We start from the raw sequence: 72,089 nt of genomic DNA, 5'->3' as shown, positions 1-72,089 counted from the left end.
CAGTGTGAACCTTGTCCTTTGCCTTACCTGTAAATCCTCCCAGAAAACTCTGAAAGTACATTCTAAATTGCTAGGATTAGTAAGAGCAGATTACCAAAGCAGTCTGAAATTAAAACTGGCACAGATTATAGTGATTTATAGTGTACCTGCCACTTGCACCTGTCAGGAACAAAAATGTGAGACTCCCATCACCAGTCTCTCCTAGGACATGCAAAGGGAATTCAGTGTTACCTGCAAAGGATGAGGGTGCAGTGCAGGAGAAGAAAACACTTTGGTGTTCTTCTTGTGACCACCCACTCACAGGTACATTTGTTGTGATAAATAAGCATTGAGCTCAAGCAACCAGATCTTTACAAGGGATCTTTACCTTTTTTAGTTTGGTTTGGTTTTTTGGTTTTTATTTTTTTAAATTATATTCTAATGACCAGTTAAAACTGTAAAAGCTTCTAGGGATCTTAGAGCCAATTACAAATTCATTGTCCTAAAATTTTGAAGCAGAACAGGTGAATAAGCTTAAAAAGATTGTGAATTATTCACTTGTTTGCTCAAAGAACTCTAACATACACCCTTTATTAAGTAGGCATAACACAATTTCCTTCTTCTGGGCCATACTACCTTTTTTTCCTAGGTGCATGTTTGATGATGGAAGGTTCTCTGACTTTCCAGTTTTCAGGTATGCAAACACTTTTTTTTTGTATTGTGGAGTGGAAGCACCAATATACAAATAATCAAATAAGAAAATAATCAAATTACTGAAACCCTGGTGTTGCCTGTGGAGTCATTCCAGGGTTTAATGGAAAGCAGATCAAGACACCAGCTGCAGATGTTATCAGACCCCTTGGAAAATTAAGGCTATGGTGGGGTTTTTTGGTTTTATTTTTTGTTTGGTTTGCTTTTCAATTGTTTTCTCCTAGCTAATGAAAGCCCTGGAAGAAGAGTAGAGTTGGTTTTGCTTCCCACTTAATTGTGTGCTCTCATTAAATCCAGGAGAGACACTGGGAAGCACTTGGGGAATGGGATTTGCTCTCTCCAGATCCAAGTACATAACTGCTTTCCCATTGCAAGGGATAACATCTGATGCCTCAAAATAAGTCACCTTGATAACACAGGAAAATGCTAGGGGAAATATTTCCAGAGAGACAGAGCCTTTTCTTGTGCTATTTGCCTCAATACCCAGTGGTGCCAGTTTGTACCAGTGGAGGACAGCCCCAGTTTGTGGTGAATATCAGACAGTTACATTTTTGTACAACCAGTAGTTCACCATTTTGCTACAGTTTGTGCAGATATTCATGCTGGGAAAGTGCAAAATATTTTCTCAAACCTCATTTTTCTCTTTTTATCTAAATCATCAATTTGGATTCCTGATAACTAGTAAGTTATGACAAATAAGTTAGAGCATCACGATCTTCATGTACAATATGACTGAAAAAGGTACTCACAGTCTCTTGGGTTGTAGATTTTAGAATATCAATTTAAATGCAGATTTTTAAGTCTCCAGTTAAGCATCCATGAGGGATGTCTCTCATTTGATTAAAATACCAGTACTGAAAATATTTTGGATTTAACATATTCTTCCACACTGTGAACACGATTAATAGGAAGCCCCAGAGAGGATAAAGTTTCAGGGATGAATTTTTTTGAGGGAATTTTCAGGTAATGCAGTAATTCTCCTAGCAGACTTACTTCAACATAGCATAATCACAATATACTTTCAAAGGAGTTAACACATTACAGCAAATGCCTAAGTAATTTTTCCTTTTGTCATCAAAATTAATATTTACCTGTAGAAGAACTCTTGACCAAGGAGTTCCTGGTGGTGAAAAGCCAAAAATTGTAATTTACCACGTTGCATCTTGACTGTGTTTCAGGCAGCCCTGAAACTAAAGTCTGCACTGATTAAGTGGAGATGTATTATTTGGCTGTATAGGTACAAAGCTCTAAAGCTCTGCTCCAGAACTGATTGGAAATGGTATCCTCTTTCACAGCTCAAATCAACTTTATGAAGTTTAGGCAGACCAGCCAGGCCAACTCAACTGGATAAGATGGATCTCTCTGAAACTTAGGATAGCATCTTCCAGTCATGTCTTTGCTGTATTGAATGCATGCCTGAAACCCAAATTATATCAAACAACTCCAATAAGGCAAATAAATGCTTAAGTATTTCCAGTTTTAAATTATAAAAGACCCCCATCCTCCCAAAAAAAAAAAAAAAAAGTTTAAATGAAATTGGAGCTAAATATGGCTTCATTTCAGGAAGCTGTATAGCAATTATGAGATACCAAGAAAAAGCCCTTCAGAAAAACTGAAAATTTATCACTGCTGATTCTTGCTTTAGAAATTGCATTACTCTCTAAAACAACCTTGAAACCAAATGTCTTTTATAGAGAGGGTTGTCTGACATGATCTACAAAGCACAGAAAGAAGTCAAGCTAATGTGAGTTGCATTTATTTTAATTTTAAGCCTAGTGAAGGAAAATAACAAAAGTCTGTCATAAGTGGGCCGATAAGAAGCAGAAGAGTGTTGCATGATAACTTGGGCATGTCAGAAACTATACACATGTTTCAGAACAGAAAGGCTTCCTTCCCTTTACATCTAGCTGTGACAGTCTCAGCCTTGTCACTGAAGGACTGCTGCCCTTGCAGTGATGGATTCAGATCCCCATGCAGAGCTAATTATTCAGTCTGCTCCTGGCCCCAGAGAAATGAATTTAAGGCAAGATAGGAGACAGATATCTCCTGACAGATAACAATGTATGAGGAACTATCACTCAGCATGATGATCAAAAGGGAAGGCATGCCAGCAGCCGAACATTCCTCTAGTCTTCCTGAGGCCAGGGGCAATTCAGTGAGGATGGTGAGGGACATAATGAGACACACTGAGATGCTTACAGAGCTCCTCTTGGTGTCTGGCTCCCCAAGTCCTTTCAAAAATATTGTGTTTGCTCAGTGCAGTTCTTTATTTCTCCTCCTTCTGCAGATGTTATCATAAAGCTGCTGGTCTGGAAATAACACAAACCCTCCAGCATCACTAACATTACATCAAACAAAGTTCCAGGGACCTCTGGAGCACAGCAGGGACCATAACAGGGAGTCTCGTCTTAGTCCTTCTGGGAATGAGTCATATATCCAGCTTGGACTCTGTCTTGAGTGACTCAGCAACAAGAGAAGCCCTCCCTGACTTTCATCATGGAACACCCAGCTTGTCCTTCCTCTATCTCTCACTCTCCCTTGCTCTGCCCATCTGAGGCAGCTCCCTAATGCATTTAACCTCCTGCAGCTGTGGTAGAGAATATTTTATTGCTCTATTTCTTTAAGTTCACTAAGTGACATCAGACACTGAGGCTGATGATGACCAGAAATGTCATAAGTATCACAAGAGTCAGAGCCACACAGCCACCTTAGTTCACATTTTTCTACTTCTGAAATAATTCTATTTTCCAATCTCATCTGAATCATCTAATGATTTTAACTGAAATCACCAGGTACAGCAGATTTAGATGATTAGAAAGCCTTCAAGATACAGTTACTCTTCTTTCAAAATAGCAATGGGCAAACTTCTATGCAAGTTGGAAATGTTAAAACCAAAAGAAGTAGTAGTTATTTAATTGCACCACAGAGAATTATTTCACAATGCAGCATGTTGTGTTTAAAGTTAAATAATACAAACCTGTAAAAGATCCCCCCCCCCCCCCCCCCGCATCAATTCTATCAGATTTTCCTTGCCAGTGATTGTGGGTGAGCGTGGTGGTTATTATTCTGGAACAAACAAGAGCCTGCACCTTATTCCTAGCCCAGAAATTCCTCAGTAACCAGTTGACATCAATGCTGTGTCTCCATAGGCACAGAAAATCAAAGAATAAATCTGACCAGCTCATACTCCAAACTCTGTTTGAAAGTCTTTTTTGTATTGCCTGCAGGATGGAAGACTGGAGAGCAGAATGAGTTGTCCAGCTGTTGAGGAAAAAAATAAAATCATCAACACTGCTTACAAGTCTTTCATCTGAATGCCACTCATCTTGCTAAAGTCTGCAGTGGTAACAAAGACCAGGTAAGCAACAAGCATTAGCTACAGAAAAGGAGCAAAAATAACTTGCAACACCTCAACTCCTTTTTCCAAATAGTTCCTGAATCACAGCAGATTTTTGAGCAATTTTTAAACAGTTTCTTCTCAGTTCTTACAAAATTCAGGAATTATTTTATTGAGACTGCTTTTACATGCAGCATCCTTCTTTCAACTACAAGCATCCAAGCTCTTCTATCTAAGGACTCTCCTTTCCTGCTGACTGAAATGAGCTCTACAAGACTCAAAGGATGAACTGAAAAGGAGCCTTTTTCTCCTTTTTCTTATTGAGACTTTAATATTTTCTATTTTTGCAGTATTCAAGTTCTTCAGACAAACTAGGATGTGTGTATGTATCTTCTGTGTGGTTTCTGGAATTTCACGGTTACTTTGTCACAGGAGCTTGCTGCCAAGGGCAAAGATGAAATGTGTGGCAAACACCATGTTCCCAGCAGCTTTCTGCATTTTCCAGACAATGTGCCAAGCACAGCAGCTCATGTAAACTGATGAGTTCTTACTAGATTCAAACTGCAGAAGTCTTCAAGTTCCACAACTCCTCAGAAAGTGGGATTATAACACTTCTCTGAAATGCCTCTTTCCAATACTTTTTAAAAGAAAGGCCATCATAAAATCACAAAAGTTGTCTTCATTTTCAGTGCCATTAACCCATCATTTGTCATTTCCTCCGAAAGTGCTGAAAGTGCAACTCCCAATGGTGCCAAAAAGGGGACCACAAATGAATCCAAGAAATATTTACATTTTTAGGAAAACTCCAAGGGTATAGCTACCTTGGCTACTTTAGTCTTTTGCAATTTCTGTTCATCCTGGCTGTAAACACAAGACTCCACTTCCTGTGACATCAGTCACAATGATAAGGTGACCCAGCTGGAATTCAGAAGATCTAGTGGTATTTTTTCCCCTGACAGATCCACAGGCTCTGAGCAACTCCTTTAGTTTCACATGCAGTAAGATATAAGCATCCGCATTTGGCATAACTGCTTCTGTTAATGCTTCTTTCCAACATAATTTTTAAAAGCACCTTCAATAGCCACCTAACTCAGGAATTACCTGAACTTTTATGCTTTTTACCTAAGGTGTTCTCAGCAGCTTTTTAAACCCTACATATTATTGCTCTTCCCTTGCACTTCAATTGTTTTTGAAGCATTCCAGTGTCCAGGACCCCTGTAGTGGTTTAGCCTTCAACACATGCAAACAGCCTCCCTTCCATCTTCCTTGGAATGTGAGGGATTCCTCTGCTGCTCCTTAGAGATGTGACTAGTCCACATGTTCCTCGCTCTCAAAGATGAGGTGACCTGAGATTGGTCCTTATCACATTTCCAAATGTTCCAGACATAATACTTGAGATTTGATGGCGTTTGAAAGTAAGGAAGCGACCCTGTAGCCTGTTAGGAGATTCTCAAGTGGAACAAGAAAGCAGTGCAAAGCAATCCTCTGAAAGCATTGAGGCATTACCCACCTTAATGTTCTAATGGTCAAAAAGGCAGGCATCAAAAATTCAAATTGACTTGGATTTAATTTAGGATAAAAACCAAAAATCTTTGGAACTGCTTGGATAGCTGGGGAATTTAGAAGAAACTCAGACTCTGGCTTCAGTCAATTTTCCACTGTGTTCCTGATTAAACAAAATATTGCTACATTACAAACTAAGACCACTTCAGGAATCCCAGACCATTTTGACTCTCTTCCACACACTTGTCTCATTTTGTTTTCTACAATCTGAAGAAGATAAAGGGTTTCTATGGACACCAAAAGTTTTCCTGAACTGCAACACATGCTATAACTTTGAGTGTCCAAAGAGTGGCTACTGCACACAGAACAGTTGAGATAGAATGATATCATCCAGTCAAATTCTGCTGCTCTAGCAGGAGTCACCTACAGCATGCAGCCTGGAGTCATGTCCAGCCATATTTTTAATAGACCCACTCATGAGATTGAATCTTCTCTGGGAAGTTGGCTCCAGTGTTTGACCATCCTCATGGTAAAAACGCATTTTCTTGTGCTCTGAGTTCTCTGAATTTTAATTTCTGCTCATTGCCTGTTGTCCTTTCAATGGGTGTTCCAGAGAAGAGTCTGGCTGCCTCCTCATCCCCTGCCATCAGATATTTATATCTGAAAAGATCCTCCTGTGAACCTTCTTATCTCCAGGTTACTGACAGGTTAATGCTTGTTCTGCTGACATAACAGGGAAAAATCTGTTTCTGGTTGTGCTTCATTTTCTGAAGAGTTGGAAAACTTTTCTGAATCCCAGGAAAGCTTTTTAAATGTTTGATAAGATGGCTTAAAGAAAGCAACTGGCCTCAGTGGTATTTGTTAGTCTAGGAAACTCTCCAAGACCTTTGCTGGCACTTTGAATCTTGTTCTTGGTCAGGTTTTCTTTGAGACAAACCTGAAACTGAGATGGCATATGGACTCTAATAAACCTCTCTGTGTGTGTGCTCTTATTTATATCCTCACAGTAAAAGGCTCATAAATTCCTTGGGGGAAAAAAAAAATACGTTTTCCAAGTATTCCGTTAAATAAATGAAAAATAAAAGATGTTGCCTATAAATATTTTATGTGTCTTTCAACATGGTTGACATACCAGAATTAGTAAGAAATGCTGGAAGAAGGGTATTCTGCTTAATTTTATCAATACCACCATCAATAGATGGTGGAGTGCTACACAACAGAATGCAGATAACCAGAAACAGAGAAGAAAATACATTGTAGAGTTTTTTGAATTTGTGGTAAAATCAGTCACAGTAAGCACAGAATTTAATCCCACACTTAAAATGTTGCCCCAACATACAGTGTCATGGATCACTAGATCCAGAAAAAATAACAGCCTCTCACTGACTTCATTTAGGATGGGGAGTGATTAATTTTGTTGAGAAGTCCAGAACTGAAATAATAACAAAAAAATAATCTACAACTGTTGAAAGAGAGAACAGGAAAACTTCTTCCAAAAGTCAAAAGTGATCTCATTATCTTTGCCCATGCTGGGTAAGTTTGCTACTCTGAAGCTGGAAAACACTTTTCTCAACTACAGTAAATTGCCTTCCACTCAGTCATAGGACATAATTTCAAAGTAATTGGACTGGAGCCCTGCTTTTGTTACCCACATGCCTGACTCTCACCAATTCTGTTTGCAGAAGGACTGCAATTGTCCTGCCTGTAGGGATGTGGTGTGCTCTCTGCTGTTGCCCAATGAGTCTGTAAAACATAGCTCAACAATACTGAACACTTAGTTAAAGCCAAGGCTGCTCCTAATATCCCTATAAATGAACACTCAGTGAAAGGCAGGGCTAAATCTATTCCTCAGCAAAACTGCAAATGAGTTCCATGACAATTATAACCTCAGCATCAGTGTAGGTGGAACTCATGGGAGACCTTCATTGTGTTGGAGGGCACAGCCCCTGGGAGCTGACATGGGGAAGGTTAAGTGACTAAAAACTGAGTGAATGGCAGGGCAGGTAGCAGACAGAAAAGGTTTAATTGAGTGGCACTGTATTTTATTTTTTAACTAGCAGGGAGAACTACAAATGAAGCAGCTGTGCTGTGAAGTAAACACAAGCTGGTGAGCAGCAGAGTACTAAAATAATGGGAATGGATCAAAATATTTTGTTTTCATAAAGGAGAAGGTTTTTTTTGTTTTTATCTTAGTGTCAAGCCTTTTATATAGAATATCTACACATTAATTTCCAAACTTTTTTTTGATTGAAAAGCCCCAAGTATTCCAACACCATCAAAAAAAAAATTGAAATGCTACAATATATAATTTGATGGAAAAATTTCCAACTGAAATGTCAGCAAAGCTGACAGCTTTTAAGAATGTTTGAACAACAAAGAGAAAAGAAAATCAGTTCCAGTATATCCACTAGCTACAGAAGATAAACACAAAAAAAAAATCATGCCAATCAACAGTTTAGTCATTTTCATCTAATTCATTTTCATTATCATTTAAAAGATAATTATGAACACCAAGGAGTTTAGAACAAGAGCAAAGAAACTCAAAACACCTGAAGTTTTTCTACACTTTGATAAAAAGAGAAAAAACAGTATATAGAAGTACCCTTGAGTTTTTTTTATTTAAATTCTTACAACATCTCACTCCCCTGCTCTTCTTTTTCCTTTCTATTCCATTTCTCTGCATCCTGTGCCCATCCCCAGGTACTACACAGTAACTGCTCTGTCGCTATCTCTGACCACACTTGTCTTTTCTGCAGGATGTCCAAGAAACTGCTTCCACTCACTACTGCAGGAGTGACACAGTCACTGCTCTGTCACAGACATCTTTTATGAAAAATCCTTTCCTTAGGATTTTTCCTCCTGAGAAGCTAAGAGGCCTCAGGAACAAAATGTAAACAATGATTATCTGCTGCTGTGGAATGCAACAGGTGCATCAGTGATTGGTCTCATGTGGTTGTTTCTAATTAATGGCCAATCACAGTCCAGCTGGCTCAGACTCTGTCCAAGCCACAAACCTTTGTTATCATTCTTTTTCTATTATTAGCTAGCCTTCTGATGAAATACTCTCTTCTATTCTTTTAGTATAGTTTTAATATAATATATATCATAAAATAATAAATCAAGACTTCTGAAACATGGAGTCAGATCCTCGTCTCTTCCCTCATCCTCAGACCCCTAAGCAGTCACACTGCTCCTCTTCACAAGAGCTGTCAGTGTGAAAATATGTTTATACAAGGCAAATAGGGAGAGCAATGATGCTTCTCCTAGTCATCAAGAAAATAACTCGTCTATTGTCTATAATTATGGAAAAACATGGATTATTTCAGCCCCTGTTCTCAGCAAGATCCAGATTTGTGGAAAGGGATGGTGTTCTGAGAAAACCCAGCCCATTCTGGTCCATTAGGAAAGGACCAGAAACATCCAGAGTTGTGACTTTAATTAAAGCAAAGCTCAGTCTGAGCATGTGTTTAGGGTTTTTGTAGAATTTGGGGCTGAAAGATGACAGTAGATCCATTAAATATGTGCTTTGGTAGAAACTCTGCATAGAGATAAGATCATCTTTTAATTAAGTGTAGCTAATTAAAGCAAACAGCAGAGTTTATCTCATTTGCTGCACTGAGACAAAAACAACCAGAGCACTGTCACACAAGGGCTGTACAACAATATACAGATCTCAGGTCAGCTGCTCCAACATTTTTCCAGACATATTCAGGATTTGGTCTCTGTGTGTAACTCATGGGGGGCAGATTTGCAGGGAAGGGGGAGTATAACAGGCAAAATCTCTCAGTTTGCAAGGGGAAGGCAGTCAGCATAAAACTAAGAGGAGGAAATCAGTTGTGTTACAAAATCACTTGTGACACATCCTTTTCCTGTGGGAAAAGAAAAAGTAATAGATGCTATAGTACTGGTCAACACTTTCACCTACTAAACCACACAAATTATTTCCTCAGAGAATCAGACATTTAATCTATTAGACTATTAATCTGATGTTACCACAAAAAAATTTTGGAAACATGTACAAAGAAACAAGAAATGTACTGGCAGAAAGCAAGCACAAGGCTCCAAAACTAAATACTGAGGGGCTCAATCCCTCTGCCTCCACTGCAGTTGTGTCAGATGTGCACGATAAACTCTTCAAGTCACTGAGATGCTGCACACCTACATCCATGAAGGAATGTAAAGTCCCAAGTTAATAGAATGGCTGTGTAATGAAAACACCCTTGGGGTGTTCCTTGGGAAATGAATAATTCTGTTTACATCAGAGAAAGGGAGGGAAGGACTCAAAGTATCCCACCAGATAACCAACTAAAAAAAAAAGAAAACTAAATCAGTATTGGGTCCAGTCATTGAATAAGCAATTTTTTTCTTCTTTACGATTTCCCATGGAAACAAATCTTACTGCAAGGACAAAAATTGATAAAGTCTTGTTTCTACTGGATTTATGCCTCTTTGTTGATTGACTTTTTAACTGAATTATAGCAACATTTCCTTTTATCTCCATATATAACTAGATTATGAGGCTGAGGTAACTTGTTTTCCCTGTTCCAACTGTCCTCCAGCAAAGAAGGAAAAAAAAACCCTCAATTTCTCTGTCTACTTAAACATCTCAAGTATTAAGCTAAAGTAATCTATTTCCCCTACAGTATCTCCCACTACCTGCATACACATGAGCAGTCACAGCCAGACGAACAGAAATTTATCCAGGACAATCTTACAAGTATTTATGAGTAAATGTTTCTTATCCTCTACAGCCCATTCTTCAGCAAATCTAGCAGAACAAAATTGCTTTTGAAACCACTGTTTCTGGAAAACTTTTATGAGGTGATATAACATTCTGGTCAAGTGATTCCCTAAGCATTGTTTCCACCAAAATTAGCATAAAAATGTGATGCAATAACGCAAGTGCACAAAGAAAAGGAAAAACCTGAAACAAGTTTTCTTTGGCTTTTGAATCTTAGAAGCTTTTGTAGCCTTAACATTTCATTAATTATGAATATTTAGAATACATATAATAATATATTTTTTACAAAATATAACCATATTTTTAAGTGTATATACTTATATATGTATACAAGGCAGTGCAGTCTATATATATACACACCTTAAGTTATACACCACTGGATGATAATATTCGGTTTTATTATTATTTATGCATCTGAAATAATTGCTATTCAAGCCTAGTAATTTCCAGCTATGATCTATAACATTTCTCCAGGAAAAGCTGCAGTGCAAAAAAAAAAAATCAATTTAATCTTTGCTATTGTCACCTGCTCTAACAGAGGTACTCTTAATTGCAAACTGGGGATTCCACTATTAAGATTTGAATAATTGTCATTTCACTCTGGAAGTAAGTAATAGATCTTCTTTGTAGAAGTCTCTTAAGTGACAACTGTTCATCTTTACATAGAGCAAAGATCTCTGCTTGACATGAAGTAGAGTTGTGCTGCAGTCAAAAAGATCTCTGCAGACAGCTTTTTTCTTTGGCCTTGAGACAAAAACAAGTAGGTGACTCTAAGGATGAGTATTCATTATTGAAGTGGTTTAGGTGCAAGCAGCACTGCTCAGACATTTACAAAGATAAACCCATCTTTGCTCTGGAGAATATGCAATTATCAGTCTTAAATGAAATTGATGAAAATACTCTGATGGATAATGGACCAGGATGTATGAGCAGGAAAGGGCAGATCTAGGTTTGAAGTTTCATGCATCTATCAGAACACACAGCAGCTATGTATTATTATGGAAGAAAAACTGCAAAAACCAGGATTTTTCACTGCCTACTAACCTGGACTATCTCCTTCTCTGCTTAGCTGGCTGGTGATTTTTTCCTCCCACGTTGAAATGGTCAGATGAAATAAGGTTTCCAAACATCTGAAACAAAAGCCAAGCAAGCCAAAGGATAAAATCACTAAACTGCCTGGGGAGCTTACATGAAGACATTTAAATTTAGACAGTTTTTACTGCTTTGCCTAACAGAACAGGTAGAATCCCATGCACCACTGGAGTCCTGTTCAAGATCATTTTTCAGGGCTTCATTGTTAATAACATACACTGGTTTCACTTTCCTCCAGGCAAATTTTCTCAACAGTGCAGTGAGTGAATGTCTTTAGCTCAGAAATTCAGTTCTACCTCTGTGGTGTGTTTTTATTCCTTTCAGGAGTCAGAGGTAGGAAAGCAGAGAAAGACCAATAAAATCAATAAATTCCTGCAGGCTACCTATGGAATCCAATTCAGAATTCGTCCTGATTACTTCTAATGACTTCTAGTATTACCATAAAAAGGTAAATTCCAAATCTTTCACTTTATTTTTATCTTAGTACAGCATAAAGAAAATACCTCAAATCAGAAGTGGTTATTGTCATAAATGACAACTTTTATTATCTTATAGTGGATCAGTGAGTATTAATTTTCTTCCTTAATTTGAAGCCAATATCTTGTTCTATTTTTGATGAGGTGCATCAAATGAACATAAAATAAGGTTATGTAGTTGAAGTGATAAGACTAATAAATTATAAGAGCTTTTTCCTTCAGCACAATGTAGTTTTGACTGCGCTGTGGGTTCTGGGGAAAAAACCCAAATCCATAAAGCAGACCAGCTCTGAATAGGATGAATATGGCAGTGTCTCAAAATGTCTTCCATCCATTTTATACTTCTAAGTGAGAAATACTGACAAATGTTATCAGTAGAATTTCTTACAGCCTTAATCCAGGAGAAACATCTTTAGTTTCAGGCTCTAGTTAAAAACCACCATTTCAATTAATCACATATGCAATGAGATTTAAAGGAAACCATATGCTTGTTTTGTCCAAATGTATTGTTTAAGAAAGACTATAATTCCCTAGAAAAACGGAAAGACTATTTTTTCAATAGATCTTAGATTAAGAGTCTGGAGACCAGAGAGGGATTTAGGCACCAAAACACCAAAAGGAAATAGAATAGAATAGGTTGAGCACCTGTAAAATTCCACTGGTCTAGGCCTCTAAAGTTTAAGTAATACTTGCCCCAAAATTAAGTTCCTCAAATCATTGCTAAATCAATCTTGGGGATATTTGTTATGCATTTTAAGATAACATGCAGGTAAACCAAAGCTGATAAGACAGTGTTTAACTCATTAATTTTCAATTTTTTTACTCTTTGCTTCTAAGTGTACCTAACAAGGCAGATGCCTTGCTAGATATATAGACATATCCATCATTAATTACTATGTCTAAAGCTTTTCCCTGAATGATAAAGAGTTAAAATGAGTTTCTGGTTGCCCTTTTTTGTTACAAATTGCTGCTGTGTTCACAGTTATTTATACACATCTGTCTTTCCTGCAAAAGAAATACTACTCAAGAACATCTTTTCCCTGAGAAAGAAGAAAAATGAAACAAAAACTCTGCAGATTAATATACAGCAGCAGTTCTGACGCTGAAGCCAAAGGGATGCTGTTCAGTTGATTAGGCCACAAAATTGATTTACCTTTAAAGATGCTTCATATTATAGCTCTTTACTGCCAGACTCCCAAACGTGGTTCTATTGAAAATCAGTCTTCATTGACAAATGTTTTTGACAAAGCAATAACAAATGAGGCAGGGAATGGCTCCAAGAGGTGTGCTTCTTGCTGCCTTCTCCGAACACCCAAAGGCACTCTTAAGACCTGCTTCATTGTCTTTGCTGACAGTAAATGTCAGCAGCCCAACTCCCTGCTGCAGCCTGGAAAGCATCTTCCAGAGCACTCAGGACCCATATTTAAAGCCATGACTGCTGGTTTAGTGCACCTTGTGGAAACATAAAATCCTGCCAAGCATTTCTGCTCAGGTCAATAACAAGGTACCCATTTGCATGGGAAGTTCCACAAGGTTCCTGGGACCTCTTTTTAAATAGACAGCAAACAATTTATGAGGACCAATAAGAGCAGAAAAAAAAATTCAAGGGCATGAATGACAACTATATATCTCATTCCCATTTACTTTCTGCACAAATTAGGCATTTAAATGACATCTGAGGCTGTGAAAAGCTCCACCTGCTAATTTTAAAGTGCAGGATGGTAGAATGTTGTAAAAAATTAGAAAGCGTGTCATTCTGAACAAAAGACATCTTTGGACTATGAATCTGCGGCAGGCTCATCAAAGACAAATGTCACTGGAAATGCATTCATTAAGTTGGTGCATATATTTAATTCCTTTGTGGTGGAAAAGCTGTGGTTTCTGCTGATTGTTAAAAAATTAAGAAATTTATCCCCTAAAGCCATAGAGAAGGAACATTAAACACTAACTTCATGTACATTAAGGCATAAAGGGGCATAATTTCAGCTGCTAGCTAAGACATCTGGATCTTCTAAAAGAGTTTCTACAATAGACTTGCATTTTAGGACACAAAGATTTTCTCCATGATCACAGGCTTGTTTACCTCATCTTTTTCCCCCCATAAAGCAGGGCTGACTTAGGCTAACCATTGCAGAGCCATCTGTGAGGGTTAGCATGCTACACCCAAATGTGCTCTCTTTGCATCATCTGATGTGCTCTGCTAAAATCACAGGACAGCATGATGAATTTTATCCTGATTTGACGAATGATGAATTTTAACCACCTGTTGTAAGAACTGGAATATTTGTACTCATGGAAACCTTGGTGGAAGCTAAAATGGTAGTTGGGATCCTTTTCACCTGGAGAATTAAAAACCTGCACTTTGCTTGCTTTAAAAATTAAAGCAATTATAAAAGTTGAAATTTTATATATAGTAATATTGAAGGCAAAGATTAAGCTCCAGAGAATAACAGAGCTGAGAGCAAGGACTGGAACATGACTTTTAACTCAAAGGTGCTGTGCTCATTTTTCAAGATACAATATGTTAGAAGAATTAATGTGACATTACACAGACACAAGCTGATTTTCTTTGGCTCCATGGAAAGTAGTGAGGGTAAGTGTAGTTGCTCTGGTGCTGAATTTTCTAGCAGCTGTGCCAAGTCAAACTGCTAAGGCCATGAGTTTTAAGCCCCGCACAAAAGCACGGTCCTGAACAGGTATGGCAGGAGTGGCTGCCCATCTGGTCTGGCATAAAGGTTTTGTACACAAGCTGGGGACGTGATTCTTTCTGGTGGAAAGCGGTCTCCTGATCTGAGAGATTTGCAAGTGATCAAATGGACAATAGTGCAGAACTCAAACTTCAAAAATTAAAGTGGTAGAAAAATGTTTTGCAGGAGCACAAGCATGTTTCACTACAAATGAAGACAATGAATATAGGCAAAGAATAACCTGAACCATGGCTGCAGGATATCAAAATCTGAACCGACACAGAGTGCACCAAAAAGATCCCAGAAACAGTTGAGACCAATTCATTATGTCAGCAAATCAATAAAAGAAAAAAAAGTTTGATATCACTTGGAAAAGCACTGAGAGCAAGATAAAGGACATTATTTTGTTACTGTTAGAACCATTGTTTGCCCATATGCTGAGTCCTGTGATAGGTTCTGATCCCTCAACTCAAGAAGGATGTAGCAGAGTTAGAGAAGGTATGGAGGAGAATAACTAACAGGATCATGGTGGTGGTGAAGCTGCTTGATGAGAAGATGCTAAAAAGGACCAAACTCTTCAACAGGAAGATGGAAAGTGAGATAAAGATTTACAAAATAATTAAAGCAGTAGATAAAGTGAACTGTTATTCACTGTACACAATACAGGAGCTAGAGATTACCCATCAAAACTATCCAGAAATCAATTTAAAAGGTTGGTGACTCTAACACTTGCCTGCACGGCCTTGATAATCTGCAGTGAAGGAACTGGAAACTGCTATGACTCCTTTATGCAGTCACAGCAGCAATATTGCAGGTTCTCATGTATTTCTCGACAAAATATTGTCCACATGTTAGTTACTGCAGACTTAGAGTGAAGTATCACTGTGCCTTGCAGGAACTGACTGATTAAAAACTGATTCAGGGTTTTTGGAATGCGTGCAGAAAAGCTGCACAACCTATCAAGAGGAGACAGGAGACACTCACTGTGCTGAGAATGTGGCAGACAAGCTGCTTGTTTCAAGCATCCCAGCTCCAGCAGATAGCAATCAACTTCCTGACTAAATCAGCAGGCTGTAGATCAAAAGAACTGTAAGTGTTTTAAAGCACTTCAAAGAAGGAATGGAAGGTCAATTACCAGAAGTGATGCCAAGCTGACAGGCAGCCTGTGGAGGGAACTAAGGATAATCAGCCTTCTTAGAACCTGGAAACACTAAGGCTGGGAAAAAGGGCACACACATTTTGGGTTCACTGATTTTGTGATACACTTTTCTTGAAGACATTTTATTCTAAGAAAATATTAGATGGCTTTTAGAAGAGAGCTTGATCACTGTATGAGTTACTGTTATTTTCCCACAATGAGTGGCAGGATCTTTCCTTGCTGAGAAACTCTCAGGATGTCCTGGAGAGTAAAGGATAGATCACATTTGAGGGTAGGAGATGAAATAGGTCCCATGCAGAAACAGATGATGGTGAGAAGCCAAAAGCAGTAGAATGAGGAAGGCTGCACTCTTGCTGAATTGAAGGTGGCTAAGGGCACTTCCCAGCAGGCAGACAGGCTTTGAATATAAGGTGTGTTGCTAAATAATTAACTTTACCCACAACTCTGACAGTTAAAGTGACCAGTTCGTGTCAGAAATAGTTCCTACCCATGAGGACTGCAGAGAATGCAGTATGACAGCTGGTAAGAAAATGGGATAGACACCATCTTGCACATGAAGAATGCAAAGATGGGACGATCAAAGACTTGTCTGAAATAGCAAAGGTGCCCCAGACATAACTGAAGAGTGATCTCTAGATTTCTGAATCCTTATCTGAACCCTCAAGCCCCAGATCTCTTTCCCACTTGCACCAATACTGTCATAATTAGGCAGGCACAACCCCAGCTGGAAAAGTTAATACCCTGCATTAGAATAACTCCATATAATCAATGAACTGCAAGGGAGCATCTGGCAAAATAATCCTCTTGCTTTCCCTTCCTTCTGCTCCTCTCCTTGTTTCACTAGCTTGTGATTTCTTCCTTTGGATGGAATATCCTTTTGCAGAAGATTTCAATATCTTTCCATACCTCCCTCAGCCATAACATGAACACAGCTCTTTTCTAGTACCACAAGAACTAAAAACCAAAGAGTGGAAGAAAAATATCTACCAATGTTCATTGATAGTTTTAATGAAATTCACTTCAGTAATGTTTGTGCCTGTTCTTGTTTTTGTGTTACAGGAGGATTTTAGACTGACATGGAGGGAAGGATGTGTGTATATGTGGAAAGCAGGGGGAAAAGAGACTGAAAGAAAAGATACCTCCAAAGCAGGAAAATTAAATATAATCTATCAGGTAAGTGGATAGGATGCCCAGAAACTCAAATCAGCTCTTTCAACAATTCTGCCAGTTATCTCTCTCTATGGGAAGATTTCCCATAGTTTCCCTACAGGTTTTATCACGTTTTCATTCATATTTAGTCTATTTAGAGTAAAAAGGCAAGCAATGGAGGAGAATTTTCTTTGGGAAAATCCCAAAGTTCTAGCCCCACTGAGTGTCCCCATCACATTTAGAATGAGACAATGGAGGCAAAAGATCATCTGAAGAGTTATAGAACACAAATTGCCAACTTTAAATTATCAATTACAACACAGTCTGTATTTAAAGCACTTCTGTTTATCACAAACCTGAAAAATAAAATTTTTTAAAATGCACTCACTGAAAAATGAATACTGGGGAGCTACAATTCACTCATAAATATTTAAGAAAATTCGCTCATGATTTAAGAAAAACTCATGAGATAAATTGTTTGTTGTGAATTATTCACTTGGGTCTCAAATTGCTACATATTCAAGCAAATACAATGAAAAGCTATGACTCCTTGTCATTGGATTTGCTCTTTGGGAGCTGCATCACACTCATTGTTTTGAGCAAAACAGGCTTTGTGTGACAGTAGCATAACAGTACCAAAAGGATTTTCTTGCCTTTTCCTCTGGATTTTAAATTCACTTCCTCCATATTCATATTATAACTCTACCTTTCACATACAGACCCCAATCCAGCAGAAGATTTCAACTTCCTTGCCTGCACTTACGCAAGGCTGAAAAAATATCTTAAAACCAGGAGAAAGAATGAATGGTAAAGGGCACACTTCTCTTCCCTGCTGAATTGGCACATTAACATGTTCCACAGCTGATCTGAACTTTACATTCCAAAGGCAAATATTTTTGTCAGTTAACCCAAGCACAGCTGAGGTCTGACAAAGGCCCTGTTGTTGCTGCCCTTTAAGCTGCAGCAGCTTAAGAGCCCACCAGAGCACAGTCCTTTCTCCTCACAGAAAAACCACTGGGCGCTGCAGAAAGAAATGGTTGAGTAAGGAGCTCGCAAAAAAATATCATAAGCAAGCAAAACAGAAGACTATAGAAAATAACCTTGCTACTGCAAGTAATTGCAGAGAATCAGTTACCAAAAAGAAAAAGAAATTACTACAATACATTCACTCAAAAAACTTATGTCTACAATTTGAATCTTTCCCACTCTTTCAACTTGAGCCATCCAGAAACAAATAGCTCAATTTAAGAAGCCTGGCTTCCCCTTCTGCCTGTTATATATGAATACACCCATACAAGGCAGTATTTTTCCCCTCCCAGCTCTCTCTATCATGAACAATAATGAACTTATATTTCATTGCCATATCCTTGCCAATCTCCTTCAGCATTTTTTGAAAAGGGATTATTTCAGTTGCAGAGTACTTATAATAGTACTTATGTTTTTGTTTTGTCCTGCTTCAGTCAGTTGTCTTGAGATGGATGACTCAAAAATAAAGGAGGTACCATAAAAGTACAGCTGATGCACTATAAATCTGCACACCTAGCTGTGATTAATAGAGACAGGTGTTTTAGCCAGTGACGTTGGTGAAGAAAAGAGGTCCAAGAAATCATATGAAGAATAAATTGCCTTGACAAAAGTGGCAATATATATATATATAAATGTTAACTATCTGCATAAGATAAATGGTGGGTCAACAGCAGAGAATGTTATTTGCCATAGTGAAAAACTGTCCTTTCCTACCAGGGAGCAAGACAGCAGTGCCTTTGGCTGAAACAAAGTACAGAAGATACCTGAAAGCATTACTTTTTGGACTGTTTCCCCAGATAAGTACCTTATTTACTTTTCCTCAATCCTCTGCCTCCTTACAGGGAGGCTGAAGGAATAAAAGCACTTAGGGAATTGCTCTCCTAAACTGTCAGGTGCAAGTCTCTGGATGTACCACAAAGTGCAAAGGGTCATATTCTGCATATGGCTTCTTCTCAGGCTCTTTCATGCCAAGGTACAGGAAAGACTCCCATTGGTACATGAACTTTTGGGTTGGGTCATAGAGACATTTTCAGAAGCCCTCAGGTATATACCTGAAGTATATACCATGTAATAAGCAAAGCAGCAAGCATGTAAGTTTATCTTCTGTCTGAGAAATTCAGCTGCAGATAAAACTAAATGTCATGAGTCATGTTAAGGTTAAGGAAGAAGTGACTTCGGGTGGTTTCTAAAAGTCTGAATAAGAGATTGAATGAGTGACCTTCACATGCCAATGAAAAGAGTGGTGGACTATTTTAATGATTGTCTGCAGAGAGGAAAGTGAAACAGTGCCTGCCTCTCACATGTATATCCATACAATGAAAAAACTAAAGTTTTAGCTACCCCAGAGCACACAGACATCCCTTCAGAAAGTTGCAAATAGCACTTCAGCAAAGCATGCAATGGTAACTTAGAGAAGCTACCATGAAACTAGATAACCTTTCAAATCCATATATCAAAGTAGTTATATTTCTCATTTCAAGGCAAGTGACAGATAATAAATACAGACCAAAGGAAGCCTGTCCATACATAAAAAGTTGTATTAAATGAAAAATTGATTAACAAAATAGCATTGTATATTTTATAGGTTCTTCAAAGCTCCTATTTAAAAACTGAGCTTTGTTTTCTACATTGAAACTTAGCACCTATCATACCACATAGCTATAAACCTTGGGGGGGGGGGGGGGGGAAAGTCACAGATTAAAGATCTGTAGGGACTAGAGATGGGTCCAATCACAGTCCAGAAGCAGGATGGGAATCCTTTCAGATTCGAGGGACATCTAAAATGAGATTTCAGTTGGGAAACACAAACAAATGCTTCAGTTAACAAAATTCATGGTAGAAACCAGATTCAGTAAACACCTTCAGCCATCCTGCTAAGCACACACTGACATTTTAGAATTCTTTTTCTGAGGCACAAGACAGCAATGCATCTTCCCATCAGACAAGTGGCATTCCTGGTGCTTCAGATCATGTAGGTGGGAAAACCCCCAGCCCTGGGCTTTGCATGCAGATTGTGCCACTTGGCAGGACAGCGTTTTACTCAGAGTTTACTGATGGGTAACCAGCCCCTTGGCAGCAACACAGGGTCCCTGATTCTGCTCCATTTTGTGATCTCAGCCCATGACTCCACAGGTGATGGCCCCTCAGCAGGTTTACCAGGAGAAAATGTCAGAGACAAGCCCTGTCAAAGACAGACAAAAGCCCTTTATGCACGGAGCAGTGAAGGAGAAGTCAGAAGGATGAAGCTCACACAGAGTGGCCAAGACTTGACAGATGCATGGATGCAGTCACCACTGCTGCTTTTGGGACAAAATAAACAGTGGTGCTGATGACCTTCACACACAGCCTGCTTCTCATCCCTTTGCAATCCACCACAAGTGACAGTGACAACACAGGGTGTCATTTTCACCTTCTCCAGCTGGTTGTAGCCAACCTGGCTCCCTCAAGCACGATAGCTTTCTTTTTGAACCTGACAGCAAATAGGGATTTTCTAGAGAGCTGAAGTCTAAAATTTGGCCATCATCACAGATTTTATAATGTAGCTTGTCATTTCTGGCTACTTGATCCCTTCCATTCCTATAGTAAGAACTGAAAAGTTACCTTGAAATTGCAGAAACTGAAAGAGGGATTTTGCATCCCCTAATATCTTAGGGATGTTTGACCATAAAATTTGTACACAGTCTTAAAGCTACCATTATTTTAATAGACTTTTTAAAATTATAAGTGCCAATTTTTCACTTAATTTTCATTATAATTCACTCCTTGGACATATTAGGGAGAAAATTTTAAATGTTCCATGCATTCTGAAGTTTATGCCTGAAGTTTTGTTAGAGTTTGCAATGCATGGAGTGAAATCCTAGCTTCTGATCTGGAAAAAAAATATTTAAACTCTATAGAACACTGCATGAAAATTCTATAGCCTGTCAGAAGTGCTTTATACAAAAACAGCATTTCTACAGATTTTCCTGCATCTGAAAGGCTTAGTCAGAAAAACATGGTTTAAACACAGAAAATACCAATAAAGCAAAGCCCCAGGAAACAGGAGAAAACATGCATGTATTGGTGAGAAAAATCACAATTTACTTCCTGTAATGCCATGAGAAAACCAGGGAAAGAAATGACAGTCCTTTGGGGTTAGTTATTCAGTCCCTGTGCTGGCAACACAGTGCACAAAACAATGTTAATTTGTCTGTGGTCTCTGCTGAGGTTTGCAGGTTTGAAGAGAAGCTATAGCAATGAGAGTTTAAACATATCTTTTCCTCTCCTTTAATATCTAATCTACACCTGCCTTCTTTCAGTTTAAAGCCAGTACATCCCTTGTAAAAAGGGCCTCTCCAGCTCTCTTTGGCTCCCTTCAGGCACTGGAAGGTGCACCAGGGTCTCCCCAGAGCCTTCTCTTCTACAGAAGAAACAACCCCAGCTCTCTCAGTCTGTCTTCAGAGCAGAGCTGCTCCAGCTCTGGAGCATCTCCATGCCCTCCTTTCACTGGAACCTGTAGGCAGATCCCATGTGGTGTCTGCCCTGGTATCCTCTGCCTTCCACACCTTGCCTTTAACTAAAAGTGCAGCAAGAAGTTCTCATGAGAGCATCCTGTAGGAACAGAAGGGGGTTTTTTTGTTATATACTAGCTTGAATGACAAAAATGGAGAATTTTTCTCTGCTCGGTACAATGCTGTGGGAAAATCTACCCAGGCTCCATCAGATGCTACACAAACAGTGTGACAAATGTGAAGGGAAATGAGATTTACTGGCCTTCTATATTCTTATTATTATTTTTTCCTATTAAAGCAGTTCTCTTAAGACACTTGTTTTTCCTGTTGAGGTTCAGGGAGGATCCTGCACCATCCCTCTCTCCTCTCACCTCTCCACCCCCATGCAGAACAGCTTCCAGATGAACACGGTCTGGTATCATCTCATTTAAAAGGGCACAAAATCATCATGGCACTCCCCAAAAATATCTCCAAGCATTTCTCACAGTGCTAACTCCTCCAAAATTAACACTAACATTGCATTAAGGATGGGAGCTCGAGCTAACTGCCACCTCCATCCACTCTGACAGGAAGGTAATGCAGAATCTGTCTTTTTGCAGAAGGCACAGGCAGTTTACTGACAGGATAACAGAACAAAGCTTCCATCTGCATCCCATTACAGGTGCTGCACTGACATCTATAAATTAACCCTTTCTGCTTCCTCCAATTGGAATTGCTCCTTTAAGGACAGCAGTAAAATATATATGACTCCCAAATAAAGGGCATTGTATCATTTTAGACACATAATGAATCATGGACAGGGAATACTATGGTTTATATGATGTTCGCTAGTAAAACAAAATCGTTTCAAAACATCAGTGCAGATTAAATCCAGTTCTTAGCTTCTTAGGAAATGAACCAAACCAAACTGCTAGCTAGTAAGGCTAAAGCTGGGTTTACTCTTTTCCTGTATATATATTTTTTTCTTACAGCAGCTGCAAATGGTGATTTTAATTAAGGCTGACTCCTCATTATCCCACTTCTTAATTTTGCTAAATTTTAGGCACTGGTTAATAATAATAAAGAGGACAATAATAAGTGCCATACACCCTAATTTAGAAGTGCTTGACCTTGCATTTTTAATCTACTCTCAATAATGATCTCAAGCAGGTAAAGCCAATTTATGATGGCCAAAACTCTGCACAGCTACTTCAATTACACAACTGCCAGATTCAGAAAGTCGTGACAGAAAATGTTTAATATTACTAGCCCAAGGCTATAAAAGTCACTAATATGAGAACTGCCAATAGATTAGAGAAGTTTTATGCCTCCAACATCATTATTTAATAAAAAAAAATTAGTGGATGAATAGAGTTTTAATTCAGATTCTATTCTTACGATGCTGACTTCAACCATTAGTTACCCTTTTGATGTCAGATGGTTATGGAGTAAAACTCCCCTAACTGCAGGCAAATGGAACAGCTACCCATTGATGGTAGTGTGGAATATTACAGCGAGCATTCAGCTCAGCTCCAAATCTGCAGTTTACTAAGGTAATGCTTCAAATACTGTGCTGGTTCATCAACCATGCAAGGTTCAATAACAGAAATTTAAATTTAAAATTTAATATATTAAAGAACTAGTTAGGTACAACAGGGACAGGCTCCAGAGAAAAAGAAAAAAAATCTGTTTACTGTTTCTCAGAGTACATTCTCACATTTTCTCCTATTTTCTCTCCCTACTTGCATAGGAAAACTTATTCCCTTTCAGATGTTCAGACCATGATGCACTGGGATTTTACACCATTACCCAGTCTGGTGGATCTATCAACCAGAAACCTCTTCCAAATGCAGGAAGGCTTATCCTACCAATTTTAGTATTGCAATACAGACAGCAAACATTAATACCAGGCTGAAAGAAATCAGTAATGCTAACATTTCTAAGCTGAACTGCTTATATTAAAATCATTACCAAAAGAAATTGGTGCAGGCACCAACATTAACCATTTTAAAGCCACATTCATTCTTCTGGGAGAAAAACCTATACATAGAGATCATTTTCAGGATTAGGTACATACTGAAAAGCAAAACTTTTATATTAGCAAGGCAAATGTAGCCAGCAGGATTCTGGATAGAAAAGTGCAGCAGCCTCTGAGAATTCGCAGAGCTGAGCTGCTGAGATACAAGTGACTGGAAGAGCAGTGTGAATACCTGCCCATTCTTTTCTTAGGTGACTTGGTTATGAACATGTCTGTTCTGGTGAATATGAATTATTTATGCTTCATCCATAGGTCATTATAGCACTTTTTAAGTAAGCAGACAGTTATGAAAGGTTCAAATTCCCAGAAAAGGAACATGACTAATCCTCAAAGGAAAACCAGGTTTGAGGACGTCAGGCTGATTGTGCACCCACTGAAATAGAATTAAAGCAAGCAGAAATCTGCATGAAGATTCAACCTGCAGAAATATGTTCCAACACTTCTCTGCATAACTTACACATACATGCACATAAACAGACCTGCAAAGAGATAAGACCTATAATTACAATGATGGCTTCATTTGATTTTACAAGCAATAGAGACAACCTTTGAGTACCCAGGCAGTGGTGTGTGATAAATATGGACATAACACACAGAGTACACACACCCTAACATAGCTCCAGAAGGTCATTCCTGCTTTATAACCTTAGGTCAGGATAACTTCTATTTGTGTCCAACTTCTTTATCTCTGCTACATCAAGTCAATCTAAACCAATGAAAAATTTATCCATAGATCTTAAAGTACTTTATAAAGATGGAGAGGTATTATTTCAGCTCAACAGATGTAGAAGACTAAACTCATGCTAGGGGTTTCAAGTCTTTAATCACACACAACTACGCAAGAACCCTGAGAAAGAATCATAAAATAATTTTGGTTGAAAAATACCACTAAAATCATCTAATCCAACTACTAACTTAATGATGTAAAGTCCTACAACTTAACCATGTTCTTAAGTGCCATATTTACATGTCTTTTACATACCTCCAGGGATGGTGATTCCACCATTTCCCTTGACAATCTGTTCCAATGCTCATCAACCCTTTCAGTAAGGAAATTTTTCCTAATATCCAACCTAAACCCTGCTGGACAACTTAAGCCCATTTGCTCTTCTCCTATTGCTTGTTTCCTTGGGAGAAGAGACCAAACCTCACCTGGCCACAACCTCCTTTCAGAAAGTTGTAAGAGCAGTAAGGTCTCCTTTTCTCCATCCCCAGCTCCCTTTCATAGGATTTGTGCTCTACCTCCTTCCCCAGCTCCACTGCCCCTCCTCTGGACACACTCCAGCAGGTGTGTCCATGTCTTTCTTGTAGTGAAAGGTCCAAAACTGGACACAGCACTCGAGATGTGGCCTCCACCTCCCAGCACATGGGGACAATCAGTTCCCTGGTCCTGCTGGCCACATCCCGGCTGATACATGCTGGGATGCCACTGGCACGCTCCTGAAATACCATTTAGCTTCTCTTCGTATTGCACTCTCTGCACGCAGGAGATTCACTTCGGGAAAAATCCACTAGAGGTCAGGCGGGGTATAATCATGGACACAATGAGAAGGGAGATTGCTCAGTGTCATTAGCAAGAGAAATGACGGACCAGAGTGACACATTAAAAAAAAAAAAAAAAAACTGGCTACTTTACATGTCAGGAAGCAAAACTGATTATATATACTTCAACGGATACATTCAAGACAGATCACATGCACTGGTATGAAATTATCAGAGAGAAAAGAGTTTATTAGATAGAAAACAGGTGTGCAGGTAAATACAGGTGTTCTATATAAGCTGAAGTTATTCCCAGTAAACACAGTTGCTGAACAAACACTCAGAAAATGCTAAAATCTACCCCAAATTTACTTATCTTCAGCTGCCATGTGAAACAGGTTTTCCACCTTGCTTTCGTTATACTAAGGTGTCTGGACAGGACAATATGTACAGAAAAACACTAACACTTTTTTCCTCCTCTGAAGGAGACTGCATGAGAACTGCAGTCCCAGTCTCAGAATACACGTAGAATATCATACTGAAATGAGCACAACTGCTCAGTAGCTGCTTCCCTGAATCTCCCAGTCAGTTGTCACTGTTCCGGTGATGTCCTCACGGACATCAAGCTCACAGGTGACCCCTCCCTGTCACAAAACCAGAGGCACCACTCAGTGGGAGAGCTGACCTGCAGCTGCCACTGCCTCCTTTAGCCTAATAGGCTTTCCTGGCTACAGGAAAAGTGCTACTTCTGTCAAAAATATCCCTCTCCTCTGATATGGATACTCCTTTTCCCCTGCATCCTCTACAGGGCTGTAAGCTCAAAGACTAGATGGCATCTTGTACTTCAGAGAATGATTCAGAGAATTTCCACAAATAATCATGTGTCTTTCTCCCCTATGCCACTTCACTACCTGGTGCACTCATCATCCTGCCTGATTTGGAACTATGTGCTCTAACAGCACTTCTATATTTCCTGGAAGCTTATTTCCCAGGAAGCATCCAAAGTAATTTCACCAACACTGACATTAGGGTAGGCTTAGTTATCAACAAGAAGGCCACAATAGCTTTGGTTTGTTTGCTCCCTTGCAAATAGCCATATTTTCTATTAGCTACCGTGTCCACAGTAAACAGAAGAGATGATTGAAAACTCAGCAACATTTACTAAGCTTCACATCAAACTGTATCTCCCACATTCAAAATTCAGTATAGATCTGTAAATCTATTTAGTGATATCTGTTCTCATAGTTCTGTGAAAAACAGCACATCCAGGAGAAATATCACTTAACTCAAATTAACCAAAATCTGTAGAGGCACTTGCCATCTACTAGACTGAGACAGCTGTCTGAACTAAGTCCTTAATGGTATTAGACAAAAACAGAAACAAAAAAATTCACATGTACTTGCCACAATATGATGGGAAATAAAGAGAAAACATGCAAACACATGTTACTCATTAAGAGAGAATCTGCTAATCTTTTAATACTTGCTGATTTCTGACAGCTGATGTAATCTCTAACAGATATTAAAAAGTCCTAATCTATTTAGCTGTTTCAATGTCAGAACCAAATTTACACAAAGCAGAAAAAGCTGAAAACTCCTCTGTTCTGATTTATGTCCAAATAGACACACAAAAATTAAGGTCTAATTGCTGTCTGTAACAATCTAAAAGTGTTTCTGAAACTGTGGCTAATACTGACTTGATTATTTGCTTCTTACCACTATGAACAGTGTCTACAGAGGCAAATTGAAAAGTGCTTCTGAAGTATGCTCTGGAGCCTGTGTCCCCATATATTATATGTGTGGCATTGCTATTTTAGTACTTCTAAACCATATGCATAGCCAAAATCCATGGATACTTCCATTTCCTTAGATACAAAAAATAAACAAGAATGCCTCTAAACAACCCCCAAATAAACCAAAACACCAAGCAAAAGAATCAGAGGATCAACTGTTCATCAGTTTCCATGAAGAGGATCAAGAACACACAGACATAGGAAAATTCATTCTTTTTCTCTAACTTGTATTTTAGCTCCACTACTACATCCTGAATTTCACATTGAATAGCAGCTCAAAATTAGAGAGTAACACCTGGTGGATGGATAGAGAAAGATGTCACATCTCTGTGCACAGGCTTTGTTATTAGCATGTACATAATGTAATTTGCAATTGCCCTTCAAATGGTAACTGTGAGAAAACACTCTAAATACTCAATCAGGTGCCATTAGTGGTTCTGCAAGATAAGGAAGACCATTCCAGAAAGAGGGAACAGATACTGGATAAGACATACACAGCATGTGTTGCTTTATCCAGAGAGGCTATATTAGCACACTGCTCCTATATTCTATCCTCTCTGGCAGAGACAGAGTAGGCACCACCACAAGAAAACTGACAGAGCCCCTGAGCATATTGGCTGGATGGAGAAAAGCATGGATAAAAAGTGGCTCTGCCAAATCTTGAGGGACGAGCACAAAGCTTTAAGATTATCTATAGCTGCCTCTTCCAGGCAGAGGACTCTACCTCTCCTTTTCCAGAGAGGGAGACTTTATAACTTCATCAATTTGCTAAGGAAGTAAACAGAAGTGTCCTATTAGCACAAGGCTGGTTAACTGAAAGTACAAATAAACCATGAGAATCAGGAGGGGCAACCACAGCCCATCTTTTCCATTACTGGGGGTACTGCAGGCACTGTGGGAGGCATGGGACAGCACAGAGCAGAGGCACCTGAGCTGGCTCCACTGCTCCAGCAGGCATCTCCTAGGACAAGAAAGAGCAGTTCAGATGCTTTTGTGCAAAGAGCACAGAGTGATGGAGAGCTGCAGTCTGCTAACAGTGGTGATGGCTGTACCCTGTCACTACAAACATCAGCAGCTGTGCTTCTGGAGTGTGACACACAACAGGAGCAGCCTGACAGAGCACACTGAGCAACGCTCAGATATTCTCTTGAGATACTCCTGCAGTATTCCCACTACAATGCTGGAATAATGAATGTTACAGGTTTGCTGGGGCCGTCAGTAACTGCACTATAAAGGTGAAAGATAAAATTTTAAGCCATTTCAATTCAGGATTGCATTTAGTCCTTCCACTGCCTGCTAGGACCATGGAAAATGCAGCAAAAACATTCCTTGGAAAGATAGAAGGGGCAGCATTGCAACACAACATTGTTCCAGACTTGACTGCACCAGAGATGCACTCCAAACAGAGCAAAATGTTTCATAATCCATACAACCAATGCAGCAAGATGAATATACAGCCACTCAAAGCTATTCCCTTCTGCAAAAGGAGGCACAAACTCTTACATAGATTATGGTAAGAGCATTACCACAATTCTGCCTCTGTTAGCATAAAGGGATAGCCCATGTATTAAACAGGAAATGGACAAGATAAAAACATGGAAAGAGAGGAAGGAAGGAAAAAAAAAGATTAAAAACCTCAGCTGCTGCTTCAAAGTAGGGAACAGGCTGATTAAAAATGGACATTAAGTAATTATGGTTAGCTGAAAAACACTGGAGAGTTCTCAAGCACAACATTTTCAGTTTATATAACCTGTCAGATTTTTACAGGAAAAACCCAACTGGAGACACAACTGAAATACAAGTGACATAAGAATATTATTAGTTCCTGTGAAACAAGAACATTTTCATTAATGGAGATAACTAAATTTTTTCAGAGCTGTACCGCAAAAAAGAGTTTGTAGTGTGGCTATGGTCTTTCTTGCATCTGTTTGCAAGCATATTTAATTTTTGAAACAAAAAAGTCTCAAAAAACAGGATATGTTCCAATTTGTGAAATCTACGTGTCAACAAAATAGCCTATTTTTTTCCAATTCTTCTCTAAAGGTAAGTAATAATAAGTGTAACTGATTCCTTAGACTTGTCTATTCTGCATCTCAGCATATGCTTGTCAGGAAAAACCACATCAATAGTTGCAATATTTTTCACTGATATTCCATTCTTCATCTGAGATTCTCAAGGCTCTCCATTGTAGAAAAGTATTGGATTATGGATGGGAAAACAAAGGCATAAAAAATGACAGCTGGGACAATGGAGTCTCCCCGTGGCAAAGCAAGAGTGACTGCTATTGCTTCTTGTTTGTTAAGCACCACTAGTGAAGAAAGCAAAACCCAAGAAAATAAGGAATTTACTGTCTTTGCCCTTATAGTTATAAGGAGATACTTGGCTTATCAAACACATTGGAATAATCAAAATATTCATCAAAGTATTAGCACAAGCACACAACTGAATTAGGGTTTTTTTAAAAAATGTTCTGATTGATTGGAGTATTTTCAGACTTTGGTTTGGCTTATCTTCTGATGCTTATAGAACAACCAGTATAGCTGTGATGAGCCTACACAAAGGCAGCACCACACAGCTCTGAAAATGTAGATCTCAGGGTGGAACCCTGAGCAATACCTCAGTAGTCCCAATTTAAATATGACACTGAGTGGACTATGAGCATAAATTTTTCATCACTGTTGTCAAATGCTCAAATATTAAATCCCCTGTGTATAATCTGTATGATTAATTTGGACATTCTGAACTTGAAAACTGTTGGTTTGATTAAAGCAGATTTATTCTGTATCTTGTAATCACAACTTCTGTGTTTACTAGAACAATGACAGCTTACAGTACCCATGCAGAGCATACACACTGTAGAGTTTCAGATAGTGCTTAATACACTTAAAATATGAAACTCTTTCAAAAATAGCAAGATTTGGAAGCCAGCAGTCAATGTCTCTCCCACTTGTAAGATCTTTCCACCATGGAAAAAAGGGTCACAGAAAATTCCTATTAAGGGTAAGAAACCATAAGACACAATGAAGTACATAGTTCATGAGTGGAAAACTGCAGATCTAGCAAGCAAGAGATCATGAAGCAGCTTCCTTGAAACTTTTAGACATTTACTTGGTTTTTGTCCTACTTCTGGTATTACTCAATCTCTCTGGTCCATCTTTCACCCAACATTTAAATTAGACATTTATGTTCACTTTCCAAATACAACTTTCAAACAAAGATTTCTTCTGAATTAGGCTAAAAATACATTCATAGGTATGGTTTTTCTTTCCCTCAATGGCCACCATTTCCACAAAAGACAGAAATTTGCTATTCAGTTCTTCCATAAAGAGCGGGGAATTTTCCTGTTTTCTAAGTGCTCATAAAATTCTACAACATCACTTACAGTGTTACTTTAGGCAGCTGAGGAAATGCAATAATAATAATTTATTTTCATGTGGCTAAAAAAAGAAAACACATCGGTATCACTTTTAGTAGTCAGTTGTTTATTGCTTTAACAATAAGTACTGTGAGGGGAATGATGCTGTTACACTTCCTCTTTGTTAGCATCAGCCCCTAATGCATGCAACTCTCGTTTGCTTACTAGCAGAAGATTTCACCTGTGTCAGCACTGCAAAGCCCAAGCTGTTGTGGAAAAAACCCCAAACTGCAACCTATTCAGGCTCTGGCCCCATCAGCAAAGCTTCAGGCTAAGTTCTCCTGATTGCGATGCTCAGCTGTGCTGAATAGCCCCTGCTTTGGAACAGAGATGTGTTGACACTCACAGCATGGCAGGGTTGGATACCTTGATGCTTAACCCTTCATTTCAAAGGTTTGCTTGAAGGCAAATCCAGCCTGCAAAGGAAAATCAAGGACTGACCCTTTTTAGTCATCTCTCGTGATGCTGCAGATGGAGTACTGCTTCCAGGTTTGCACTTCCAGGGTAAAAGCAACAGCAGCATGTTGGATGAGTCCATTGGAAGATGACCAAGATAATAAGCTGATTAAACAATTGACCTGTGACAAAAAGCTCATAGGAATTGCCTTGTTTAGCCCTAAGATGACAAGGTTAGGGTAGAGGGATCTCACTGCTACCTTCACCTATCCCACGAGAACACAGAGGGAAGATAGAGAAAAAACACTCTTGAAGAGGTAGAGATAGTACAAGGAGTAACAAATAAAGTTACAGCAGTGAAATTGGAACTAGAAAGAAGGACTTTTTGTTTGTTTTTTTGAAAACAGTCAAACACCAGAATAAACTCCCAGAAAAAAAGCTGTGGTTTCATCACAGTTTGAGATATTCAGAACTTGACTGGTTGCCCTGTGCAGCCACATCTAAACCAGCCCTGCTTTGAGCAGGGATTAGATCAGGTATAACCTCCAGGGGCCCCTTCCAACCTAAATTATTCTGTGTGTCTAGAATCTTATGACTTTAATTTAAAGACATAACAGATTATTATAAGATTAGTTTCTTGAATTTCTATCTCTATTTCCTATGGCCTGCTCTTGAAAAGACAGATGAGGTAATAGAAATAAAAGGTAACTTGCCTCGTGCAAAGGCACAAAGACTTTAGCTTGCTTTAGTCATGGACAGTAGAATAACATAATAGCAACTTACAGGCACACTCCTTTAAGTAAAAGGTGCAGTATGTCACAGTTGAGATGGACACAATACAAAGAGCATTACTATACAATTTCAGAAATCTTTAAGGACTTACCCAAACAGAGTATCACCATAACACATCAGAAGTCTTCAGGCACTCACCCCTACATAGCACCACCATACCACTTCAGAGGGCTGCAAGTATCCACCCTTGTTGCTCCTTAACCCAACTTTTTATACCCCTCACGCTCATGCATTGCACCTGTGTGCCCTCTGTTCCCCTTGGTGATTGGTCAGTGCCCCTGGGCACCCATTGCCCTCAGTGCTGCTCACCTGTCCTGCACAGCTGTAGCCCATTGGGGATGAGGCTCAGCCACAGCCCCACTCCCAATTACCACACCTGTGTGCCTACAGCAGCACTTAGATGGGAAAGAAACAATGGAAATTATAATAATGAAATAAAGGAAACCTATAGCCAAAAGGAGATAAGTACTCTGTGTTAATAAATAAGTCCAGCCTGGTTATGTATTATGGGTCAAACTTCCAAACCATTATTCACCTTTTGATTTGGATGAGAGTATTTGTCAACATTGAATCATCCCTTGGTTTAGTTTTCATAGCCAGCCCCTTGTTTAGCAATTCTAATTGTGTTTACTACACAGTGTCCAAGGAAAAGGCATTTCCATAGACTGACACCCTTCCCCACCACCAAAGGCTGGCCCCAAGTGACTTTCTGAGGCCCAGCCTCACTGGGATTCATGAACAAGCACCAAAGAATGGGTGGTGTGTGTCTGACTTTGGCTGCTTCCCCTCCTGCTTCAAGTCCCACAATGAATGCAGTCAATAATTGTTGAGTTTCCCTGTCTGCAAGCTTCACTTGACTTTGGGAAAGAAAAAAATAATTCTTCTTTCCTTTTCCTTTCCACTCCCTCTTCCTTCAGTACAAATACAGGCTAATAAAGAGAAAGAAAATCAATTATTCAATTTTCACTTGTCACTCTTGTGTCAGTTCCATAACTTTATCTAGGCTGCTATCTGTCACCTTTATTATTTTCTCCTCAACAGACTGAGTTCTATATGAGGGTATTTTATATTACTGCTTGGCTGTTGTTGCTGAACTAACAGCTGTTGGGTATGAATTGTTCAGGATTACACAAAGGGAGTATAACAAGTATGAGATCAAACTCGTGTTTTTAAATCAAACCTGCAATGGGACCAATATGTATTCCAATCTCCTTCTTGGATTTTTATGTTGTTTGTTCTTTGAGTTTTGTTGCCTTGGTTTGATTCTTTTTAGGTGGATAGCTGAATTAATTAGATTATCTTTTATTCTAGACTGTTTGTGTGCTGTATTTATGATTTATACAAGTGGGTACATTATAGAATACCAGCAGCATGTAACAGACTGCAACAATGAATTCCAATTTATTTATTAAAACAAATTGGGACACTTTAGCAGTAAGGTAGGACTTCAAAACAAAGCTTAAATAGTAAGCAGAGAGTTGTATTTCATCTCAAAGGGAGTAACTGGGCCAGAAAAGGCAGTCTCCCTACACTTTAACTCATTCTTACAGAACGATGGATTCATAGAATCATAGAATAGTTTGGGTTGGAAGGACCTGAAAGATATATCTAGCTCCAAGCCCTGTGCCATGAACAGGGACAACTTAAATTAGACCACATTGCTTCAAGCCCTATCCAGTTTGGTCCTGACACTTCCAGGGATGGGACATCTATTAACTTCCTTGGCATTATAGATGGATAATAAGATGATTGGCTCTCACAATTAAAGGATAACTATCATGTGAATATTAAGAAAAGCTTTAGTGATGTACAGTTATGTTATTGTAGTTTAGACGCCCTCTGCTCTCCCCACAGTTCCCTTTCCCCCCTGTATTGCTGCCATCACACAGCCTGGGCTGTCCAGGACAGGTACAAAGAAGCTGCACAGGTGTCCCTGGCATGGGGCAGGGGGGAATGGAAAAGCTTGGGGGTGCTCAGGGGGGCAGCACGGCAACACCTGACCTCCAATCCAGTGACAAGAAAGCATCTCCACTGATAAATGGCAAAGAGGAGCTGACTGGCAGACCCAGCTGGGGCTGGCTGATGCAACCCCAGGGGTATTGGGTTGCAGGGATGGATGCTCAAAGACTGAGCATCCATCTTGAAGATGAACTGGCCATGTGGTGTGCACGAGAGGCAGTTCTCAGCACTGCAGCTTTTTCCTTATGTAGTCCTTTTGTTGTGTTTTTGTTAAGGTTTAATAAACCTTTTGAAATTTTCAAAGTGAGCAGTTGTGTCTCACTTGGGCAACCGTCCCAGTGACTCACAACCCTCACAGTAAGGAAATTCTTCCTGAGTGTTTTTGTGAAAAACGCATGTATTTTATGATTGGCTTTTTGCAAATATTAAAATGAATATTATATGTGTTGTGTTAGAAAGTTATGCTGTATTAAGTTTTTTAAGTACTGTGTTAAATATAGTTTTAGGTTACAAAAATTATTAAAATAGAAACTATGCTATGTCAGATGCTTTGTTTAAAAGAAAGGACTTGCAGCGAGATAGCAGCCACAGGACACCTAGATCTTTCAGAGAAAAAGAATTTATTGCCCTCTTACCGGAAGAAACGAACTTCTTCCCGCCTCAAAGGTGCTATTAGGATTAGAGGGAAGAAGTTGACACTGACCAGACAGAATCCTGTGTTTGAATAGAATTTATGCATCATGTATGAGATGTATGAATATGCAATGGACTATTGTTTTTAAAGGTTAATCCTTTGTTAACGTGTGTCCCTTTTCAGGCTCTGATGCCCAGAAAAAGGTACCCAGGCATCCATGACTCTTTGTTTTTATTGTCTCATATTGTCTTAATTCAATTTGTCCAAATTGTTATTACTCTAATTGTGTTACTATTTTTATAACCATTTTACGACTATTAAACTTTTAAAATTTTAATAACAAGCGATTGGCGTTTTTCACGTTTTCATACTATCTCCAGTCACCTGGAGGAGTCCAAGGAAAGCCTGGATGTGGCACTCAGGTCTGGCAGGCATGGTGGTGCTGGGTTACAGGTCAGGCTGGATGATCCCAGAGGTCTCTTCCAACCAAACTGCTCTGTGATTCACACTGGCTACAGGCACTGCAGAGCAGCTCCAGCTCCGAGGGTGTTTGGGATGCTGTTTGCCAGGGGGGATTAGGGAGAGCGGCTGCCTGCTGGCAGACAAGCCTGAGTCACACAGCAGGCTGCATGTTTCGTAGGCAAAACATGTGGCTTCGTTAAACAGATGCAACCGCCGAGTGCCAACATATTAATTAACCACCACGTCCTTCCTTTCATGTCTCCCCGCTGCTGCTTTGGAAGCATTATGATAATTACCCGCAGCTTAGAGCCTCGGGGTTTGCAGAACAGCTATTCAGACACGTGGTTCCCGCAGCAGGCACAGACTGTGAGGGCGGGTCCCGAGTCACGGCCGAGCTCGGCACGGTTCGATCCGGGCGGTCCCGGCCTAGGCCGCGTCTCCATGGCAACCGCGGGGCCCGGGCGGGTCTCAGGGCGCATGCGCAGCCCTCCCTGTTCGCTCTCCCCTTTCCCCCCATGGTATCCGGGGCAACGCGGGGACGCCGGCGGCGCGCGCATGCGCTCTGCGCCCCGTGTGCCGCCGTCCCGCGTGGGCGTCGCGGCGGAGCGGGGGGCCGGGCACGGGAACCGGAAGCGGAAGCGCGGCCGCGCGCGAGTGAAGCCGCTCCTCGCCCCGGCGGGACCGCCCGCGCTGCCTCGTGCCCGGCCCGGCCCCGCCCCGCGCTGCCCGCGCGCCTTCCCGCGCCGCGCCGAGCCCGGCCCCGCCCCGCCCGGCAGCCGGGGAGGGGCTCCCGCCGCCCGCCCGCGCCGCCGCCCGCGCTCCCGGTGCTGCCGCCGGCCCCTCGCCGCTCAGCGCCCGCGTCCCCCCGCCCGGCGGCCGCGATGTCCGACAAGGAGTTCATGTGGGCCCTCAAAAACGGAGACTTGGATGAGGTGAAGGACTACGTGGCCAAGGTAGGAGGCGGCGGCGGCGCGGGCGGAGGAGGGAGGGATGTGCGCGCAGCCCCCGGGATGGGCCCGGGGTGCGGGAGCCGCGGCCTGGGCGGTGCGGGCTGCGCTCCGTGGCCGTGGGCTGAGCTCCGTGCGGAGCCCAGCGCCCCCTCCCCCTCCGCGGGGCCTCTCGGCTCCTCGGCTTCCTCCTTGTCTCCTGCCCCCGCCGCCCCGTGTATGCCGCTGGAGTCATTCCGTGTCACTAGGGAAACTTAATGCATTGACAGGCAGGATCCCGGGCCCTGATCCTGTGTGGATTTGTGGCCTGCGTTTGGTTATCCTTCCCCTCGGTGCCTCAGGGCTCGTCCTTAATAGGGTGATGCTAAGCTGCCGGGTGTGCTGAGGCTTAATTCATTAACCTTCTGGGAAGTGTGCTGGTGGCTGGGCAGGGCGAGTGCTCGGGAACAGCAGACACCTGTGTGATGGCTGAACACTCCTCAGGTACACGGCAGGGTTGGAAAGCTGCATTCTGTCCTCATTCGCCTTCTCTTGTCACTGAGAAAAGCACACAAGGGCAACGTCCTGCTTCAGTGAATCCTTGCTGTTCAGGAAGATTGTCTGGGAGCTGTTACATCAGAGCAGACGTGTACATCTAATTTACCTGTAATTATTTTGATCTCCAAACAAGTTAATGATTGTCTTTGGGAGCTTGACACATGCTGACACAACTTGCCGTGATGATTTAGGTTCTTTCTACTCCAGTTGTCAACTTGCAAACTCGTAGTGCTCCTGGCAGAAAGAAAAGTATGCAAGTACTTCCAGCTGCTTTTGTACAAAGTCCAACAGCTTAGCCTGAATAGTCTTCTCTGACAGTTCCAGCTAAGCTTCTGGACTTTGCATCAAAGTGGCTGTGCACTCACATGCTCTGCCCATAAAGTTCTAGAGGAAATAACTGGGAACAATTATCCCACTTCAGCTGTTTGCCAAGGGTTGTGTACCTGTCTGTGTAATAAAAGTTGGGTAATACATTGGTATGTCTAGTATCTTCTCAGATTTGGGGATTTGCAGAGTGTGTCAGCAGCATATTTGGATTTTCCTCCTGCTTTTAAATGGTTTCCATGTCTAGAAAAATCACTGCACGCTAGTAATTATTGGTTCCTTGTGTATCTTTTGTTGAGGCAAAAGCTTCAAGTCTGTGGCATTGTCTTGGTTCAGTTTCTATCTACAAGTTCACTGCAGTGCTAATTAGAAAGGTTTTTCTGTATTCCCACTCTTCCTGAGTGTCACTGCAACTCGTGTAGCAAATGGATTTATGTGATCACTCCTCATCTGCCTCAGTGCCCAGTCAAATACTTGGTTCCATCTGCTACTCAAAGAGGCTTGAGCCAGCCTGGATGCTGCTGTAGTGGAGAGGCTGAACTCTCTCATCTAACTGCACTAATGAGGCAGACATCCTTAAAAGAGAGATACTCACTGGAGTTACATGATTAGTGTACAAGGAGCCTGCAATCCTTGAGTACTCTTACACTGTAGAACTGCTCCTAATGTAGAAGTTGAATAAACTCTGGGTGTTTTCTGTTGGTTTGTGATCTAATCTTATTCATACTTTTCTCACACTTCCAAGTATGTGTTGTGTCTTCAGTTGTTAAACAACCTACAAGAAGTCAAATGTTTTCAGTCCTTTTTGTTTCCTTGACAAATTGGTGGACTAGTAAACTCTTAGCCTGGTTTTCTGTGGAAGCAAAGCTTATATAACCAAGTTTTGGCTGATTCTTATCCTTCCTAGTGGTTTGTAAATTTTTTTTCTGTCTGATTTTTTTGTAAGTTTCACAGAGGTGCAGGTAGGTCAGTTTTGTTAAGGTAAATGAAATGGAGGGGGTGCCCTCAGGGAAGGGAAGAGTACAAGAATGAGTTTGGGTTTTACTGTATAACAGGAAATGCACGTTGAGGAGGGGCAAGAGAACTCTGTAAAATCATCTGAATGTAGGAGAAGCCTCAGCTGGAACTTCACATTCTCAGTTCTGAGATTAATGAAATATGTGAAGGCAAATCATGCTTTGGTAGTTGGAGTTCTCAGGAAAGTGTCTGTTCTGTGCTCTATGTTCTTTCTGACTTTCTTCATTGTCGGTTACATGGCTTCTGCTCCCTGCTGCTTTCCTGCTCTAAGTATGATTTAATGTTCAGGAATTTTACTTATATAAACTTTGCAGTGGCATAAATTTCCTCTCCCTGTAATGGGGGAGGCAGTCATATATATCTTACAGTCTGCATCTTCATAAAATTCTTCCTTGTCTGTCTTCCTGAAACTTTTGGTTCCCAGCTTCTCATTTGTTTTGCTTCTTGTTCTAGTCTTGTTTCCTCATTATTTGTTTGGAAACAATACAGCCTTTAACTATGATCTTGCAGTTTTGCCACCAATTACCACATGAAGGGTTTGACCTCTGATTTTGTTTCATGTTTGAATGGCAGGGCTTGAAATGCAAACTAGGTGACCCTGGGTGCTCTAAAAATAATAATATAAATGGATGTTATCAGTGGGAATGTAGGAATTGAACTCCCTTAATCAGACTGGACTTTTCTTCACTTGTGTGTAATAATGTAATAAGCTATGGAGTTTCTGTCTGTGGAGTCATAAGTATCTTTTTTTTTTTCTTTTAATCTGAGGTTTGGCTAGTAAGTACCAAGAAGAATGTGAATGTTTCTGCTCCTTCAACAGTTCCTGGGCAAAGAAAGGATACAGAAACAGAAGCAAGGGGTCTCCATTTGCATTACATATTTTTCTACATAGGGATTTTGCATTCTCCTGAAGGTACTTTCTTCAGGAATAAAAGTTTTTACAGAAAGAGTAGTTCTGAGGGGTGCCAATGAAACAGACAATGCCAAGTGATACTGCACTGTTGCTTAGCAAAAGAGATCTGTGTTGCCAGTCTGCATTTGAAAGATACTGGCGACTTCTATTTTATTAAAATATGAAAGATTATTTTTATAGTTTGAATAGCCATGTAAGACTCATTTCTGTTTTTGTAAGAGACATGATATTAGTGTCTACGTTTCTCAACTTACAACAGTGTCAACTTTATGGTAAATGTAAATTTCTCCTGGAATAATGTATCTAGTGTGTTATGCTAGCAGGTACAGTGTCAGCTATTTTTATGATGACTAGATTAAAAAGTAGTTTTTTACTGTTTCCTTTCTTTGATGTCTCCCTTTTTAATATAGCCAGCATATGTTAGCTTCAGAGATGCCTACAGGAATCTAAAGGATTGAAGGAATTCTGCACTCTTCCCACATACATCCACTCAAATTTTTAGAATTCCTCAAGAAGGCAGAAACTTCCATGGGAACAAGTGAATCAAATGTGCAGTTTAATGGGTGAGGAGGACCCACGCAGCTGAAAGAAATTTACCTCCCTCAAGGTAGGGAGTGGGTTAAAAAGTACTAGTTAGACAAAGAGCAAGTTGTATTAAGCCTACAGAATTTCTTAATAGGAATAGTGTTTGCTCTTTCTCCTTTTCTTTAACCTTCCTCCCCAGTGGAATTAGATAAACTGTGCATTTGCTTAGAAAGGACTTCTCTATCAGCCTGTGCACATAGCATTTCCAATCACCAGTAGATTTCTGAGGTGAAGTACAATTTCTTTTATTCACTAGGCATAAAGTTTTTAGCAAGATAAACTTAGATTTGTAGGAGAGGCTTCAAAATATTTGTTCTGAAGTAATTTCATCTCCCATAGTTTAACTGAGAATTCCCCACTTCCATGAGCTGATTTAATCCTTTGCATCGTTTCCTAAACCTACCACTGCTTACATTTAAGTTTGGCAAATCAACTAGCCTAATACCGTAAGAAGACAGGACAGGCAACAAAGCTGGAAGCACCAGATTTTTACTGCTCAGAGGACTGGGAGGTTGAAGTTATGGTAGGATGTGAAATGGGTATTTCTAGAAAGTGGCCTCATAGGCATTTCTGGTGTGGAGTCTTGTTTTTTTTAAATAACAAAACAAACAAAAGCAGATTCCTGGAGGACCTCCAATAACTCATCTAGACAACAGCGACCACCTGTGTGTTCCTGACAAAGCTGTGATGCTGCAATCTGCAGTTCTTTGGGATATAGTGAAGATTGAGTATGTGTCTTGAGAAATGCATAAAACTTGACAACTGCTAAACTAACTATGGAGGCTAAAATAAAAAAAATGTGTAAAAGTAACTTTTTGAACAAGAAGCAGCAGTGAGGGATATAGTTAAATGTTGTGAAAAAGAGAAGAAACTTAAATATATCTGCAAGAAGAGAGATTAACATGAAGTAATAAATAGCTTTTAATTCTTTGGGATAACCTCTGTTCTCCTCAATGTCCATTCCAATGACTATTACACATTCAGTTACAGACTAAATGAAAGTGTGTGCTTAAATGGTTGCTGTGTATGAGAGGATTACTTGATTTACAGATATAATGGATACATTGAAATTCCCCTTATCTCATCATGCTGAAGTGCACATTGTTATTTTGGCTGCATTGATACCTGAATTGCCTCTGGTCAGGTAACAGGTTTCCTGCTCTTGAGTGACAGCCTGGAAGCCTGTCTGGATTACAGTGCAGGGCAGCTCGACCTCACTGCCTTGTCCAGGAGCATATCCCTGATCTGGGAGCTGCTGCACTGAGCTTATTCCCTCTGGGGCCTCTTGGATATCTCTGTAACACTCCCCAGTGTTAGCACTTTTACTATGAGGATTTGTTTTTATTTGCAGATTCTAGGAGTTGTGTTATTTCCCACTTGATTACTGTTGAGTCTGCTGAAGTGTGATTGCTAAAGATAATTTTGTTTTACTGGGTAGTTCTAATTAAACTTGGCGTTCAATTTACATTTTGCACATTTTAACATGATGACCTAAATCCTTCTTTTATGGAACAAGGTAATTGTTTGCTACTGTAACCTGCCATTAGCAGGTTCCATTTTCATGGTGGAGTTGCTCTTAACCAAAATCCCAGGAATGTACTAGAAAAACTTTCAGAAAAACACAGACAGCACAGCTGTCACTTCTTAGTAGCGTGCACAATAAAATGAATGAGGTTGTTGAAAACCACCTCTTCAGGATGGCTAATTAATTTCCCCAGTCTGATCCAAGAGTGTCTGAGGACATGTGGCAAAGAATTATTCAAATATATTAATAGTTTGTGCCTCAGTTCTTAAGTAGTTTATAGGAGCAACATGAAGTAACAAATTGCCTGCAAACCTGGCATTGTGATGGAATGTGTGACTCACTGACTGAATGAACATCCCAGGATTCTCAAATCTCTCCTTTTTTTTTTTTGTGAAAGTATAGAATTGATTCTTCAGCCATTTCAATTTGAAATTTAAATAGATCTCATTCCAGCTGTGATCATTTGAATGATCATGAATCTGGAACTGCAAAATGTAATGTTTTCTTTGGGATGTTGATATCAGTGATTTTATTCATTGAGTTTGTGTCTGTGCTCTGAAAATGTTGGTGGCTTTAACATATTGCTAAGTGATTCATAATTGACCTTTCCATGCTTAAAACCCAAGTTAAGTACTTACTTACTTGATTCTGTCTGGGCTGTTCTTACTGTGCTGATTTGTCCTGTGCCTCATGGCTGTTTGCTGCAAAAAGTAGAGTTATATTAAGACCAGATAATAAAACATTGAATTTAATCTTCTTTTCTTTTTGCTGATGTACTAATGTATTCCACTCCCTAAATTGAAAGCAAATTTTGTCTCTGAAATATATCCTGTTTTGTCCAAGTTTGTGGTATACAGCATATGCATTCCTAAGTATGACAGTCAAAGTTGGGAATAGGTTATGAATAACAAGCAGAGAATTTAGTGGTGTGAGGAAAACACTTAATTCTAGTACTGCTCTTTTTTCTGCCCTCCTTTATTCTAACCACAGTTTTCCCTGTTGTACCAGTTTTATCTTTAATAAATCCTTGTTTTTCAAGCCTAGCTCAATTAGCTATTTTGACTTCAACAGAAGGCTTACAGGAGATGAGCTAAGCTTTCTAAAACTTCAGGAGAACAGTTCTGCAGTGGTGTGGATCTGTATCCATTTGGAATAATATGTGGAAAGTTGAGTTAGATGTGAAGATCATGCAGTGAATGTTGACTTGGGTACCGAGGCATTGGTGACTCATGCAGGCCATAGAAATAAAAAATCCTGAATGAGTGGATCTTGCAGCACTGTCAAAATGCATAAATAAGGATTCCTTTGGGTACTTCTCAACAGACCAAACAACTTCTGTGTGGTTTTTCTGAAGGACCATGGGCTCAGCTGGTAATATATCAGGATTTGAAGATCAAATATTCTACTGAAGTTCAAGGAGAACATTGTGGACCGAGGGTTCTCATGTCCAAGAATTGTTATGTCTGATTAAAGGTCAGAAGAGAAAACTGAGGAAAGATGCAGAAAACCAGGGGATGTGTATGATTGTATTGCTGAAGTGATGGGGATCCAGTTTTATGTGAAGCATCTGTTGAATTTAGCATGTTTTTTATGGTTTCTTGTTAATGTTTGTTTGCAGTTCTGAATGTGTGTCCACACAAAAGTGTGAGCAAAGTTACTTCTTTCTACCTAATTTCCCCACTTCTCAAGTTGAAGGCTTGTGTTAAATTATCCCTAATTTTTAATTCCATAGTAAAATGAATGTTGAATTTCCCAGTACAGTTCTGTGGAAGGAAGCAGTTGTCATTTCCATAGACAGATCTATTGCTAGGGACAAAAGCACGAGCTGGAATTAATAAGTGCCAATAACTGACCAGTTGGTTATACAACAGTTGTTTTTCTTACAAGTTGCAGTTTCAGCAGTTTTCAACAATTAGATGTTCTTCTGCTTTAGCTCATTATGAGGAGGGGTGGGTACAAATCAGTACAGCTCATATTAAAGTGAATTTTAAACTTTTATTGGATGCTGGGTAGGAGACTGACTTTTTTGTAGTATACTGGTGTTAAAGCCTATGTTGATCATGACCAGTGATGGCAAATTCTACAGTCACAGGCCACAGATGGGGAAGGAAATAATACTTTCATTTAAATGGTTAAGGAACTGCTATCTGTAGTGTTGCTATTTTGACTTTGAATGCAATCAGTATTAATAAATCCTATTGAACAAGCTTCAGTATTTGTCTTAATTCTCTGATTGGAATGTACTTGGGTGTGTTTTGTGGGGGTTCTTTTTGTTTGGGTTGTGTTTTTTTTCATCTTTTTAATAAAGACTAGGGTAGCAAATAATTTGTTTTCCCAAAAGCAACTGAAATTCTGATGAGGGAGAGTAGGAAGGGAAAGAAAAATAGGGTCTTGAAAACTCATAATGCACATGAATATGGCTTTGAAGTCGCTCGAGGGAGTTGGGATTAGGTGCTTTTAGCACTTTGTCCATTTTTACATTCTTTATTAGTATTTCTTATGCAGTGTAATTCTGTAGCTCAGTTCAGATACATTGTTTGCCAAGGGCACTGCATTTCTTCAAAGAAAGACACAAAAATTCTTTCTTGCTGCACCAAGAATTAGAATATGGTCTGCAGTTTTGTCTTTGCTTACACACATTGCTGCCTTCCTCAGTGGTTACAGGCCTGAAGGGAAATGGTGAAATCCTTTTTACTTAGCCTTCAGCTATGCTTTGGAAATCAAAGAGAGTAATTGCATGCTGTGGCTAATGAGCTGAGCAGACCAAAACATCACTAGATAGGTGTTCTGGAGATTGCCCTGCCACACTTGCAGCCAAAGTTCAGAGAATGTTCTGACTCACTTTATACAACCAAATTGTGTGCTCAGAGTTTCTGATGAGCTCAGATCAAGTCTTGATAATTACTGTTGGATGACTGGTTCTTTCATTTCCCAAACTCTGGTCATTTATGAACTTGCTTTTGAACACACTTGTGACCTATAAATTAGTGATTAGCTTCAAGAAGGAAAGATGAGCTGTTAGGCCATTTGAGACAATAGATAGAGAGCTGTCCATAGAACAGTTACCATCAGCATCTCTCATTTAAACTGATTTGCTAATGACACTATGAAAGCAAATACCATAGGCAATAAATGTTTAAAAAGTATTTTTCTCTTTGTTCAAAAATGCTTCCAGAGCTTGATTCAGGTAATGCAATTGAAAGTGGAAGATTTCAAGTCCAATAAAAAAGAGGCCAGGAGAGATCCTGTGAGGTGAGATCTGCATTTCTGTTTGTGCCCTGTATTAAGAAAAATCAAACTCACAAAAAACCCCACAGCATCCTTTGTACTCAAGTGAGGCATTTATGAGAATCTTCATTTCTTGGACTGCTGACTTCTCAATAACTTCAGTAATGCTGTTAACTGTTTCTTGGCTAAAGTCTTGGATATTTAGCATAGTTTAAAAAACTTGAATTTTTCTCATGATAAAAACAGTAATTGTCTGTTATTTAATTTATCTTGGGTATAATGACAGTAAATATAACTACTTTCAAAATAGGGTCCTCTAATCAGAGTATAACATGAGATACAGTTTCGTTCCATGTCTGTGACAACTCAATAGACTGTAGTTACTAAAGCATTTTCAACAGTAATTCTTGAAGAAAATAGCTTAACTTTTGTAAGTGGATTATTAAACTTAAAAGTACAATACCAATCTTTTAAATTTTAAGGAAAGTATTACAGTGAAGCTGAATATTCCAAGTGTGTATAACTGTTTTAGGAGCCATTCAGTAGTTGTTAATGCAAATGTTTAAGTATATACTGCTTAGAAAGCAGCATTTATTTTATGGATGTAAAAATAGCTTTTCTGATCTAGTTTTTTGCTTCTGTGCTTTGTTTTTGCATGACTCCAATCACCAACTGCTTCATTATGTCAACAAAACTCTGCATTAAGGCACAAAACTTCTAGAACTCATTAATGCTGCTTTTGACATTTCGTATCTTTTTATGGATTGCTGAATGAAGAAAATGGAAATTCACTGTGCACAGGAAAATAACGCTTGTTAATCTTATAGGAAAACCCTTTTAGAAGCTAAGCTTCATTGCTTTGGATTTGATAGAACACTTGATTTTGCCTTGGACATATCTTTTGTTCAGTTTCTGGAGAGCTAATTCCTGCTTATGGTGCTAAGCCCCAATTAAAGCACTTAAATTCAGGGCATTTTTAACCATAGCAATAATCTTTGGGAGATACACTCATCTTCCTGTTTATTCTCTCATCTCTTCCTGCTACAGTACAACCTGAGCTTTGAGAATTTATATTTATTATTGTTGCAGGGGTTTTTACTTATTGTGTCTTTAGATCATGCAGAGAATTCAAGATACCAAGCTGGCATCTATTGAAACTGAAACCCAGTAGCTGGCGCCGTGTGTTTGCCTCAAAGGAAAACATCCACTTCCTGTTCATTCCTTGGACAACATGTCCTGAGCAGCTTAATGCAGAACTTGATGTGGGGCTCTTCCAGAAACTGAAAGTGTTTTAATTGGCAGCTAACACTCAATGCAGAATGCATGGCAATGCCTGGGATCCTTTGCTCAGCTGCTTAATTTTTGGAGCAGTTTCTGACATGTTAAGCTTGAAAAAAAAAATTCCTTTTTGCAGGAACGGGTGTTGTTTTGTAGATTTTTCTGTTTTCATCGTGTCATCTGTTGTCAGTTTGCTGATGGTTGAGTACTGAAACAGAATTAATGCTCTGATTCTGGTTTGTGTATGGTTGATGGCTCCTGTTTAGCAATTGTCTGGCACCCATGTGAGCTGGAATATCTTCTGCTTAGTGTACTCTTAGAATAGGTATCATGCAAATCACATCATCCAAAATACACTGGTAAAATATGAAGTCTGGCCAATCATTTTTGCAATAAGAAATCCAATCCCTTTAGGCCAGCTCAGTGTTGCCTATGAAAATGGACACTGCACCGTGTGCACTAGATGCAGTGCCTAACACTGAACATTATGTCAACTTAAGGTATAAAGGCATTAGATTGATCTGCAGTTCTTTAGAATTAATGGTTAAAGGCTTTTATTTTTGTTTGTCCTCTCCATATCAGGGCTGACAGGTGAGTCCTGATGCTGTAACTAAAGCATTTGAACTTATTTAATTCTGAATTCTAACAATCTTTCTAAGCAGAGACAGTTTGGGAAGTGTCTAATCATTGGCTGCTTCAGTTCATCATCCAGAATAATTCATGCGCTAACATTCATCAGTTAAAGGGTAATCTGAACAGAGAGCAATGATACCTTTCTCTGCAGCAGCTTATTCTGTCAGAACTATTTGCTGCCATTACTCTCAGCTGTTGCCTAGCTAAGAAACAAACTTATAAATGGAAGTTTTGGACCAAACTTATAAATGGAAATTCCTAGGAGCTAAGAGAAGCTGCCCTTCAACTGGGCCCTTCATTCCTGTTTCATCCCTTGCTAGTGCAAGTAGTGAGTGGATTGCATGATTTCTCACTCAAATCTTACACAGGTTAAACATTTTTTTGGTGGGGGGGAACAACTGTTTTCAATAACAGTGTTTGGCACATCTTTGAAGCTGGGATTGTAGCATGAGCTTCTAGAAGCTGTAGCTAGGAAACAGTTGGTTCATTGCTGTTCTACAGAACAACTCATGTATCAGGTTTGTTTGTCTCCCAAAATGCTGATACAACTGAAGCACAGATGGCTCAGTAGTTCAGTTTATTTAGCAGTTGTTTCTGGAATTGTATTCGTTTGACTGAGACAAAGGACTTCAGATTGCATTTGATTATGGTGGATAAGCTAGATACTTGTTTACCACCAACAAAACCTGAAAAGTATGCTTGTTAAGGACCTTTTTGTTGGCTTAAGCCAGAATAATTGTAGCAGTGCTTTAAAAGCTTTTCAGAGTACTTTAGATATGATATCAAGACAGGCAAAATTCATCATCAGGTTCATAATTCATTTTCTTAACTTTCATAGACCAAGTATTGGTGTTATTATTAGCAATTAAGACTTCTCCTAAAGTAGAGAACTGCAAAGTGGATATCCATTTTTTACATGGACAGACATCTGTCTGCTCTGGTTGTACAACTTGCTACAAAATGCCAGCTGGAGACACACACTATCCTCAGAACAGAAACCCCTTTTTGATAAACTGATAAGGGTCTTTAGGGGGAATGTTGTCCTGAAATTCTTTGAGTAGCCTTTTTTTCATATTTTTTTTAAACAGAAGCTCAGTTGGATATTGCAGGATAAACTAATAGTAAATAGTAGAAATGAGTCCAGAAAAATAATGAAAATTTGATACTCATGTCTTCAGCCTCTTCCACAGGGATTTAACTTTCTGTATTCAAGTTCCCTTCTCAACATCTGTTAACTTGGATTTGGTTTTTGATCACTATCTCTACAGGATTTCTGGTGGATGTTTTTGCTATTTCTGTTTGTTTCAGTAAGATGTGATAAGGGGGAGGTGTTAAATCAGCTTGTCCCATATATTTCCCAAAGCATACAGGGTAGAAAGAAGACATCTGGGAGAAAATTCCTTTTTGCTTCAAGTTATAAAATTTAGAGGACGGGGAATAAAACACCCAGAGGAGTTGAAAAGATGTGATTAAATAATCAGTAGGAAGGCTTTGCTAATGCAGTCACACTCAGCTGTTAAACAGAAACCAACAAACTTCTAGGTTTTCTGAAGTTCTCCAAGTGCAAAGTGGTTATCCCACACAACAAATCTAGGTCATTTGCTTCGGTTCAGTTGTCTGCAGATAAGTGTTGTCCACTCAGGCTGCAGGTGGAGAACTCTGGAATGGTTGGAATATGCTGAACCACTGAGCAGCAATAGCTGTTGTCTCTGTGCAGGCTGAGTGATTTTTTTTTTGGGTGGACTGAAAGTAAGTAATTTTTGAAAATATAGGGGATCCACATGAAAATTTGGATGTGGCACAAAATTTTTGCAGTTGCAGTTGGGAACTGCCTACTTTCAGTTGCAGTGAATTGATTTCCTTGGCTCTGGCAGGATCTTATTGCAAGTTTTTAACTGAAGAAACCAGCTTCAAAATCATAAACAATTCACAGCTTACAACATTAATCTTTTTACTTCCCTTTCTGCTCTTTGGCTTAACCCAGACTTTGAGTTACTGGTTATTTCACCAGGTTCCACTCTTGCTCTTGGTTGGAATATTTAGTGACTATAAGTGAAACATGGTCATTTTTCTTGTGAATCAGAAGATAGAGACAAGAAAACTTAAGACCAAATAAACTTGCTGGGCAGAAATGATAAAATACTCTTGCTTCTTCTTAGGTCTCCTGCATTGTTTTAGAAGTTTTTTCAATAAAACAGGTTGAGTGGAAATGTGAAATTTATCTTTTGCATCTGCTCTGTCCAGTTCTTAGGTCTGAAACCCTTGAGGCATCATATGGCAAGAGTTTTTTTCCATTTATAGGAAAAAAATGTACAGAAGTTTAAATGATACATTGCACTGACTTGTTTTGAGCTGGTCATTTGAGTTGTTCTTGCTCTTAGTTAAAACAGATGGGAATGTGGAATCAGCACACTGGACTAGTGTTATGATGAAATACACAAAAGCTTACATAAATTATTTCCTTGTCTAAAGTATTGGACTGGTGGTTCAGTTACCTTCAGATTTGTATTAAGGCAGATGATGTGAGGGTCTGTCTGCTGTATCAGTGTAAAGATGTTTCAGTTCCTGTCACAGATGCAGAAATTTAACCTCTCTACCCAGCAAAAACTGCTTCAGGCTGGTGCTCATTTCAGTTACCATAACAAAGTATTTAAAAGAAATTTTATAACCAGCTTGGAAGAAGAAATTAATTTATTTTGTCTGCTAGTCAAAGGTGTTTAGAGTAATGTTAATTTTACACTTGAAAACAACAATTTTTTAGATACACCATGAAATGGATTCAGTAATTCATACCTAAAGTAATTTCCTATTGGTAATCTCCAGGGACTGGAGTGTGAAAGTGCTAGCATGGATTTTGGTTGGCTAAATCAGTTTGGCTTGGCAAGAATGAAAGTTACTTCATCAAAGTCAGTGCTGCTTTTTAGACTCTGAGGCTGTTTTGGACTGATGGAATGTTCTGGGGTCACTGAAGTGAAGGCCTAAAGGGCAGACCAGGTGACTCTTTTTGTGTAGCAAGCTGCTATTCTATAATGCTGTCAGATTACTTCAGCATATTTTACAAAAATGCATCTCTTGGGTGTGTAGGTGTATTTCATTCCAGTTTGCAGTTGGGGTTGGCAGTGTGTGAATTGGTGCTTTAGGTGAGAACAAGGTTTGCAGAATGGAATCTGTACAGAATCATTCCAGAGGCAAACTGAGGAGCAGGAAAACACTCTTGTTCAGGTCATATGGGAAATCTAGTACTTCTGCACATAAGCCCAAGGATTGTTTCAATAAAATTCCAATAAGTGAGAAAATTGGGGTAGTAGCAGTTGAGTCTTCGTTGGTAAAACTCAGTCTGCTGAGTTGACTTTTTGTGTTTGAGCTCATAATCAGTTTTAGTTTATCTCAAATCTTCAAAGTTAATTGAAAACAGACTATTTGAAGTTCCAGTTCTGTGCTTGATCAACTGATTTGTGGAAGAAGAATTCAGAGGAGAAAAGATACATTAAGTTCTGTTTCCATGATGAAAGGTCAGATTACTCTTTTCTGTGTTATTTCATAGAATCATAGAATGGTTGGGTTGGAAAGAACTTAAAACACCATCTAGCTCCAGCCTCCCTGACATAGACACAGACACCTTCCACTAGACCAGGCTGCTCAGAGCTCCATCCTCCCTGGCCCTGAAAACTTCCAGGGATGGGGCATCCACAGCCACCTGTTCCAGTGCCTCACCACCCCCTCAGTAAAGAATTTCCTCCTAATATCTCATCTAAATGTTTCCCAGAGCTGAACACAGCACTCCGGGTGAGTGAAGAGGGGCAGAATTGCCCTGCTGGCCCCATGGCTTTGGGGTCCAGGGTACATTTGGCTCTCAGGGATGTGTCAAAGCTTCTCATCCACCAACCACCCCTCAGTCCTTTTCCCCAGAGCAGCTCTCCATCCATTCTCTGCCCAGACTGTACCTGTGCTTAGCTCTACTTGTGCTGTTGGAATACAAATAAGATGGCACTGCAGCCTCTCTAAAGAGAAGAAGATCCTGCAGGGGCCTTGCTTTAGAACTTGGAGCTCTCTTACATGAGAGCAGGAGAAATGCTGGGTGTTTTTCAATACTGCAGCTTGCATCTCGTGTCACATACTTTGAGGAATTTATAACAAATACTCTGAGTTACTGAGAAGGGGAAAGCAAAATGATCCAGTGGAAGGAATCTAGAAACATTGTACAAATATGCAGAGATGGAGGAGGTATGACAGCTGAAGTGCAATTGAAATTAGTTTGGAATCTGGAAGGCATAGGAAGATCTGTACCAACTGTTTTATGAAGTATAGGACCTACTGAAAAAATTATGAAAGCTTTTTTACCTCTAGTTTTATTGATAGGTGAAGGATGCACAAGTTGATGTTATTACAATTGTGGTACTTGGGTTTTTTGGGTTTTGTAGTTTGTTTTTGGGTTTTTTCCTTTTGGGAAGATTTTATAATTATCTTTAAGTGAAAAGAGCAGGATATAGAGAAGTTTGCTTAGCTGTGCACAGTGAAAGAGACAAAAGTTCCAGTTCAAATACAAGAAATTCTGATTAGGTGTAAGAGAAAAAATACTCCCTGTGAGGATGATCAAAATGAAAGGGCTTGTGCCTGGAGAACTTTTGGAATCCTCAGTCCTTGGAGGTCTGTGGAACTCAGCTGAGCAGCCTGATCTGATTGGACCTACATAAGAGCAAATGTTAGACTGCATAACCTCCAAAGTTCCCTTTCAGCCTTAAATAGTCTGTAATGGCATGAGTCACTAGACTGACAAGCTTGTAGAATTAAACTCTCCTTATATTTTTAGATTATTAGTCAGATTTCAGAAGTGTGGTATTTAAGTTTTCCCTCATTTCCACCAGTGTTTATGACCCATGGATTAGATATGTAAAAAACATCATGTTGTTTTTGCTGTTTGAGTACGGACTGAAGTTTGTGCTTGGCTTCCAATATTTCTGAGCTCAGTGTTATTTTAGAAATTGTAGAATGATTGACCTATGTGTAGAAAATGGGTGGTTTTTTCAGTTGTTTCTCTGATATTGATTTCAGGGATTCTCAGTCAAGGTGTTTACATTTTCCTTACTAGAGATGTAACTTGGTTAGATGAGCCCCAGAGCTGCCATGTGGCAGCAGTAAACACTTGAAGACTCCATGAACATACAACTGAAACAAACACAGGTTAAACAGTAAAGTACTTTGGCTTATGTACTTAAAACACAACCATTTTGAGAATTTAAATAGAATGGCAAAAATAACTTAATGTATTTTCATTTTCAGAGTGTTTACCTGGTATTTCTGGATTTTTGTGGAATGGGGGAGTGGGCTTGTGGCTTTCTTTAAAAGTCTTTCCAGTGATGAATGAACCTGGAGAAAGTTATAGTAGAGAATGATGGAAGTGGTGTGAGCATGCTCAAGCTCTGAGAACATGAAATAGAGTGTTTGGGGAAGATTAAGTCATAATCAGTTCATCCACATACCCACTGTGGAAGTGCAAGATGGTTTTCTAAACTGTTTGAGGATATGGCTAATAATTTTTTCTACAGGTGTGATTTATCCAAGCTTGCTCTTCCTTCAGAAGACTAAGGAATAGATTGTTCTTAAGTGATTTCAGAGCTCAGTTATGTATGTTCCACTGCAAAATACAGCCAGCATAAACAAAGCCTTTGGAGAAAATAGTAAATATGAAGTTTTTGGTATTAGTATTTTCAATGTGCAGCAAAATAGTCAAAATATCTCATGCATAGGACTTAAGCTTTTCTTTATAGAAAGAGGTTTTTTTTTACTCTTCCTCTTTCCCACTGAGACAGCAAAGTTGTTGCTATGCTTAAAATGTCAGAGTTATCTAATACTGTAAGGGTGGCCATCCCTTGTGTGCAAAGAGATGGAAGTAATGCAGCAGACTGTACAGTGAGTTATTTTCTTTCCTACTATAATGAAGACAGGAATTACACAGTAGCTCCTGCAAGAGGCTCCCCTGCCCTCTAAGGACATCAGACTGCATTTAGTCTGATTTCCTTCATTAAAACTGAAATGGAAGGAATGCATGAAAAGGGGAGATGCAGTTATTTTTGCATGATAAGCACAGATGGGGAGTGGAGTTGTTTCTAAATCTGAAAGAGCATTTTAATGCCATAAGTATTACAGGCACTGCTCTACTAATACAGTTAACCTATGCAATAGGATTTAATGAGGCCACAATTGTCAGTTTCTATTCCTGTGGTAGGACTGCAGTGCAAATCCCAGCTACTAATTGCTGGTGTGTTCGGATGCCAAGTCATGGAACAGATGAAGGAAATGATCAAATAAATTCTCAAACTGATTAGTTCCCTCACTGAATTCATCATTCAGCCACTAATTCTGGTGCAGGGGTGGGAAGGGTCAAACTTTGGCTGGAAGTAGCAAGGCTGTTGCTGCCACACAGGAGAAAAGCTGGTGCTAAAGGGAAGGGTGAGCTGTGGCATTTGTAGCCTGGCAGTAATGTTCTAGAACAACACTTCTGACAAACCACAGTGCTCACATGAACACCTGGCTCAGGCTTGGTTTCAGTTCCTGTGCCACTGCAAAATAAGCCTGTGCTTGAAGCACCTGGAGTGTGCTATAGGGTTAGGTTTAACCTAGATTAGGTTAATGGTGAAATTTAACCTAGATTAGGGTAAACTTGAGTTTAGCTCATTTGATGCTTCTGAAACTGGCAGGAGCTGGGAAAAGAGGGAGTTTGCAGATAAAGGGAGACCAAAGCAGGCATTGAATACAGCCTTGTGTAATAAAGGCTGCAGAAAGGCAGGGGCAGTTGAAGGATGGAGTCAGTTAGGTGTGGTTATTTAATCTCCCTGGAAAATAATGAGCTTCAGAACATGTACTTTATGACTAAACTTGTTCATTTGCATGGAGCGGATGTCATAATGTGCATTAGGGACAGAGTCAGCAAACTCTGGTTCATTCTTTTAACAAGGGCTGCAAAAGAAAAAGTAATTAAATTTGGCACAACTTATTCAGGGCAGCTTGGCTGTCAGGATCTCCTCTCTGAGCTCAGAAAGAAAGAGGGGAGCATAAAAATGGGATTTGGGGGTGGGTAAACACAGACACGTCCCCAGGGTGTGCAGGGATGGAACTTAAAAAGCCAAAGCCTTGACTAGAGGTAAAGAAAAGGACATGAGATGTAACAAGAGATTTAGTGTAGGTATATTGGCAAGAGAAGGTAAAGCAAGGAAAATGTGTGAGAGAGAGGGTAATGAAATAATTAAGTTCAAGAATAACTATTTTTGACAGTAGTCACTTAAGAAATTAGTTAGAACAGATGTTTTTATGGATTAAATTGCTCCATTACAGAAAGTGGGTGATAGTTGCATTCATAGGGTGTGCTGTAATGATTCCTACTCTTAGTTACTTAAAAAGCAAAGTTCCTAAAAGTATTTGGAAGTGAGTTTCCAGTTTTTATTTTCTTGTCCTGCAGTGAAAAATTGAAAGGCATGTTTCAGCTGACATTGATACCTTAAGATCTCCTAATTTAAAGTTCTTCTGTTAGCCATTTTAAGTGACTTTTTGAAATAGGGTATAAAAGTCTTCTGTGCCATCTTGCTTAGTAATTCAAGGCTTTTCTTTACTCATAATCAGATTTTAATAGAGGGGATTAAATCAGATACCTGGGAACTGATGTTTCATGGGTGTAACGTGTGTTTAGTGTTAATACATAGCTGGTGCCCTGGGTCTTTGACCTGAAAAGAAAAATGTGACTAATGTGGTTTATGGCAGACTTAGCTTTAAATGGCTGACTGAGTAAGTTCAGTGTATTCTGGAAGGTCATTATAGAGGTGATCATGTCTTCTCTTTTGCCTGGGCAAATTACTTTCTGAAGCTGTACAGAAATATTCGCACCATTGTTAGTGAATGTGTGGGTCTACACTAGAAAGTGAAAATAATCTTCTTTCAGGAGAAGCCTGACCTTTGACTGGAGCTACATTTTATTTTGAGGGTGATATGATTCCTTGATCCTGGCTTAATTTTATCTCCTCCATATACACAGGTTAGCCTCCTTGCTGCTCTGTTAGACTCTAGAAAATGGCAGAAGTCCCATAAAGCTTCCTTGAAGAATCATTCTGTCACTTTTGGTCTTGTGCACAGCAGATTTTGCTCCTGTGGGTTTAAAGGAAAACTTAAGGTCCATTTTGTCAGTTGCTGTGGATTCTGACCATGCGCCTCTGTAGGAGATGGTGATTTTTAGTATAAACCCTTCAGCAGCTTCATTTCAGCCCACCAATATATTGGTTACTTTGCTGACTCAGAGTTCTGTATTGAGAATCATCACCTCATAAGATTGCTGTTGATAACATTCTTTATGGCATGTTTGGCCAGTATTACTCAAAACCACACTAAATTTGGAAAACTTGATGTAGAGATAATATTTTTCTTTGAACCTTTACTTGTGTGCTGTTTCTGCACCAACCTATGACAAGGCTTGAGAGACAGACCACTTCATCTTATTGTGTTGGTATAATCAGCCACACCTTCACCAGAGCTGTCTCATTTATGAGGCAGGGGCTCAAGTCTTTATCTTATGCCTAAAGATTTAATTCCAACCCCCCTGCATGGCAGGGCACCTTCCACAAGACCAGGTTGCTTAAAGCCCCATCCAGCCTGGCCCTGAGCAGGTGGATTGGGACTTGATGCTTAAGTCAGCTTCAGTGTGTACTCCTGTACTGTGTAATGTGCCATTATAAAATATACCCAAAAATGGAAATTAAAGATGAACTAAAGGTGAAATAAATGCTATTTTTACATTTTATTTAAAAGTACAATATGTAGTTTATTTTCACACCCCAATGGATTGTCTTGCACCCTTCTCTGGGTTTTCACACCTCACTTTGGAAAACACTGCTTGTCCTACAGAGAGATGCCTTAGGCAATATAAATAGGAGACCTAAAGACCTGAGAAAAATTACCTGTGAAGAGTCCTGCAAGTTTTTTTTTAATGTGTTGGTGACTGCATTTGAAACAAGTGGTTTTGCCAGAGTTTGATCCCTGCATGTTAAATGCATTGGTTTATCTTCCCTTCCTAATTCTGTATTTCTTGGACTGGGAGTAGGAAGGGCCAGTTAAAGCTTCATGACATTCAGTGGTTTGTTTTACAGTGGCTTTTCAAACCTATGAAACAACTGGATGTTTGACTTGGTTTATTGCAGAATATAGGAGTTCTTGGTTTCTTTTAATTTTTGTAACTTAGGTGATGTCTGTGTTCTGTTAATTCAGACTAAAACGTTCTGATGTTTAACTTGGAATATTAATGATACATGTTCTCAGTGCCAATATTCAACACCATGTAATCTGTGTTTGAGACATTTTTATTTGCAAACCTTTTGCTAGGTACTCCCCTATAAACAAGTTTTCATCATCTTTATGGGTATCTTAAGAAACTAGGAGTTTGGATATTTTTTTTTTTCCTCTGAAAGTTCATCATCCAGCAGGAATTTATTCCACAGCCAGCTTAGGGAGAGAACAGAGGAACTTGGTTTTATTTTTTAAAAACAAAAGAAAAATTACTGTCGTATAAGCCAGTGAGCCAAATAACATTTATAAGCTTAAGAAAGTGAGAGCTTTGCTGGACTGTCCTAATCTTGAGAAGTGATGACTCTAACTGTCCTTTGGACTGTGAACTTTATGGCTTGACTATGTGCTGTCCCAGGAGTTAGCTTGCCTACCCTTCTCCCAGGCTCCTTCACTTGGCATGTGTCAGGCTTTACAAGGGTTTTTGGAGATTTCTTTTGGTTTGGGTTGGTTATTGTGTAGCTTTCATGTGGTTGGCTTCTCAAACCTGTGCACCCAATCCCTAATGTATCAGCAAACATGATGGGTTATGTAAATGCCAGTTGTTTTAAAATTATGGGAAGAGTCCATGTGCAAATAAAAGTATGGGTAGAGTTTAATGTTCAACATAAGGATATTGCTTCTTTATGTGCTTTCCCAGACTATTTATGTGCTCTTAGCCTACTTTGATCTGGGTGTTTTTTTTTTTTAATTGGAACTTAATTGTCAATGAAATTCAGCAAATGAGAAACTACATCACAATACTATCTGCTACAAGGGTATATGATGAATAATTGAATATTCTGTTGAGAAGAGAGGAGAATAACGAGGTCATCTTGTTCTTTGACTAGTAGTGTAAAACTCTGATTATACAGAACATCAAAAGCAGAATAAGATTTCCTTCTGGCAATCTTCCCTTCCATTCTTAGAAGGGAAATAATGTCTAGAAGATGTATGTCAATCCCTCTATTCTGTGCACTTTCCAAAACTTTGGGACAGGAGTGGAGGAACTGCAGGGACTCTATAGAGAAGTATGAATTGGTGCTTCTTCTGATAATTTTTCTGTGGAGATACAGGGCTTGAGGTATGATGCAAAATTCAGCCACTTCCTAAAACACTAAGATTCCCTGCACATAAGAACAAGAAGTCACTTACCACACAGCTTGTCTCTAGCTGGTTTCCAGTAACTTCTTGTCACTAAGGAAGGGCAGTAAATCAGTTTATCCTTAGTTGCACAACCCAAGGTGAGGAAACAAAGCTGATTAGGTACTCAGTAAATTAAATTTTGTTTACGCCTTAAGAGATGTCTCAATCCACTCGTATGAGAGGCATTAGAGTACAACTTCCTGTGGCCTGATCTGCTTGACTCTTCAGACTTGTTTGTATCATGTAGAATTGGCAAGTGCTATTTATAAAACAGGGTGGACAGTTTCATAATTGGGTTTTAAATTATGGATGGCCTGGACTCACTTGCTGGTAGTTATGATGCTGACTTACTTCTATGCAGCTGGTTTGTCATTATGCAAAGCTCCAGTATTCATAGAAGCAGATAAAGGAACTTAGATAATTATGATCCTAGTTGTGGGGCAAGAGAAGCAAAATGAGCCAAGAGGAGCATTATGTACAAGCTCTAATGATTTTTTTTTTTAATTGGTTTGGTTTTTTAAATCGAGTTACCTAGTGCACTTGTACCTTGTGTACAGGGACACCTGAGATGCAGTACAGAACAAGGGATCAGTCTTGTCTTATAGTCATAAGTGCAGATGTGAGGGAATAGAAATTGAACTACTTAATTTTCATTTTTCTTGGGCAGTGAGTGGAATATTTGGGTGGAACATTCTTCAGCATGTTTAAAGGTGTTGGATTTCTGTCAAGCTCTTCCTCTTGTGTTAACTCTAAAATTTTGCTGATGAGGTTATGTTTATTTTAAAGGGTGAAGATGTCAACCGGACACTCGAAGGTGGGAGGAAGCCTCTTCACTATGCAGCAGACTGTGGCCAGCTTGAGATTCTGGAATTTTTGCTCTTGAAAGGAGCTGACATTAATGTATGTATTATTGTATTTGCAAATGGGTCCTAAAGTCTTCCCCCACACACCAAAGAGATTGGTGTAAGTGCCTAAATGGTCACTGAATGATCTAAATCAAACTAAACAATTAGATGCATTTCAAAATATTTGAGAGGTGGGATTCTAGAGGTTAGAAGTTCACAATTATGCTTATTAAATGTTTTAATTCTCTTTGGATACACTGAAAAAAAGTGTGTCTTTTTTGGAGGCATTCTTTCTTGTTTAAGACATTTTACTGTAGCTTGACATGCATGGTTTCTTGTTTTGAGAAGATTTGACTAAGCTATATCAACCCTCCAGAAGTTAAGTTCCTAAATACTTTAACCATACACCCCAAATGTTGACAAGCCTTGGAATGCTTGTCCAAAAGTTAACATGTGCGACATCTTAGCTTTAGTTCATAACAAAAATGCCAGGATTTTGCTCCTGGATGTCTGGGAAGATTATTTCTTCCTTAGGAATTTTCCTAGCTGGGGAAGAGTTAAAAATAGCATTTCAGTTGCTCCATTTCTTACTCTTTTCAGGACTGTAGTTTAGAGAGAAGACAGCCAAAAGAATATTCCAGCCAAAACTGTTTTGTGAAGTGATGCTGCCTCTGAAATGGGAAAATTAGGAGTAGTGTTTTTTTTAAATTGGGCAAAATTTGTCAGCTGAACTGCCCAATTGGCCTAAAATTATGGACAAGCTTTGGGATACCTTGAAGTCTTGTGGAAGACATATCTTGCTATTACCTCTTTTTTAAATTATAACTTTCCTGTATTAAAAAGAGGTAAAAAATCCTATGGAATGCATTTCTGGCTAATATTCTTAAATTTTTACTTCCTTACTGTTTTTTACTTCCTTGCTGATTAAAGAAAATTAAAAAGTTCTGTGAAACATTATAATGCTGTATGAAATTGTCCTTCAAGTAACTGTATCTCAATTTGCAGGCTCCAGACAAACACAATATCACACCACTCCTATCAGCAGTCTATGAGGGCCACGTTTCCTGTGTGAAATTGCTTCTGTCAAAGGTGAGATAGGAATGTTTTGAACAAGTTATCCATTAGCAAAGCATATTACTGGGATTTTTTTTTTTGCATTAAGATTATGATGCTCCAGATGATATATTCAGAGCATCAAGCAGATGCTAAAACAGGGAGGGTACTCTGATCATGGTGAAAGATAATTGAAAGTTGAAGGATTTCTGTTGTGTAAAAAAGTAACAGTGACCATAAGAGTATTGTGGGCTCCAGCTAAAGAGCAGAGCTGCAAATCAGTAAGGGGGAAAAAAATGCATTCCTTCAGTGGATTTGGCTTTGGCAGCTGTTTAAGTGCTTCATGTGATGCAGTCTCTGCTGTGAAGTTGCTCAGAGGTGTGGTTTCCCTCGACTCTTGCCAGATGACTGAGAACCCATCTGGGTTGGCAGAGGGAGGGGAAATAAAAGTAGTGAGCCAAGCTTTCTCTGTCCTACAGCTTGTAAATTTTGTCCTGAGGAGAATAAGCTTAATCTGTCTCTGTTTGCACTTCGATTTGTATTACAAAAGTGATCAATTTTTCCAAGCCAGTAGTTAATTCAAACAATCTTTTTTCTCCATTCACATACACTCCTTGATTACACTTAAATCATTTGGCCAAAGGAATTCTTTCCTTGTAATACTTTCATGTGCCACTTCCAGGGTAAAGTTTTCCTTAACTGCCTTAATGCTGCATGAATTTCACTTAACTTTGATCTTGTCTGATATTACTTATGCTTTTTTGTAAACAAATGCAGTGACTCTTAATTTACAATTCAAATGGTGTGTCCAACTTGCTTAAATTTATTCTGAGGATCGATCCTTCGTTTAGGATCATCAAAAAATAAGGTATCCTTTATCCCATGTTGATTTATTTCCATTTCTGGTTTGGAGGGTTTTCCAGCCTAGATTAGTTCAAATAATAAATTACTTTCAGATTTCTTCATGCAGAATTAAATGTTGATTTCCATTTACATGGGCTAGCTGATAAAATATTTATAAACTGGAAGTTGGCTTATCAGCTCTTGTCTGTTTGAGGCAGGGCTTATGTGTAGAGATTGTTCTGTCTCTTAGCACAGTTATTTTATGAACCTTGTTTAAACATTAGTTTAATCATGCCTTGTTTGTACCATAGTCATATGTTCTTTGGTAGCAGATACCTGGGAGTCAGGAGTCAGCCCTTACTGAAAGGCCTGAAAATTCCTGACTGTTTAATGTTCTTCGCAGTTACTCAGCCAAATTCCCCATTGTTTTGTGTGGTGAATGGACTTTGGAGGTGTTGGAAACCTTTTACCTGAGACTCTCAAGCTATTGAGAGGGAGGAGGAGTATTTCAAGAAATATTTCAGATATTGATCCATGTTTTTCTTTAATAATTTGGTGTTTGATTTGTAATGTAAAAAGTTGTGATTTTTTAGTGTCAGAGAAGCCAATATGTTAAAATAGACAATTAACAGTTTTGAAAGCTTAGAGAATGAGGGCTATTGCATAGGATGCAACAAACTTCATCCATTTGTTCAACTTCCAAAATAGTTCTGCTTTTGTTTTACAAGAAATATCCTGTTAAGCTGGGCACTTTAGCCCCTTTTTTCTTCTCTGACAGTGGCAAAAGGAAGAACTGTGAGTATGACCACATCTGCTCACTCATTTCCCTCATTCATGGTTGCTGTACTGGGGATTTCAGAGGTGCATCCATCTGTCCCCTGTTCAGAAGTGTTGGCAGATCTGTTGGCCATGACTTCATCCATGTACTTGTTGAACAAGAAGACATCTGCCTCTGTTGTGTCATCTGGCAACTCTTTTTAGCAGTTTGTTGCTTGCTGTGTAAACCAATCTTCTCCCAGCTTCGTTAAGTGCCCCCAGTTCTGGTTTCACAGTTTGGTGGGAGCTCAGCTCTCATCATGGCTTCTGTCCTTGTTGCTTTGGGCTTTTTCCAGAGCTGCAGCTGGAGCCAAGTAGCTCATGTGTGGCTCTCAGAGCCTGTTTAACATTTGTGCTTTGCCTGCTGACTTAAATGGGCAAACATCCTTGTTTGTTATTACCCTGCCCAGGAGAGAGGGTTTATATTTATTTGTGTATGTGTATTTTCGGAGTAGAACATAACACAAATATTAGGAACTTTTTACTTTGGGGAAGTGGAGAATACTATGAAATCATTGTACTTCCATGAGTTTTTTAATAAAGTTGCTTCCAGGCAGTGTTGTACTTCTACAAATTAAAGTCCTCTTGACCTGACCTTTATTGTTTCCTTCTCTTTTTATTGAATGTAGGCAGGAGTAGGAGTCTTTCTGTCTAGCTAATGGCCAATTTTCTAAATTTATTAGTACTGAGTGTAATAAACGGTGTCCTCCTTAGGTAGTCATGACCCTCTTATCCTACATTCAGTAAAGCTGTTTTAGAAACACAGGTCTTGAATGTCAATAATTCTTCTGAAGTATTTTTCTGAGGGGGGAGAGCAGTCCTATGTTAAGATTAAAACCTCTCTTTATTCTTCAAAGTTACCCCAGTTAACTGTTATCTTTGGTACCCTAAGTGCTGGTACATTGGTGGAGAGTTTTATGAATTAAAGTTCTTTAAATTCTGTCAGGTCAATTATTGGATAGTTCCATTTTTCTTCAAATCAGGATTTTCCATCAATGAACAGCTTTGAAGCCTTCTTGATTTCCACATAGATTTTAATCTGAGTGCTGTCTAAACAGTAGAAATAATCAACACCTGCAGAAGAAGCTATTTGTACTCTTATTTGCCTTTCTTTTCCCTGGACAACTAAGATTACAAGTGTTGAATACCTGCTAAATCTCTTGGGGTTCTCTTAGGGGAAAAATAAATGTTTTACAAGCCGTGTTCCCATGGTTTCAGCCCAAGTGTGTCTTTGCAGTAACCAAACTGTCATTTGTTGGGAACAGGCTAATTCAGCTCATGTTCATATGCCAAAGAACTGCAACATCCTTGTACTGTTTGGGCCAAGGATGTTACACAGTGGTAGGAGAGACAAAATACTAAAAATTGCTCCTGTCACTGGAGTGAGCTCAATGCATCTCTTGCACTGAGAGTCTCTAGGGGCCACAAGGAAGATGAGCAGCTCCAAGAGGATCAGTTTGGCCAGTGGACCACAAGACTGGCAGTGCTGCCATAAAAACCATTGCAAAACGATCTTTTTCAAATGGCAGGTTGAGTACATTCAAGTAAAGAGTGTACAAATTTCAGAGAGGGAAATATGCTGCATTGTGAAAAGTAGCATTGGTAGCACATCACAGTGGGATCAGATCCAGTTTATTAGACTGTTAGAGAAGTTTAGGGAAGTGAGAGTTGTCTTGGGAACAGACATGGTATTATGTATGGAAGTTCAGTGGGGATTTGTGTGTTTAATTAGTGAAGAAGCTATGGAAATTCTAGGTACATTATGTCCTTAAACTATTCAGTGTCCTTAATAGTAACTAACAATCTTCCTTGTAATTGAGAAGGGATTTGTACCTACTCTGTGGAGAGCTTATGCATAAACTGAAGACAAGCCTCTGCTGTACACACTTTTGACAAAATGTATTTGTACCTAAAGTGTTTTTCCTGTCATTTTCAAGTGAGATTTGCATATCATCTTGCAGACTTGTTCTGAAATCAGTCCTGTGATCTCTAATAACTTTTGTCCCCTTATTTAGCTACCCTATTTACAGTTTAGCCTGTGTTTTCCCATTCATGAATGTGATTACGCAGTGCTCAAAGCAAACATGACTAGTTAATCACTCTGTTTCCCTTCTTTTGTTCTCCTCCCATAAATCTGGCACAGTGCTTGTGCTTACTTGCAGCAGTTTATTCTAATTCTTTGATTTATCCAGTTGGTGCATTATCCTCCAATTTATCCACTTGGTGCATTATCCTTCATTTTCCTGTTGCCTCCCTGTTCTGTTTGGTTGCCTTTTAAGTGTAGATGTAACTCTTTCAAAACAAACCTGAGCAGTTTTGGACTTGGAATGATTTTGTGATGGTGTTTTTGTGATATATCAATAGGGACTTTTTTTTCAGAATGGAAGAGAAGCACGATCCTTGATGAGTGTGGTCATTTTATGACATAGAACTAATATAGTATGATTTATTAGTAAATCAGTTCTTTCAGGTATTACCTGTGTAATTTAGCATGTGAGAGCTTCTTGCACCGTAGATTTTGTAGAAGTGTGTAACACTGAATTTTTGCTTTTGTAAGAGTAGTAGTTGCTGGAAATAAGAAATACGTCTAAGATTAACTGATAATTTGTTGGACTTGCAACTTTCTGTGTAACAAAAATTGTGGCTTTTTTCCTTATTTTTAAATGACCAAGTTGGAAACTCAGATTAGCTGCATGCTGAAAAGTTCTGTACATAAATCTTGTCTGGTTGGTTTCTGAATGAAAACAAGGCACTGCAGTGAAAAGCTGTATGTAATCAATATAATGATTCAAATTTTGTATCTTTTGACACAATTTGTACTGATTTAGCCTGGCTTTATGAACTGACAGTCCTTCCCATTGTGTTTCCAGGGTGCTGATAAGAGTGTGAAAGGCCCAGATGGACTAACTGCCTTTGAAGCCACTGACAACCAGGCAATCAAGACTCTTCTTCAGTGACGGATGGACTGATATCTTAAATGTCTCTCCTGTGGCCTCACACTGCTGCCTGTCTGTCACTCTTTGCATCTTCCAGCTTCTTCAGCTAAATACTTTGGGGGGAGGGAAATTCTTTATGAGTCAGACTAGTTAGGGGCTTCTATCAAAGATAATCGGGTTGGAGAGGGTTGAAAAGTATTATGAGCAGTGTCCCTCTAGGACTTCTTTCCAGTGCACAATCTCTTCCCATTTCTAGTGAAAATGGAAGAAGGAAGATAGATCATGCTGAATATTTGGCTTGTAAGCCTCCTAGATTAGTACTAAGATTTTTTAGATGGATGGAAGTACTTCCTTTAGATGGAAGTACTGTGCTATGTACCTGAAACTAATTGTGAAGGGGACAAAGTCCCATGCTCTTAGTGTCTGCCATAATCTGAAATGTAGTAATTTAGGTGGCTGGGTTGCTCTTCTCTCTTCTCTCTCACTGGGTAGCTTTATTCTTCTTCTGCCTAAAGCTTCTGTTGCAGTTTTGAGGACTTTTGATACTAGTTATTGGAGCTGTTCTTTATATTGACTAATTGGATGTCACACTAATGTTTTCTGACTCTTGAGCAAACCAAGAAAGACCAGCTGAGGCATGGTGGTGTTACACTCCATAATATCTGCCAAGGTACTTTTGGATGCTTGAATTTGAAGTCTTTCTATCCCATATTTGTTTCAGTCCAGGACAGACATTTTATGTAACTACTTTTGAGAGAGACATCAAAATTTCACTGTAGTTTTTTTTCCAAAAGGAATGTAAGATGAAATTTCTTTACTCACCACATCAGCATAAAATTCCTAGACACGTGTGAAAGCTCCAGGCTGTTTGGTACACAAGGATAATCAAGGCAAATGTGGAAAATGAACAGTAGTTATTTAGCCATTCAGATCAGCTGAATATTGTTGCTAAACTTTTCTGGTAAACACAGAACCTTTCTAAGTTCAGATGTAGAAGCAGGAAGATGTACAAGCAGAAGTCTTAACTTGCTCTAACTACTACAGAATTTTTTTAAACTGGGCATATCTTCAAATGAGTGTTTCATTGTCAAATGGACGAACCTCTTAAATTCCATTAAGGCATGAGGCTTGTTCTGGAAGTTCCCAGTGTGACCATACCACATTAACCATTGACTTTTAGATAAGATTTACTATACTAGTATGACAGTCTTGAACATTGATGAGAAGGTATTCAATGATGTTGTAGGCACTCCTGTCACACCTTGTGGTCCTCAGGAATATCTGAGCTGCTGGCTTTCATCCTGAAAACTTTGATTAGACTCCTGGTTCACTTAAAACTGAGTAACAGGCTCTATTCCACAAACTCTACATCTTCCTCTCTCTTGAAATACAGATTTCAAACTTTCTGGTAACAAACACAGTACAGAAAAACAAATGTATATAATATAACTTCTCATGATGAATTCTTTTAAAAAGTAGCTGATATTATTTTGGTATCACTGTTGAGAGGATATATAGAAGTAGACTGGTGACTACCACTTGTATTTAATGGAGATTTAGTTTTACTTGAATAAACTTGCATATTAGGATTGAATGTCTCGGATATGAAATGCATTGCATTGAGAGTGTAAAATGACAGCAGGAACTGATTTACATCTACACATAGCAAAAGAAAAGCAATGGAGAAAACAATCAACTCTGGCCATAAACTGCACAGTGCAATTACTCTGTCTCTTGGAGATAGGTGGCAAGGAAGAACAGAAGGTTGGAAATCAGTAATAAATCAATTGATGAACTGCTGATAAAAGAACAAGAATATTTGGTGAACAATGCTTTTAATAACTATTTATAAGAGGACTCTTTAATCTTATCTCTGATCAGTGCTGGATTGTCATGTCATTGTAATAGTGTGAACACAGACTATAGGTTTAACTCTTCATTCAGCTATGAAAGTAACAATCTTTGGCATCAATTTGCCTCCATATTATGCTATTAAATACTTAGCTATTCAAATACTAGTCTAGAAAACTGCAATCTGTTTTTACGTGGAGAACTTGATTATTCAAGTTTTTTGTGTTGATTAGTATCAAGTTGTCTGGCCATAGTGGTTTTGTATTTTTGTTGGGTTTTTTTTTTTTCTTCTTCTGTATTCTTTCCTGCCCTTCCCTTTAACTCTCATTTAAGTGAGCAAAGAAACACCATGTTTGTACTAACTCTTCTTAAGATTCACTGAGGCAATTTTGCCTCCCTTTTTCTACGATTATGGGGACACCTTATTTTTTCTTACTTCACCCTGGGGGGGGAAAAAGAAGCAAACAGACTTCAGTGAGTCAAGTGTTAATTTGGCTGTAATATATACCCAAGCTGCCTTTTGAGAGAGTTAAAAAGATGGCATTTAATGTTTTAATGTTTGGCTTATAAAGAAGAAATACTTTTATGCTTTTTGCACTACATAACAGGTGTTAAATCATTTTGCCCAGGATTAAAAAAAAAAAAAAAAGGTAAAAACAAAAGCTTATACATTTGTAATTGTCTCAAGACTGGGCTTGTTCATTTGTTTCTTTCTTGTTAGCTATTTTGTGGAAAAAATAATGGGTGGCTTCCTCTATCTTTGAGTAGGTCCTAACTAGATAAAAATACCAAACTGTAAATTATTTTTCATTCTATAAACAGAATTTAAATACTTTGTCAGACTGGAATTGCATATACTTGGAAATCCACTCTGTTCTTAAACCTTTTCCTTTGAAATTTGTGCTGAATAAGTTATAAACTTAAGTATATTTTCAATTTTGTACCCTCTGCTCCCTTTTTCTTACAGGGAGCAAATGAGAAAAGGAGTACAATAGTTAAATGGAAATGAACATAACATTGATTATTTGTAGAAGAGGCTGGCAAGAATAGAGTGTCCTAGGTCAAGCAATTGCAGTGTTGCATGCAAAATTTCAAAACAAACTTGTCTTAATTATATTTTGTAAATGGATAAACAATCATCTTTCTACGCAGTGACAGAAGAAAAATCAGTGCTCTGTGCATTTTGATATTTGACTTTCTCTTTTCACCATTGTTAACTGTTTTGACACAGTTGGGTTCATCATTATCATGGTTCATAGACATCAGAATGCTAAATGATACTGTATTTTTAAGTTTGTGTTGCAAGAATGAATGGAATAAACTTGAATTGTGCGATATGAGAATTTGGAGTTTCATTTCTTTTTCTATTCCTGTGTTTTATTAACCTCAGGCTACAACTTTTTATTTGCCTCAAAGTGATCTAAGTTCCAGCTCACATGTACAGTGATTAAACTGTTTAGCTGCTGCTTATAAGAAACATGGAATGAAAACTGCTTTGAAAACTAAATATATAATGTTCTTTGTGATTGTTTTAGGGGGTTTTAAAGTGCACTCATTTAAAGGGAGTTTTGATAATTTTTGTGGCCTTGTAGTCTTTCTTTTCCTGCTTAAATGGTTAAGGTTAAAGATCTTCTATTCATGTTAAATTCTAAGAGACTGTCTGTACAGAGAGGAATGTTCCTTCTATTACCTGTGAAGACTGAAGCAAATTGCTTTCTCCTTCATCAAAGAAATTGAAAACAGTTATTAACAGAAATCGCAGCTGTGAAGTATGAATAAAATTGTATAGAAATGTTTATTCATTATTCTTGTGACATCTTTGCAGTGACTTTGTCAGGACTTCCTTTTTTAACTTTGCTTGTCAGTAGAGATTTGACTCTAATTGCCTGAAGTGTTTGATATGATTTATTTTTAAATAGACACTTATAAAGAAAAGTACAGAAAGATGTGTCAAAGTAGAAGAACTATAAATATCAAAAAAATATTTCAAAATAAATTAAATTTTCCTGGTTTTCTCCGCTAAACTTTGAAAAGTTTACAGAACTTCTCTTGCTGTAGGCACAACCTTACAGTCAAATATTGGAGAGAACAAGTGTGTGTTCACTATGAATGCCAAAGCAGTTCAAATGGTGTAATGGCCAGTGGCAATTGATGTGTGTGGGCTTCAGTTCTTGTGTTCATATTACTGATTCTTTGTTCTGTGAGTGTTTTTGGTGTGACTTTAGGGCTTTTTTAATGGGCAGTTTTTCTACAAGAGGGAATATTCTCAGTTCAAAATGCAGATTTCTCTCACTTCCATTCCTCATTGACTGGCAAACCAAATTCATCTATGCAGGTAAAGAGTCTCTAATATTTATCTGTCTATGGCTGGTCTTTTGAAAGAGAATGGTTTCCCATCCAAAAGGATGTTGGCCCACGAAAAGAATTTTTTCAACTGCACCACTTGATTGTTTCTCTCAATTTGGAGAACGCTATACTCTCAGAGCTCTCCTCAAAATATTTATGTTTTTCTCATGATGTGACATCTGGAAACAGCTTTCAACTCTAAGCTATGCCATAAACTTCCTAGATGAGTGTTTGAAAAGCACTTGGTTTCATGCAGTGCCTTCAGAGTCTTCAAGCCCATGCAATTTCTGTTTGCTTGGAAGTAAAGGAACATTTTTTCCTAGGATGAGGGCTCTTCCCACCTTAGCAGTCAAAACAATGTTTTCTAATTTTAAACTTGGAAGTGTTGCATTTAAATACCATTGCTTGCTATTGTGACCTAATGTTGTCTTGGAGAGCCTTCTTTTAAATAGAAATCCCGGAGTCTCTTGTGTCTTCACTCTTCAGGTGGTGTTGGGAGAACACCTGAGTGCACCTCTCCACTCTCCCATGTCCTGAATGTCTCTGGCGTGGGTGCACTGCAGGCTGCCACAGAACACAGGATTCTTTTGTGCTTTTCGGTCACTCCTTGTTTACTACACAATTTTGCAACATTTCAAAATTAAGAATAGAGGCTTTCATGCACTGAGGTTCATCTCGTGGCCATTCAAGTTAAGAGGCAGGACAGTGTGCCAAAACCACAACAGACTGCATGTCTCAATCCATTTATCAAAATTAATTAAAGGAAAATTTATTTCAGTTCTCTCAAGCTGAACATTAATTTGAAGGGTCCAAAACTCAGTCTCAAAAATAGTTTCTTGGCTGGCGAGATCAATTTTGGTGCATATATTAAATAATTCACTTCTGAAACATTTCTTTCTGTGTGTTTGGTATTATTTTTCCTCTAAATGAAAGTAATTCCTCATTGCATTTGAAAGAACATTCAGTTTGTTCAACTTAAGCTTTTGTCACAAAATAAACAAGATCTAGTTTGGATTAATGTTTTAACTCTTGTCTGAAAAGTATTTGGAGGTGGGAAGTCTTGAAAAGTATGTAACTCTTCATGGAAGTTATGCTTCCTCTTTCCTTTGGAAATGCGCTTTTAATTAAGATATGTAGCCTTTTGTTTTGAGTAGCAGCCTCTTGTGACCATGTCCAGCCACCTTTTTCTTTTTTCTTTCATTATTCTTTTTATTTATTCTTGTATTATTTTCAGTGGAAAACTAAGAGATCTGTTTGATTGACACAAAATATCTTGTTGGTTGGTTGTTGCCAACTTCTCAGTGCAGCCACCAAACCAGATCTATGGCAAATAAATTTTGGTTTTACATTCCAGAAGTCTTTCTCAAAGTTCCTTCTCCTTACTTATAAATATTTTGATGAGCTTTTTGTTGCAACACTATTTTAAAGAGTTTTTAATTGCTCTTTTTGAAGCAATAATTTCACATTTACAACAAAAAATTATCTTCTACAATATTTTGGCAAAAAAACAAAAAAAAAATTAGCCTGTGAGTATCTGTTATACAAGAACATTAGTGCTGAAGGATATATCATATCTATACTTTTGATAGATTGCTATGAAAAATTAGTGCTGCACCCCCTACCATAGATAAATCTGGGACAGTTTTTGAGATATTGGTGAGCTGCCACTAGAACTGGGATCAATACAACAGCAGCTGGTTTTTGGTTTTGTTTTTTTTTGTGACTGTGCACATGATGCATTAGTGTGTAACTCTGAACTTCATATAAAGTGCTAGCAAGTTCTCTTCACAGTTTAGTCAGACCAAACAATCCTTTTCCATCCTATATGTAAATGGACTAAAACTTATAAAAGTGTCAAAACTTGGGACCATCTTGGATGGAGCCATGGCTGGGCTCTTGTACTGCCCAAGGTGTATCCTTGGAAGGCTTTTTAATAAATAACTACTTTATTCCTTCAACACTGTCCAGCTTCTGTTCTAGGTAGCCTCTCTAGGCATCACACAGACTTCTCTGTATTTCAGTTATCGACTTCTTTCCTTCTCTTTTGTTCACTTAAGGTGTAAGCTGATGGGAGGATTATCTCTCAGGTCTTGATACACCTAAAAGGGTTTCTTAGTGCAATTTGCAGTCACTATCAGTAATGTTCTCAGAAGCACAGAAGAGCGCATTTAGAGATAAGACAGATGGAGGAAACACACACAAATTTCTAGTGTCAGAGGCTAAAAACATAAGAACAAGACCTGAAATTATAAATTAATGAAATTGCTGGAGGTAGCTCTACATTTAAATATTTACAGAGCCATATTAAACACTAACTTGAAAAAAATAAATCCAGCCTACAGCAATGAGGCTGCATAACCTGTACACTTAATAAGGAGGTGTAACCCTTCTGAGGCTGTGTTCTCACTATAAAAAGCTGAATATATATTGGCCATCCTTTCTTTAAAAAAATAGGAGCCCAAGAGGAGCTAGAGTTTGGCTTTGCAGGATTTTAAAATATTGCACCAATGAACAAGGCAGGCCAAGTGAAGGATAAAAAATAAGATCCCTTAGCGACTGAGTAGTTTTTCACAGACCAGTTTCTATTTCAGGCTGATTTCTTCACAGTTTCTATTGGAGACTAAATGCTTTTCAGTAACAATTATAAGCCAAGTTTATAAAAATCTGAGCTGCATATTAGGGAGTTGGAGGGCAGTACATGCTGAAGTAAGGCAAAGAAAGTTGTATTGCATTCAGGTTTTGTGTTTGACAAATCTGAGCACCTGCTAATTTAATGAATAAGAATTTTTTTGTGCATCTGTGAGATATAATCTAATTAATTAAAATTGTTGGCTTTTGTTATATTTTGAGTTTAAGTGTTTGGTAATACTTGTGTATGTTCATGCTGAACATAGATTCCATTGCCTTCCTGCTTCAAAATGAGAGATGAAACATGTTCTCTGTGAATTGGGTTTTATTAGTTTTTTTTTTTTTTTCAGAAGATCTTAGGTGTCTCTTGCTCCTCAGCCATTTGGGGTGGAAAATGCTGATTTTATTGCCCTGCAGTTTTGCTGTGAAGCAGAGGCCCATGCCAGTGCAGAGCTGCCTGCTGCACACACAAGACTTTCACTCTGGAGAGGAGCTGTGACACTCTGTGACTGGGAAAACCCATCAATAATCTCATGGCCATCTAGGCAGAAAGCTGTTACCGTTAAAAAAAAGATTTCAACCAGATTGTTTATCTATGTTTATTTTTATCTAGTGATAAAATACCAAAGTGAGGAAATGCTGATTTGAAACAACTTATGTGAGTTTGACCTGCCTGGCGAAAACTTCCTGCAGAAAAAAAAGCAAATCCTACTGGAATCTCTCCCAAGGAAATGCTCAAATCTTTGCCAGGCAGTAGGCACATGTGCTAGGGTGCACCCATGGATGGGTCAGCCCTCAGTGATTTTCTGAGGGTTTGGAATGTTTCTCCAAAGGTTCTGTGGCCAAAACCCCCAGTGTGAAGCTTTGTCACTCTTGCCAGCAGTCCCATGAAGGAATCACTGTGGATGCACACTGAGAGAGTAGCAAGTTTCTTTATAAGTTTTATTTCCTGTAAGTGCAGCAGTGATGAAGGCAGGTATCTAGTCAGGGATTCAACTTTGGAAAGTATTTGACTAAGAACAAATACAAAGCTTGTCTTGCAGAGGCTTTGAAATTATGCTAGATCTATTTTTTGACAGGTTAATAGTAAGAAATGTCAGTTTTTATTATATTGTCAGCAGTTGGGATTATTTTTCAGGGTTTCTTTTGTCATAATGAAGAATTCAGTCAGGTTTTTCCTTTGTGTTCAAAAATTCATCTATCTGTAATGGCAGATGAATTCATTATTCTGTATCTTCTGGGTCTTCTAAAGCTGGGAGTCGTGTTGTGTATGTACTTTGATTAAAATAGAATAATTCCTTGTTGCCTGAGGGAAACTTCTGTATATGTAAACAGTCAGAGTAATACCTAACACAGAAGTAGATTTTTTTTCCCTTTAATTACTGTTCTTTCATTTAGGAAGAAAGAGAGAAGGTAATTCATCTTACTCATGGACCATTGATTAGCAGGTAATAAGAGGTAGGAATTTCCCTGATTTTCCTGGACTTTGATAAAATTTTGTGGTTAAAAATTGATACTTTATATCTTTGGCAGGGTTAGATAAGAATAAGAACTGATGAAGTTTTTGTAAAAACTGAATGCTACGTAAATGGATCACATCAGACATCACTGTTATCACAATTGGTACCCAACATGTAAGAATTTCCTCTTGAGAACTGAAAAACTTAGGGCTGTTTAATCCCAACAATTTCTTTGTAATGAGGAATTAAATGGTTTTACTTTGGTTTGAGAGGCAGCTGGTAAGAAACATTAAAAGCTGGTATGAAAATAACCTTGGTGTTCTGCCACTTCCTTTCCAAATGCAAAACAAATAAACAACCTCCTACCCTCCCCTCTCAAAATAAAAAAAAAAAACCTAAATACAAAAAAAAAAAAAAAAAAAAGAAAACCAAAAACAACCAGAAAAATGGCTTTGTGTTTCTGCCACTTACTTAAGTTCTTATTGGTGTTTTGATACCTATGCCAGTACTGGTAGCATCTTATAACTGGTTTCCTCAAGGTTGTGTGACTACATCAAAGAAATATGAGATACTCAGCCTCAAATGTTTGTGTATAAGCAAAATGTATCTGCTCTGTCTGCCACCATGTCAGGAGGCAAATGTTTCTGTGTGGTGTTCTTTTCATAGATACCGAAGCCAAGTGTCTACAGGAGGCCAGCACTTCCCAAAAACTTTCATCTTTTCTACTCCTGTGAGATGTAGTGCTTCCCTCACTTGAGAAATACCAGGGGGAAATATTAGGGAGGGTGTTAAATAGTTTCACTGTTTTAATCTGTGGCGTTTAGGTCTTGCAAAGATAAAGTTGAACTCTGAGTGTTGTTCCTGCAACAAGTTATTTTTTCAGCAGAGGAATTCAGACTCATACAAGAAGTATGTAGGGAGAGGAAAAAAGAGAATTTTGTTGATTTCTGGTTCTCCAACATATAAATAAACTCAGGGCCCAGAAAATCTGTGCCTCCCTCAGTTTCACAGTTATTTAGCAAGTCCCTCCTTGACAAGATTTGGTTTGACCTTGCCAGTTGTGATTTCCCTCTGGGAAGGTAGGATCAGAAGGAGGAAATGCTCATGAGTTTAAGCACTGTTAACCTGTGCAATGCAATTGCCCAGGGTATTACTGCCAAGTTGAACAACTCTGAATTTCTCCTGCTTGCATGTCAAGAAATAATGCTTGGCTGGAAAATAAGATGTGGTTAAAAAGTGGAGCCTCGGTGGGGAGGACTTTTTAATAAACACAAAAGAAGAAGCTGAAGTGTGCAGGGTTATGTGCAGTTCCTGTGGCTGTGCTGTCACAGCAGCTGGGTACAAACCATTGCTCTCTTTTTGATTATGAATTGCTGAGTTCTGGAGGAAATTGCATTGGAAAGTGATGCTACAGAAAACATCTCTAGAGGTAATATATAAATAAGAAGGGCAAAGCAGAATATTTTTAGTGTTATTAGGGAAACCAGAAAATTATCAGGTAACACAATAAAAGGAAAATAATGCACAGTGTGCATTGCAAAAAATTTGGTTAACAAAATTATTCTTGCAGCAAAGCT

At 38.9% G+C, this 72,089-nt stretch overlaps 1 protein-coding gene across 1 annotated transcript; it reads left to right on the top strand.

The window, feature by feature from the left end:
- Positions 1–35,113: 35,113 nt before the first annotated feature.
- Positions 35,114–65,421, top strand: MTPN (myotrophin). Its single transcript, XM_063154089.1, has 4 exons — positions 35,114–35,251; positions 56,521–56,634; positions 57,585–57,668; positions 62,162–65,421. The coding sequence occupies exons 1-4, from the start codon at positions 35,180–35,182 to the stop codon at positions 62,246–62,248; spliced, it is 357 nt and encodes a 118-aa protein (XP_063010159.1). The 5' UTR covers positions 35,114–35,179; the 3' UTR covers positions 62,249–65,421.
- The last annotated feature ends 6,668 nt before the right edge of the window (positions 65,422–72,089 follow it).

Source organism: Melospiza melodia, chromosome 4 (genome assembly GCF_035770615.1).
Source record: "Melospiza melodia melodia isolate bMelMel2 chromosome 4, bMelMel2.pri, whole genome shotgun sequence".
NCBI classification, from domain to species: Eukaryota; Metazoa; Chordata; class Aves; order Passeriformes; family Passerellidae; genus Melospiza; species Melospiza melodia.
The sequence above is the reverse complement of the archived record's forward strand: the minus strand, read 5'-3'. Positions and strand labels throughout refer to the sequence as shown.

Excerpts from the sequence above, each read along its gene's own strand:
- MTPN (XM_063154089.1), top strand. The coding sequence starts at position 35,180 with ATGTCCGACAAGGAGTTCATGTGGGCCCTCAAAAACGGAGACTTGGAT. Across the intron at positions 56,635-57,584 it reads TGAAAGGAGCTGACATTAAT|GCTCCAGACAAACACAATAT; the intron begins GTATGTATTATT and ends CTCAATTTGCAG. Across the intron at positions 57,669-62,161 it reads TGAAATTGCTTCTGTCAAAG|GGTGCTGATAAGAGTGTGAA; the intron begins GTGAGATAGGAA and ends TTGTGTTTCCAG.